The 60,948-nt window shown below is 42.8% G+C and overlaps 2 protein-coding genes across 3 annotated transcripts; one reads left to right on the top strand and one right to left on the bottom strand.

Moving 5' to 3' along the window:
• Positions 1–402: 402 nt before the first annotated feature.
• Positions 403–42,884, top strand: SMAD9 (SMAD family member 9). 2 transcript variants are annotated; one of them, XM_066176023.1, is made up of 7 exons: positions 403–433; positions 14,285–14,911; positions 21,444–21,701; positions 24,504–24,614; positions 26,429–26,650; positions 30,661–30,917; positions 35,106–42,884. In XM_066176023.1, exons 2-7 carry the CDS (start codon positions 14,500–14,502, stop codon positions 35,247–35,249), a joined length of 1,404 nt encoding a protein of 467 aa, XP_066032120.1. In that variant the 5' UTR covers positions 403–433; positions 14,285–14,499; the 3' UTR covers positions 35,250–42,884. The 2 variants fall into 2 exon arrangements, with proteins under 2 accessions (XP_066032120.1, XP_066032119.1); XM_066176022.1 differs by having other exon boundaries at positions 24,504–24,641.
• Positions 42,885–48,375: 5,491 nt separating this feature from the next.
• RFXAP (regulatory factor X associated protein) lies at positions 48,376–55,384 on the bottom strand. The gene is made up of 5 exons (XM_066177291.1): positions 55,340–55,384; positions 54,510–54,564; positions 53,156–53,787; positions 50,520–50,627; positions 48,376–48,585 (listed from the first exon to the last, which is right to left on the bottom strand). The coding sequence occupies exons 1-5, from the start codon at positions 55,382–55,384 to the stop codon at positions 48,475–48,477; spliced, it is 951 nt and encodes a 316-aa protein (XP_066033388.1). The 3' UTR covers positions 48,376–48,474.
• Positions 55,385–60,948: the final 5,564 nt, after the last annotated feature.

Raw genomic sequence — 60,948 nt, 5'->3', positions numbered from 1 at the left:
AGCGTGTGCGAGTGTGTGCATGTGCGCTTGTGTACGATCGTGTGTGCGAGCGTATGTGTGTGCGAGCGTGTGTCTGTGAGCGCGTGTGAGAGTGTCTGTGAGCGTGTTGTGTGTGTGAGAGATCGTGCGTGTGATTGTGTGAGCGTGTCTGTGAGCGATGGTGTGTGTGTGTGTGTGTGTGAGCGCGGCGGGGGCGGCGCGGCCGGGGGCCCGCGGGGCGGGGGGGCGAGGGGCGGGCCAGCGGCCGCGGCGCTGCTGGCCGCGGTCCAGCCCGGCGCACTAATACAGCCTGGCGGCTCCCGCCTGACTGACGCCGGCCGGGGCTGCTGCTGCCGCTGCCTCTGCGCCCTGGCCCCGCCGCCGCCGCCGCCGCGCAGCTGCAGCCCCGCTCCCGCCCGCGGCGCGCCGAGACCCCAGCCCGCGCCCGTGGCAGGTAAGAGCCGCGGCTCCCGGGCGCGTCCCGGGAAGGGCGGAGGGGGGAAGCAGAGAGGACCGGGGACGGTGCCGGTGCCGCCGCCGTCGCCCCAAACTTCGCGCTGGGGCTGTCCCGCATCCTTCCCCGAGCGGTGCCAGGTCGCGGGGCGGCGGCGGCGGCCGCAGCATCCCCCCGTGCGCCCGGCGGGGCAGCCGCGGCGGCGCCCCGGGCCGGTGTCCCCCCGGCTGGCGGCCCCGGCCCCGCTGGGCTGGGGCGGTGTGCGGGCGGGGGCTGGGGCCGCAGAGCAGCGAGATGAGACAGACCGACGCCAGGACGGCGAGCGAAAGGAGGAGCGCGGGCAAAAACATTTTTATGGATGGCTAAACGCTGACAAGTCTTCCCGCTGTCAGGATTTCTTTCTTTCTCGTTTAAGTAGGAGAAGGGAGGGGAAAAAAAAAAAAAAAGAAAAAAAGAAAAAAAAAAGAAAAAAGAAACAGCAGAGCCCCACATGACACGTTTGGAAATACTTTTCCTTTCAGAGGTTATTTTCTGTTCAAGAAATCCCGATCCTGGACACGCTCCCGGGCAAAACGGAGCAGAATTGCTGGGATTCGGGGTTTTTATTCCAGCTATGAATGGTGACTCTGATTGGCTTCTTGGTTTTTGGCTCCGAAGTTAGAACGAAACATGTTAGCAAGTAACCAACATTTCCAAAAACAATAGCCCTCGATATGGCAAATTATAAATTGCTGTAATTTTATCTCCGTGCCCAGGCAGCTCTAAGTGGGGGGAATTCGGAGTTCGACTCATTGGTAACAATTCGGATATTGTTTGGTGACTTTGTGTTTTCCTACTTTGATTTTATGGGTAAATTTATTTGATGCTAGCCAGGTCTGCTTTAAAAAGAGGCATTAGTTGGAATAAAAATAAATAACACACACATGCGCACACACAGACTCTCACACCCGCTGTTAATTGTTTGCATCTTATAAATTAGTGAAAGAAATATTTCAGCCCAGAATGGTCAACTATTTAGTGAGGGAGCTCTCCCTTGGCAGAAGTGGGAAATGATGTGCATGGCTTGGGAATGTATTCAAGTTTGCAGTGGTTTGGGAAGGACACTGCAGATAACGCAAGTTTCAGTGCTCTTCAGCATCTCCGATGGATGTGGAAATGTGCCTCTCTATTTGTGCAAGTATTTGTGTGGTAGGACTAATCTTCCCATCTTCAGGAGCATAGATGAAGAAAGTGCTGCAAAATTCTTCTCCTCAGCAACGGTAGGACAAATGTCATCACTCAAACAAACCTCATCCATTTTAATCCAGCCAGACAACTCCCTTCTTTCGGATTTGATAAGTACCAGTGTCTGGCTGGTTCTTCTTTGCTTCCTGTTAGATTTTAAAGCAGAGGCTGGGGATGTTTGTGGTTTGTTTTTTTGGTTTTTAAATATTGAGTTAATTTGACTTAGTAGCTAAAATAAACATGCCCAAAAATACATTTAAAGTCAGTTGAATCAAGAAGGATATCTTGTATTTAATGGGTTTGGCAGGAGTTCCCATTCCCGTCTGTCCTTTGTGATGGAATTAGAAACATTTTCTTCTTCACTTTATTAACTCGCACATAAGCGGATAAACAATAATTCTGCAAAAATGCCTGGAATAAGGGTCAAGTGTATTTTCTCACAAATCCTTACCACATCCATACGATATATGCAAATCAGGAGATTTCCCGATGGATGCATTGAATCCGTGTCAGTATTTGTAAACTGATACGAGGTGGAGATAGTTTTTATTTACCTGCAGCAACTGAAAGGAATATGCACAAAGCTGTCAACTGCACAACTTTGTGGAGAAGTTGGGAATTAGTGTTTCCCGAAGAGTCAAGCACACACGTTCCAAGAATCTGCAGAAGGTGGGGATGTGGTGTAGAGGAACTCGGTAGCACCTTGGGTTTGAAAGCTACTCTCATGGAAACTGGCAGGAGTGCCCCATCTTCGCTTCAGTGGGTACAAGACGAGGCTCAGCTCACTAGAAGAGGAGTGTAGAAGTGTCAATATAATGTATCACATAACATCTGGGCAGTTAATCCTGCTTTCTCTCCTTTTATTCTTTAACAGGCTTTCTGCATCTCGCATTTGAATTCTTAGCTATCTGCTGTTATCAGACGGGGAGATAGTGTGTCATGCAATCCTCTCTCCTGACTGCTAAAGTGCTGAATTTTGATGGCCAGGCTAATCTATCGCTATAAAGTTTTATTTTTCCATTGTTAAATTCAGAGGACAATGACTACTAATTACAAGTGACCTCTAACCAAAACACTGGCTAGAGTTTATCACCAGTGCTGATACTGACTAACAGTAATTCCAGCATCAGCATTACTAGGCACTCTGTTTCAAAGAAACTTAAAAGAATAAGGGGAGACAGAAATACATATATATTCTCTATAATTTGTCTGCTGCAAAAAATGCAGTGATAACATAGAGAGATTCCATTTTCTGTGGAATGTATACCCTTTACAAATAATAATTACAGGGTTGGGCAGAAAAAAAACCCCCAAACAATGCATCATAAATATTTTAACTGAAAACAACACAGCAAAAATATATGTAGTAAAGGTTGTTCTGTTCAACTGCCTGGTTTCCTGATACAGGCAAGTATAAAGAATCATTAGTGTTACTGTACATGAACAGCAAGGGATAGTAATAACAAAAACAATTTGAGATCATCATTGCAGTCCCATTACTGTCTTTGAGAACAGTTGTAAGGAAGCAGTAGACTTTGAATACATTGCAACAAAATTAATTTTTCAAAAACATTCCAGGTTATTTCCCATCTTATATTTTGTCAGCAATGCTTGAATGGTTAATACTGTGGGAATTTTACAGATGGAAAGGTGACTTAGAGAGACTTGGGCCTTGTGTATTTATTATAGCAGCTAAAAATCTGGCTGTGCTTTTGCAGATGAGTGGATTTAATAGATTGCAGGATCAGAGCCCAGACAGAGATCCTGACTAATACATGCTTGCATTTTAATTAAAGCAGGTGAAACATCAGGCAGATTGTTCTACAGGACCATTTGCAGGTCTCTGCACCTTAGACAGTTGTAAGGTTGAGCAGTTCTCTTTGCGGTTCAGTTCCTCTGGACAAGGGCACAGCAAGGACATGGTGGAGGTGGATATGAAGTGGAGACTTCCCAATTTATGCAGCCACCCCTACTTAAAAAAACCAAGAAAAAACAGAAGAAGATACTCTGATAATTGATCTCTGTTTTTCTGAGACATAGTTAAGATCCAGGTGTGTTTCTGATTGAGAGAAGCAAAGTCTAATCTTTCCCACATCTTTCTGTCCAGAACTTGTTTCCTTCCCACCCTTCTTTCCTTGTCAGTAGCATCACCATCCTCCCTCTGCCAAACTTAGCATCATCTTTGCCTCTTCTGTTTCCTCACAGGTCGTGATACTTCCAGATATCTTTTGACAGGTTTTTTTGTGTTACTTCTTACATTCCTCCTTCCTTTTGTTTGCAGCTGCCAAAGCATTAGTCCACACTGTGGCAACCTTCCAGCTTGATACTGCAACCTCTCATTTCCCAACAAGCTCTCTTCTCCCACCTACGTTCTGCTCCCAGCCACCGTGACCCCTGCCAAAATTCTGTGTCTTTTGCTTTTCTTCCTGAAATGTCTCTCATTCTGGAGTCTCTCTATATGCCTGGCTTTTGTATAGGTTTTGAAAATATTCCCCACATGCCGAGTTCCCCAGAGCTGTTGGCCTCAAACTCACTGTCCATTAAAAGAGAGAAATGAGGAGGAAAGAAAATTAACAGACCCATGGGTCATTAGAGTTTGTTCTGCTTCAGGCTTCCTTTCACCCTCGTTACCTGGCTACAATGGGAGCCAGATTGGCCACTTCTTGATAACAGTGGTTCTGTGTTTGCTAGGCCTGGTGGTGTGCTGGGTCACGCAGCCGTGCTGTGCAGAACAGCAGGCAGGAGCTGGCCGTGGAGGTGCCCTTTCCAGAAAGCCTTGTCTGCAAGCAGCAAACCTCCACCTAATGAAGAATCCTTTATAATGTGAATAGCCCTGCAGCTGAGGTCAATACATTTCAACAATGCTTAATTTTTTTAATGTGTGTTTTCTTAACAAAACAAAAGCAAAAAAACTACCACCACCAACAACAAAAAACCAAATAAACAAACCCCAAACAAACAAACAAAAAATCCCAAACAAAAACCAAACCAAAAAACCCAAACAACCCCCCCCCCCCAAAACCATAAAAACCCAACCTTTTTTTTTTTTTCTTTTAAACATTCCTTTGCAGCATTCCTCATCAGAAAAGCTGATCATGCTTCACAAAGCCATCCCAGTCAGGGTACCTTTGGGACAGATGCAGAAATTGAGGCACCTGAGGGAAAGCCGTTTACCCTGTGGCAGGCAGTGATCCCACACGCTGCCCAGTAGGCACAAAACTGACTGGAGGCACAAGCAGCTCATGTGGCTTTTCAAAATTCCCTCATGGTTACTTGCTGGTCTTGCCTATCCAAACCTCCTTGTCTCTGTCAAATTGCTTTGGCCCAGCTGCCAACATGCAGTTTCTCACCCTGCAGCATATATGAGGTAGCTAATTTATCTCTCTCTCATCAACAGATCTTGAATTACTTCACACAGGGCATGAGGCCTTCAGAGAGACATCTCATGCAGAGAAACCACAATCAATTCCCGCAGGAGGCAGCAGCCTGTGGCTCCCATGCCTGTCCTGCTGCATGGTCCTACAGGACCACCTCAAGATTCTTGGTGGTGGCACCATTGGTAGCCTTGGGCTGTACGGGCTGCATGGGCCAGAGCTGAGTGTTAGGAGGGGAGAGAAAGGGCAGAAATAGCCATGAAGAGATGGGGTATTCCTTGGAATCCTGAGATTGAGTGAAATATTTCTTTTAAAGACTCAGGGCCTGATTTGTGCCTTCTACTCAAAGTTTTCTGAAGCTGGTAGTTGACATGACATGTCATCTTACATACTAAAGAGAATCCAGCCTTTATTTTTACTCCCAGGCTCAAATGTAGGCATATGAAGCCTGTTTAATCTCATAAGCAGGTGTTCTGGTTTACAGAGAGTCTGAGCATCCACATCCTCAGCTGAAGTCACTGGGAATGGCCAGCTATCTCCTTCTTTCCCCCACAGGAGGGAACTAGATAGGCAAGTTCTTGCTCCTTTTTTTCTTAGCCCTGTTGTTGGGAAATAACTTCCACAGACAATTCTGGCATATCCAGATATTTTTTATAGAAAATGTCCTGGTCCCTAGACCAAAGCAATCCCTGCCACTAAATCAGATCTTTACATGGATAAAGCACACTAATACTAGTGCTTACCTCTTCTCCACACAGTTATTTGCTGCAGTTCTCCAAGATGTAGGCCCTGTGGATGCTCCACCCTTCCTCCCCCCTGCAGGGTTTCACAAGCCACTGAGGGCTCAATTAGCACAGATTACTGCGGATGTTCATGCAGGAGAACCTATATGTCAATCTTATTGCATTAGCAATTTCCCACAGTGATGCACAATGGAAGCCTTTTAGGAAAAACAGATTTGAGTGTGATATGGTTTGAACACAATGAAATGCTAATGCAATTCTGTGGACAACTGCTAGTGTGGTGCATACAGAAAGTGTTTTGTGTGTGAAATCTATCCCCACTATGCAGTTGGCCGGGCTGTCTCACCTGGAGAGAAGGAGAGGTGGCCAGCAGTACTGTTGCTTCCTCCCAAAGCCTGCTGCCAGTCAGAAGGGAAGCATTTCTGGAAAATTTTCCTTTTGAGTGTTTTATCCATGATCCATATGATTGATTGATCTGTATTTCACTTTCCAAGCTGGGAGATGCTAAATCATCTGCAAAAGATGTCTGCTGTGTTAACACCAGAACTGAATAATGCTTTAGACAGATCCCCCAGAGGTGGGATGTGCTACCGTACAGTATGTGGAGAACATTTGCTTTATCCTTTCTCCTTGTGTGCACTGTAAAGGCACAACCAAGTCTCCAAAAGCGTATTCTCTTCTAACAACTTAAGACACTAAACTTTTAGAATAGGTTCCCAACAGACTGGAGTGCCACATCCTTGGTGAAGTACTTGTTCTTTAGATGTATCCTTATTCACAACATTCTTGACATCTAAATCTAAGCAAATCCTTTTCCTAAAATGAGTATTTGGGAATGACTCCAAGAATGCCAGTGATTGATAACAAGGATTACAGGATCTGATTAGTGTGGCTATAAACTTTAGGCCAGCATTAAAGCTGAAATTCTTTTCAAGTCCCCTTCTTCCTTTGTGAAGTGTTTGTTCTGGAGGCACTTGGATGCATGCTTTGTATTAGAGACGAATCAGCTTTATTTTAAAAGCAGGAATTCTATTTTTTGCTTATTTCTAACTGTTCCATTTTTAGAAACACCGTTTTTGTTTGCTACAGTTTCTCTGGGAATGGTGGGTATGTGAGGAATGCAGGACCAACTGGCTGTATAATGGGGATAGCCAGAGTCATGGGAAGACATTTTGGCTTCCTGGGTCAGGTTGATGCACCTCCTCATCACCCCAGTGCCTCCTGCCTTATCCCACAGATACATCCTCAGAGCTCCTCCATGGCATGAGTGCTCCTTAGCCTTCAGCTCTGTTGGAGGAAAGCAACTGAGAGAGGGGCTCCTCCCCAGAGATACTGGTCTGAGTCTGAGCAAGGCAGCCTCAGGAAGGGGTAAGGGAGGGACTGGGTGGATGGGTCTTCTTCCTGCCTGCAGGGAGCAGGGTGTGTGGCAGAGAAGAGGATGTGTCCCTGTGGGATTGTGTCTTAGAAACCTTGGTGTGGCCCAGACAGGGAACACTGTGCAGTTCACTCCTTATAAACATCACAGTCACTGGTTTCCTTTAAAAATTAATACCGAGGAAGGAAGTGTAGTCAGAGAGAGGGCATAGTGATAAATTGGTCCAGTTTAATATTTTTACATAGACTTTGGTTGTGGTAATTTTGTGGGGTGCCTTCAGATATTGTGGGAGATTTTCAAAGGCAAAAATTGGTGGGAGCATCCAGCCTTCTGGTTTGGATTGCCATCCTCAGTGGCTGGATGCAAGTAGCCCAGGGGTCAAAACCAGTGCATCCATGCTAGCCCAGTGCTGCACCTGAAGAGAGGGGCCTTTTTGCTTGGTTGTAGTAGAGGATGTAGGGTCATAAGGGCTCATCTCAAGGGATTTTCCAGTCCCTTCTTCGTCCCCAAGACCAGCACAGTTTTTCTTGAAGCAAACTGTGCAAAATGCACTCACAGACTTCCAGCAGCAACTATCCCAACATGTATCTACCTTATTTGTATGTTCTCCCTGATTTTTTAATGGACATGAAAGATCCCTATCCTGTCTGCAATAACCTTTGCACATGGGGGTACTGTTACCCTCCCCATGTACCTCTGTCCTCCCCATCTTATGTCACACTAGCAAAGCTTTGCTGAAGCATCTGCCAGTGTGCTCATCCAGAGCGGTCGCACAGCAGGAATTGGTACATACCTTCCTAATCAGGCATCATAGGCATACCAAACATGACCTGGCTACTTAATTTTCTTTTGCAACAGAATTTATGCTTCTGAAACACTTCTGCAAGTGTTTGGCCTGTGGAAATGCACATAGCTGTGTTAAAGGTGTGCAGCTTATATACTTGAATCTTTCCTTCTTTCTATCAAGTAAGAATGTGGTATTCCTGTCAAGAGAAGCTAAAAGATGCTGACTAGATGTGGTAATGCTTGAGAAGTTACACGAGCTCAGAAAAATTATGTGGATGTCACAAATTTTTAGTCACTAGGATCAAATTTTGTTCTTACTTTATCTGGGAGGCAGTGAGTTCAAGTGAAGGCTCCACAGGGTGAACAAGTGGCTGGAGAAGCATGAGATGCTGTGGGATTCACTTTGTGGCATTGATGCCTGCACATAAAGTTCACTGTAGAAGGGTTTTCTGAACAAACTTGAAAAAGACTCAAGAAAATGAGTTTCAAAAGCTTGCATTATTCATTTAAGCTTATACGAATAGCCAACAAGATATTTCCAGGGTTGTGTGAAACATGGATAAATTTGAACCTCAAACACTCTACTTCCTATCATTGAGTCTGTTTTTAGTTGGAGCAGTCCTGGGTCAAACTGGGAAGACATTTAATTTCTTAATTTAAAAAAAAAAGCCTTCTTTACATCCTAATAAATTAAAACCCTAGGTTTTACTAGGATTTAGGTTCTATGGTTGTGGAAGAAGTTGGCAACATTGTAAAGAATAATTCATCCACTATATTTTTTTGTGTGTGAAAGACAGTGGTTTCAGATAGATTCATAACAGCACCCTTGTCTGGTGGATCCCAAGGACAACAAGAAGCCTCAAGGGAATCCCAGCTGATATTTAGGGTGCCATGAGTGGAACAAGTGATTTATTACATGCTTCAAAAATAGCCCATGGCCACTGTTGCTGAGCCGTGAGCTGATTACTGCACTGTGCCTCTCAGGTGTGTGCTTTCCCTCTGCTCTCCTGGAATGAGTGTACATGTGAAACCTCTGCTGCCCAGCTCCAAGTTGCTGTGTGGGCAAAAAAAACCAAAAAGAGTTGATGCATGAGGCCCAAGACAAGGTTGGTGAGGTTCGCCACTCATTTGAGACCCACATATCTGTACACACGTTTGTTTGTTTGTTTGTTTGTTTGTTTGTTTGTTTGTTTGTTTGTTTTAAGACCCTTTTCCCTGCTGATGTGTAGAAGATCCCCATAATGAGTGGCAGTGATGATTTGACTCGGGAGGTTCTTTGCCAGCCCTGGGTGTGTGCAGGCTGCTGCTGGCTGGTCACATTTGAAAACATACCAAGAACTAGTTAATTTAGGAAAACTCACATGCTTCTCTCTTTCATAGTAGGTAGAAGTAACTGAATCAGTGCTAGGTAAAAATAACTAGCCAAGAACATGTTCACTGCATTCCTCTTCACATTGATGGACTGAAACAATTTTCTCCCTTCCAGTTCTGTTGTGATTTAGTCTCTGAGTGTCAGACTTCCAGCTATAATTGTCTCACTGCTGCGTGCATCTCCAAGAACTGCACAGCTTATGTCTAGACGACCCTCTGAGAAATCTCCCTCTGTGGCCTTACTTAGCTGTTACAGTGACACTGAGACTGATGATGTCAGGCATTCTTGAGACCAATAGCCATGCCTCTCAGCATGCAGTTTGCCCAGGCAAGCGCTGGAGTGGAGGTAGCTCCTTGAAGCTTTATGCCAAGACCAGAAGCACAAACACAGGAAAGTTCATCAGCATGTTGGATTACACAGGCATTCTGCTGAGGTGTGATGTGAGTCTTCCCTGACACGATGGATCCTTTTTACATTAGTTAAAATCTAAACCTCACAAAATCTTTCCATAGTGGAGATGTCAGCATGTTAGCACAAGACACAGAGGAGGGCACGTTTAATTTCCATGAGCTCTGGAACCCCTCTTATTGACTTCATGAGGACTTGGCTCCAGTTAGGAAATTGTAAGCCCACAATTATGGTGGGCTTTGCTCTGCTCCTGGCATGTCAGGCTTTTTGGTACCAGAGTAAAAGTTACTGAAGTGATGCTCCCGGAGCAACACATTTCTCCTACTGACCTGAGGACCTACAGGCTATTTCTACACTGGAAGGTGAAAAATGGGCCTAGGAGGAGGAGAAAATATCCTAGTCCCTTCCACATTTTGCTGGCTCTTAGCCTTGCAGTCATTCAGACTTCAGGTGCCTCATCTCACACAGCATTAGCTGTATGCAGTGCCTGATTTTGCTTTTTTTTTTTTTTCTTTCTAGTTATTTACCTTTAGGTGGAATGGTCCATGACATGTACACACATATTTTTCTCAAATACACATTTAGGGACTTGAGGATGGGTAGGTCAGATATGGGTGTCAAAAATTTGGATATGTTCATGTGGCCAAGTAAATTCTACTGAAAGACTGCTTCTATACTAATAAATTAAACATGCTTTATACTGTTCTTGGCCTTGAGGCTTACTTCTGTGCAATGGTTGTCTCACCTTCCAAAACATGGTGGCTCTATGCTGATTTATTATTAGTAATAGTAATGAGTTCCCTGTTCCCTCCTAACTCTTGAACTACACACAAGAGTGGTTTGGGGGATTGCTGCTGGCACAGACCAAAGCCGTTCCAGATGCTGTGGTAATAACATGCTACAGGTAATAAAGTTCCTGTGCCCATAGGTGTTTCCCACCACTAGTGTGCCACAGCAGTAGTAGACACCCTGTGTTTAGGGAGAATGGAACCAGTGAATTGGGCTGACATGTTTCCAGTCCCACCTTCTCCTGCAGGCCACAGAAACAAAAGGGTGGATCCATGCTCATGTCCCATACATTTTCTACCTCTTCCCTAAATCGAGCTTCAGATCTTAGGCTAAACTCAGTGACAGAATAAAGATTTCCAGCATGGAAGACTGACCATGTTTAGTGTCAACCTGTCACTTAGCTGACAGATGGACAAAGCATTCCTTGTAGTTCCAGAGGAGGGAATCATGTTAGGAAAGTATCCTGAACAGTGCCTGACTCATCCTCATGATAGCACATCATATTGTCACTGAGGGAGATAGAGCTGACCAGACCAGAACTTCCATCATCGTATAATGGACATGTGCTGGGAATATGAATTAAAACTGTAATACTTCCCTCCCCACTGCCATGCTAAACTGCATCGTGCATAGAGAAACACAATGGATCATCTGCACAGAAAATACATCAAGTGTGGGTTTGAAACATTCCAGTTGGGTAGGCAAGTTGCCTGTTACCAAAGACATACAGAGTAAGCAACTGCTATCCTGAAAGACTTAAAATTAAATTGTGAATTGACATCTCTGTCATTGCAGCCCTGGAGCAGAGTGGCTGCCTCGCTATTTCGCAATGGAGAATCTAAGTGTAGGAACACAGGGCTTAGTCTGCTGAATAGTGTGCAGTATTATGTAATTTAATAACATTAAATTAGGATGTTCTGATAATATTATTTGAAAGCTGTTTAGTTTATTTAATACCATTTATATTTTATATGCCAGTTGAATTTGGGGGAAAAATGATTTTAGAAGAAACTGGGGGGAGTGTGGTAGGAAATTGTGCAATGTACTTATCTGAGACTACATCACATGGTCTGCAAAGCACAACTTTTGCTTTTATACACATAGCCTTGGCGACTCTCCCACTAGCAACAATAGTGCTCAGACTCATACTGATGTCACTGTTGAGTTATTTAATTTGACTGAACGAGATTAATGTGTTTATTTAAAACCTTGGTCAAAATGGAAAGGAAAATCTCAGGACAATACTTTTATGTGAACATGTATGTTTTCACATCTGATGGTTGTAACGTTGCATTAACTTATCAGGAACAGTTGTTTACACATGCCAGTGCCCAGGAGACCCCCTCAGATAAGAAGCGTGAGCCATTTTCCCTCTTAGCATAGAGCAGAGACTTCTACACTGCTACCGGTCCAGTGGGCTTTCAACCCAGGCTTTCCTTGCTTCCTGTTGGTGCTTTCAGGGTTTATCCACAGTGATCCCAGCATTGTTTCATTTTCTCATATGAGGATGGGGCTTGGTGCCGCCAGGCAATGACAGCAGTGTGATGGTGGATCCTCCACAGGTTCTCACCAGGGCAGCGAGGGACAGACACCTCCACTGCACAGGATGTCTGGATGGGACTGGTGCTGGGCTCTGTAGGCTGAGCCTGGTCCTGCAAAGACTGGAGCTTGCTTGCCTAAATTTTATCCACGTTACGTTTTACAAACAGATTGAGGGGGTATTTTTGCTGTGATAAATCACTCTGGTTTTACTTCATTCTCACACGTACCCTCTAAGTGTATGGAATAGACTTCAGTTTTGTCTAGAGGCAGTAGTAACTATCCAGTTAAATACTCCACGTCACTGGACTTTTACTAATACAGAGCAGGGAAAATATCTGGAATCTGAGGTTTCTTTTTGTATGGCGGGACAGGTTTCCACAGTTCCGTGGAATCAGTCTTTGACTGATGAAGGGCACGAGTGAGGGGGTTTCTGCCGTGCTCTGTCAAGAGCCTCTCTTGACAATCAAGAACAAATGGACACATACATAAGTTGATAATGTAGAAATTGTATAAGCCAGATCTCAGTGCTCTGGTGGGTGCCTGAAGCAAGGTGTGCCTGTTCTGCCTTCCAGTTTTGTAGCTCCTCTGTGCATATTTTCATGGTGCTTGGCATATGAAAGTCTTGGGGAAGAGCAGCTGCTGCTGCTTAAGAGTTGCCTTCATGATTTCTCCTCTGTGGGGCCAAGTGCTTCCATACTCCTAGTGCAGTGGAAGGCTTTTGGGACTTTGACCCCCTTCCCCCACCATTGTTGCAGTTGTGGAGGAAGAGAAAAAGCTTGTTATGTTTCCATATATCTGCATTTCTCAGGGTGATGGAGTAATGCAGTGGGCCGTAGGGATGGGCATGAGAACTAAACAGAAGAGATAAAAACAGCTCTAGGCAGTACCTGGTCCTCAGTAAACATGTCCTGTCCAAGAGGCTGTGCTGCCCTGTGTGCTCACACTGCAGCATGCTCCAGAGCTGCGTGACGCTGAGGGTATCCGAGTATGCCAAGGAACCAGTCTTTGGGATTGGCCTCCTGTCTCACTGTGTTGTACCTGTGCCTTCACATGGTGTCCTCAGCTGCCCTTTGAACTCTTACAAGATCTGTACATTTAAGGAAATTGCACAAAAATATGGTTTGTGCAGCTCTGCCACTCCCTGTGCTGGGCAGCATCTGTCTCCTCAGTGGCTGCATCTGAGTGGTGCAGCTGTGAGCAGGCCTTTGTTGATGGGGGTGAAAAGCTCCACAAGGGTCGGCTAGGGCAGTCATGGAGCTGCTTTTCTAGAGGCATCTGTTTGGAAGCTGCCCCCATCTGCTGTTTTAAGAGCCCTCTATGTAGTTCAGACCTTTGGGCTTGCTATGCACAGGGAGTCCATGAAATATATTGAAAGTAGTAAATAGCTTGACGTACAAAGACATTTTTCCTCAGAGTTTCAGTCAGTGGAAATATGTAATTTTTAGCTAAAATTAGACTGGCTCCAGCTATATGAAGGAAAAAAAAAAAAAGGAAAAGCCCTCAAGAACTAAAGTCTTTCTGTTGGACTTTGTCAGATGTAGCAACTCCTAGCAAAAATAACTCAGGATCCATCCAGCACAAACTGTGTCCAAAAGTCTGTGATTTGGATCCAGAAAGCTGTGAACTGTTGAAGAGAGAGGGAAAAAGACTGTGTAGGCAAAAGAGGATTTTCTCTTCCATGTAGGAAAATATAAATAAGTTTAGAGAATACTAGTAAATCTTTCAAAAGCCTTAAATGAGATCTAGGAGTAGTTTAAATTAATTTTGTAGTTAATATTTTACAACTCTTTGACAGTACTGTGAGATTGGAGTGGCGGAGAGGGTGTTGAAATCAGAACAGTATTCTACTCATTGCTTCCATAAAATTTGAAATTACAGATTTGTTTTCATAGAAGATGATTGAGCTGAACCAACAGCTACCAGCATATAAAAAAGAGGGTAAATTTTCTTTTGTACTAAAAATAATCTTAGTCCTGCAACCATTTGCCTCTTCAAATTAAACTCTGAACACAAGTTGAAGTGACTGGATACTTAACAATTTCCATGGTCCAACTCTAAAATGAGTGGGGTGGATAGTGGGGAGGAGAGGCTTGGGCCCAAAATAAACATCAAAAACCAAACAGAAAACCATTGAAAATTAACTACACATTTTGAATAATTTCTCTTTCAAAATATTTTATTGAAGGAACAATGGAAATAGTGTGTGAAGCCTAACCATGTATTGTGTTGCTGTTCCAGGCTTCATCAGCAGTTTCTTGATGTTTGGAAAGTTCTGACACCCACCCTGTCAGACTGCTTGTAACCAGTGCCCAAGACTACAAAAACACACGTGTGAAAGAACCTTTCCTTGAAGGAAGTGTCCATCACAATACTGTGGAAACTCCGTGCAGGCCTTGCAAGGCAGGAGAGCAGCTTGTGTTTCCGTTGACACTCGTGTGTAATCTCTGCTTCTTATGCACTCCAGCACCCCTATCAGTTCCTTGTTCTCCTTCACCAGCCCTGCAGTGAAAAGGCTGCTGGGCTGGAAACAAGGAGATGAAGAAGAAAAGTGGGCAGAAAAAGCTGTTGATTCCTTGGTGAAGAAGTTAAAGAAGAAAAAAGGAGCCATGGAAGAACTGGAGAGGGCTCTGAGCTGCCCGGGCCAGCCCAGCAAATGCGTCACGATCCCACGTTCCTTGGATGGGCGGCTGCAGGTGTCTCACCGCAAGGGGCTTCCCCACGTCATATACTGCAGAGTGTGGCGCTGGCCTGATTTACAGTCTCACCATGAGTTGAAACCACTGGAGTGTTGTGAGTTCCCTTTTGGCTCGAAACAGAAAGAAGTGTGCATCAACCCCTACCATTACCGGCGGGTGGAAACCCCAGGTAATTATGTCATCTGCAAATGATTCGCATCTCTGTGTTAGCTCTTGCTCTGGCAGGTCTTGTCTTGGTACATCCTACAGCTGTGCTCTGAAATGTGAAAAGGCAGGCTCCATCTGATGGGAGGATCTTGGGTCTTACTCTGACCAGTGCTATACTAGCTCTGGCGGCCAGGACTAGGCAGGGAGTAAGGAGCCCCTCTCCCGTTGGGGTCTGCATCCCATCGGGCCCCTGAGGGCACCCGGATCTTGTCCAAGGTGCTGAAAGCAGCTTCCTCTCCATGCACGTGGGTGCTGAATCCTCCCTGTCTGAACTGCTGGCCATTTGCATGTAGTCTGGGCACCAACCTGGCCTCACCACCGCGGTGAGATTTATGTCTCATTGGAAACCAACAGTTGACTCACTAACCCCCAGGAAACACTAGCTCTCTCTTTAAAGATAAGAGTTGTAGTAAGATGGTGTATTTTGCAGTGAATATGAAACCAGGTCAGTTGATTCTCCCTAAAATACCTGGTGGCCTGCCTTAAGTGGGACTTACTTCTAAATGGAGAGTTTATGTGAAATAAATCCACCAGGTTCCTGTAAAACTTTGAAATTTTCCACTGATAATCCTCTTTGGACTGCACTAAAAACTTATGACTTCACTGAAAGGTCATTTAATAGGGTTTTATGTCAGTGAAACAGCTGTTAAAAATTTGTAGTCTTCAGTATTGACTTTTATTGGGATCTTAGTAATCAGGGCTGGCAAAGGTCTAGAGCAGTCATCCTGTTTTCCTGTGCCCAGACTCCCAAACCAAACCAAATTACCAGGTACATTCCTGACAGATCTTTTCCTAATGAGCTCTAAAAATCCTATGTGATAAAGGCTGTACAACGTCCTCAGGCAAGTGAATCTATTGCTTTGCTATCCTTACAGTTCAAAATGATTTCTAATGTCTAACCTAGCTATCCCTTGCCGCCAAAAATCACGGTAATTTAATTTACTAATGGATACAGTTGGTAAGTGTATACTTTTTATTGTGAGATTACTCCTTGCCTGGCATGAACTTTAGTCTGAGGTGACATTAGGATCAGATAAGTGAACTGTGGGATGTTTCTTTTCACACAGATGAAATAAGGGAAAGACATTTGTTAACATTTGTTAAACACCAGGGGCTGCTTCCTCTTCTGGTAATCCTTCCAGTGCAGCAGAGCTGTCACTGTGAAGTTGTATCTGATGTGCTGTAAACATTGTCAAAACTTTTATATTTTACAGCTACACTGAGTGGTGCCTATTGTCAACAGTTTTTAGTGGAAAGAGCTGATTTACTTGCTAAAGTAAACTCTTCAATAATTTAAGAAAAGATGCTCATAAAATACCCCATTTTTTTGTTTATTGCACTTCTTTATTTGCAGGCTGCAGTCTTTAGTGTCTTCTCATTTCTTCTGGTTTAACTTCAGTGCAGTTAATGGAGTCTCCTCAGTGCAGTAGCTGACAGCACTGACGGTGCTGATTTCAACCCTGGTTTTCTCATCTGTTCAGTGCCAGCTAACAAACACTGCTAATGGAATAGTCCAGCAGCTGCTAAATGGCTGCCAAAGCTTGTTGTTCTGATCCTGAAACTCAGAAGCTTTCAGCTGTGAACATGTCTCTATTGCTTGCCTGTGCAGCAGACTGGCGGCATCTCTGCTAGTAAAGTAGAAGGGGACAAGGTGCAGGTCTGGGTAATGCTGAATTTGTAATGTGATCCCAGGAACAACTTTGAGCTGTGTGGACTCATGTGGACTCCAGCTCTCAGAGTGCAGGGGTAGCCTATAGGAGGGACTTTGGGCACTTTGGACTTGGCCATCTTGTTTTGGAGCTGAAAGTGAGTGCAGCTGTGAGGAGACAAGGTGTGCTGTTCAAGTTCTCCACAGGACCCAGGAATTGTTCTCAGGCTGTTGTATTCACCCCTACAGCTCTGCTTACAGGGACAGCTCAGAAGCTGAAGCTCACAGCTATAGTATATATAGTGTGTGTGTATATATATATATATATATATATATATATATATATATATATATATATATATATATATATATATATATGTATATGTATATTTGTATAGTATAGCAAAGAGTGGAGCCCACTCAGGTGCTCTGGGGCAGCAGCAGCAGGAGAAAGAACTGCACCACTGCACTGGTGCAATGCAGCTCCAGTTAGAAAGCAGTGCTGCAAGGGGGTGTTTGCAAGGCAAGAGAACAAATGAGCTTCACGAGAAAGTGTAGCAGTGAGATCACTACAGAAAAGGCTGGGAGTGGTTGTTTTAGGTGCTGGTCTGTTTAAACAACAGACCTCTTAACTGCAGGAAATCTGCATGTTTGCTGCTGGTGATCTTAGGCTTAAACGAGATTCTCTGAGTCTCATCCTCTGGTGCTAAAGAATCCACCCATTGAATAAGTCAACACTGTATTTTTTACAATTTCCATACCAGTATTATTTTCATACCAATGTCCATCCTTTCAGGGATCATTTTCCGTCACTGCAGTCTTTCTTGCTGAGTCAACCACTCTATGACCAGATCCATTAGCTTTAATCCAGGACAAACAAGTTGTGTCAAAGATGGGAAGGCCTCACCCTTTCTTTGACAGCCTGGCAGATCCCTAGACCTCTGTTACTAGAACACAGCTTTGAAATCTGGTCAGAGATTCAGGGATTTCATTACCTCTGCTGTGTCCTCCGGTTGCCCATTCCCATTTTAGGCTCTGCTACTGGTACTGCACAGATTACACATGGTTTTTATTGCTGCTACAGGTATTCCTGGCAGATTTCTTCTCAGGTCTGCTGAATAGCATGTGACACTTAAAAAAAAGCAGAAAATATTTCTTCTATGTGTGCAACATCCCACTGCAGAGGAGTTAGGCCACCTAATCTGAAGGAAGTAGGTATGTTGGTTATGCTCTCTTTCCCCCTTCATGGTTGCCTTTGAAGAGCTTCTCAGAAGTCTGGTTTATTGTCAGCAGAAGCTGCCTAAACATGTACCCTATTTTTTTTTATGAGATCATTCATATGTAAGTATTGCAAATTTGAGGGTGCACCATTGCTGTAGAAAGGAGAATTTTTGGCTTAAACTAACTGACTGCTTTCATGAAGCGTGAGTGGGACTAAGATGTGATAACCTCCCAGGTGGAAGACCACCTGATGGCCTCACTGTTGGCCATGTGTTTGGGAGTAGTCATGGGCACGGGGAACAGATGGATCTCACTGGAGAGTGGTCTCCAAAAGCAGTAAACTGTGCAGAGATGAATTAATGCATGAGAAATCACAGTGTGGATGTTGTACCTGAAATTAAAATGATACATTTGCTTACTAGCATCTGAAGCCACAGGCTCTGGGCATAGCCAGGTTCCCAGCAACAACTGTTGAAGCTAAAGGGAATGGGAGAAAGGCATGAAAGGCAGTGGCAGGACTAGGACATGGCAGTGTTTGTCTTTCGTTGAACAAAGATCATCAACACTTCAGCGTGCATAGAAGGAAGGATCCACCTCTGGCTCTTGGTGGACAATAGCAGGTGGAAGAAAAGGACCCCAATGAGTGGAGAAAATGCTGGTAATTTATGAGGACAGACAGGTCCAAACACACTCAGTTACTGAGTTTTATGTCTCTGGTCACACTTCCTTCAGAGTGGTTGAGCCTTGGAGAGTGACATCTTACCAAAACAACAAGGAGAATGAGGCCCTGGGGGGTACTCTTAGCCACAAACAAGAAAATCTCTGAATGCCTCCCCACCGCAGAAGCTTTAGCCCTCTAGGCAGTCACAGAACAGTCAATGGAAAGAGTGAGTGAGGTGGCAAAAACTGTTCAGCAGAGCAGAAATTAAGAGTGCCATGATCAGAGCCGGGAAAGGAGTTCAAGGCTTGAAAATTCTTACTGCTGACTCACTCACGGCAAATCAAAGGCTTTACCTGGCAAGTGCTGTGCACACATCCAGATTCTCACCTTTCATTTAGAGAAGGAGTTGAGTTCTCACAGGGCTGAAGGAGGCAGTTCCCTTAGCTGTGGTACCCACAGTGAGGTGTCAGCCTCTCAACACTGCGCAACGTTGCTGCACACAGCTGTCCCTTGCTCAGCACCTCTGCTGGGTGCAAAGGGATCACCAGCTCCTCATTTTCAAAGGCTGCCAGTCAGAACTGACTGATCAATAGCAGATCTGACAAGCATCATACCAGTTTCATGGAGCCGCTGAGGAAAACTCCAGAAGCAGCAAAGGAAAACTCCAAAAGCAGCAAGAGCTCACAGCCTGGAGCTGTTCACAGGAGCATGGGATGGGAGGAATACAGCTCACCAAAACCACATCCACAGTGATGGTGCTGGTCTTGTCCCAGTATATAGCAGTAAAAGAGTTTATTCCTCTCCACTGGCTGTGAAGAGATCCACAGGGGATTGGGCAGTGCTTATCAGATGTGAGTACTTGTATTGCCTGTGTAAGTCCTACCTGGATGTTTAAAGCTAAAAGAACAGTAAAGAAACAGAAGTACCTTCTCTACCAAACTTCTTAAGAAAGTGGCAGCAGACTCTTCATGCCACAAATAGGGGCATATGAGAGGCAGAAGGAAAGAGTCTCCAGAGCACCAATCATTGTCCTGGCCAGAGGCTAGTTAGCAATGCTTTGGGCCAGAGAAGCATGTGTGTGGAGTGTCTTAACAGGTATCCCAGTGCCTGTGTTTCCAGGCAGGTGAGAAGATAACTTCTGCAGTGAACTCTCTGCCATCAGCCCAATCTTTTGCATAGTTTTAGGGCTCAATTCTTCAGGTCATGGGTGACTAGCAAATTCCCAGTGGTATATTCCAGTGGGTGGGCAGACATGTTGTTTAGCCCCACCACTACTACAGCACGGTGCTACATCGAGCAAGAAGCTGTAAAACTATTGTTGGTACCAGGCACTGTAAATGCCCCAGCTCTCTGAGTGACTGATGTGCATTCTAAGCAGAGTTCCTGCAGCTTCTTCTCATGCACATGTTTTGCATTATCTATACATTATTTGCTTTATTCAATAGCAATTATTCCACTCTTTCATTAAGCTGGATAAATGAGAGTTTACTGTAATTAAAAGTTGTTAGCTAACCAACCTAAAAAGAATTTGTCTTACCTAGATGGAACTTTTTGGTCCAAGTGATATGTTAAAACACGTTCAAACTGTATAATCCCATCAACTTTTAAAACCAAGAGTGCACATTGCTATTTGTTTCCATAGACTAGTAAGGATAGACTGGAAGATGATGTGCTGTTGGATTTTAGGCCAGAGGAACTCTGGATACTAGGTCAGTCAATGCAAGCCTGCTGAATTGTCCCTTATGCTGGGACAATTCATCCTTCTCACAGTAACTCAAACTGCCTCCTTATCTTCTTTGGTGGCTTTTAGATCTGCACAATAAAAACCGGGAATTCATTCCCCCTACCTGTGTTGAAAGCCTTAATGAAGATAATTAGGCACTATATGAGCTAGCAACTAATAGAGAAATCTTGGGGTACAGGAATTGCACCTACACCCATTGTAGGTGCTGCTCTCCCCACCAAGGGCTATGGAAGACACTGTTAAAGCCTCAGGTTGAACTCCCTATTCAAAATTATTCAGCAAGCCTCCTTGTGTTCCAGCCTCAGGACTGCATCTTCATAGGTATTTCACTAGTCAGGATTTTCAGTGTTTCAAGTCTTAATTCTGCTCCTGCTTCTCATATGTCAAAAGCCAAAGTAATTTGGATCACCTTTGGGTTTCTCAAAGGAGCAATGCTGTTAACAGTGCTGACAGCGTCAGATGAAAGTGAAGAGAGCTTGTAGATAAGCAGTAGCTTCTACTAGACTAATTTTTAAATGGGTTAATTTGGATTTCAGTTTTCTGACCTGCATTTTTCATGTCCTAAATACCAGCCATTGACATATGCCTTCTTATGCTAGATCTTTTCTAACTATATTGCAAGAGCTAAATTGATATTGCTGCAATCTTTGAATTGCCATTTACATTTCCTTTTAAAGATCCCACTGTCTGTCTGGCAGCATTTTCAAGTACCTGACAACGTTTTAGATCTGGTGTCTGACTTCATGTCTGTACTTCCTTTTGTCCATCTGTAACATGCTGGTAGTAGAATATGTAGTGTATTGCAGAGCACTACTAATTGTTATTAAACTTGGCTGTGAATTTGGCACACCCTGGTGATAATATTTAGAAAACTCCTGATGTGTTCAGTTTCTGAAGAAGGAAGAAATAGGTAATTTTGAAAGGGAGAGACGTGCCACCTGAATTTCTGCGTGCCATATCTGTGAGTTTTATGGTACCTTGCTCAAGCCAAGATTCCTTATTTTGCACGTGGAACTGCTGTAACTGGCTGCAGATCTGGAGAAAAACGTCCAAGAATTCAGCTTTTGATTCTTGGGTTTGGAAAGGTTTGTTACTCTTCAATGACTTGTATGCAGACAGCAATATTTGAGCAGCATGGAATATGCCTCTTTTTAACTTACAACGACATATACTTTCAAGAATAGAGCTTTAACCATTTTTTTCTGTTGATTTGTTTTCAGTCCTACCTCCTGTACTCGTTCCAAGACACAGCGAGTTTAACCCTCACCTCAGCCTCCTTGCCAAGTTTCGAAACACTTCTCTGCACAGTGAGCCACTGATGCCTCACAATGCCACTTATCCGGATTCTTTCCAGCATCCTCCATGCACCCCTTTTCCTTCATCCCCCAGCCACATGTTCTCCCAGTCACCTAACAGCATCAGCTACCCCAACTCACCAGAAAGCTCTTCTGGACCAGGAAGTCCCTATCAGCTCACGGGTAAGAATGAGCTTCGGGACACCCTGACTGAGGCATTTGAGGGTCTTGCCAGGGGCTGGGGTCAGGTGACAATTCTGTGCTCCCCCTAGATTGTAGCTGTAGATTGAACTGTTGTATGGAATGTGATTTCTTGTGACTGTCTTTTGTATATTGTGTCTCAGTGCTTCTGACAGATGCTCAAGAGATTGAGAACTGTAGTCATCCTGCTCCTAGAAGTGCCTGGGTGAGATGCCATGATTACTGTGGGAGGAAAACTGAGGAGAGAAGCAGGTGTGCCAGGCAACCTTCTGTCCAAAGCTGCCCATCCAAACTTCTGGTACAATTCATAGAAAAGAGCACTTGCAAGACCCAAGTTAGGGACCTTGGATGGTCAGAGTAGGAATCTTTAGAAACTCCATCAAGAGACAGGATAAAATGGGGAAATTGGTGTGCAGAAATTTTTTTAAGTTTATGGCAGTCCCGTTGACTGTATAAATTTCAGAAAGTTAAATTGTTTAACAATCTGGGCCAACACATGGAAAAGTTACCAGGCAAATTCCTATGACTTTGAAACATGTTCCACAGTTCTGAGATTAGCGGGCTTATGTCCCTCAGATTGTTTGTGTTGTGAACTCCTGACTTAGTACAGCTCTAGTTACCTGAAAATTTAACTGTGCTTTTGCTGTTAATGCAACACAGCTAAGAGCTAGTTTTAATATCAAAACATGGTTCAGATTCACTTCAGCATTTTAACTTTCAAATAGTTTCAGTTATGTCAGCTTTTTCATAAAGATGAATTCAGGTCAGAATCTTGTAATTTAAGATTTTAGTGTCTCAACTATGAAGCATTTAAATTCATGTCCTTAATGATATGCCTATTTCATTTTACCTATTTCATTTTAAGTGCGAGAAAGATGTTTATTTTATAAGGTGTTTGTAGCATTTGAACTTCCTTTTAAGCTGAATACTTTCAACACAGTGGGATGTTTTTCCTTCCCTCTTCATTCATTGAATGTGCCTTCATTCATTTCTTCTCTAGATATGTATTTCTGATAAAATCATATTTAGCAACACTGAAACATTTCATCAAGTAGTAAGATTTGTTTGTCTTCTCTAATATTTTTCTTTCACCTCTGTGTAACTAAGCTGGATTCAGTGGAGCTGGTCCTGACAGGTAAATCAGGCCCATTCCAGCTGTGTAATGACTCTGACTCATGCATTTAACTGAACTTGGGACCTTGCAAAGCTACTTAATAATGGAAGTGGCTCAACCTGAGCTTCAGTATATTACAGCACATGGCATACTGATAAGCATAATTTGCCTGTGTAACCATCAGGGATGGAAGGCTATCTAAAGCAAACTGGAGTCACATCGAGAACCTTGAGAGGGATTGCTGTGAGCCAATATAGATGTCAACAATTCAGGTTTCTGCATCTCATGGGATTTACTATACTCTCCCTGTAATCAGTGGAGGAAATCAGACACTCCTAGAATAAGAGTCATTGCATCTTCTTGTATATGTCCTCCTTGTATATGTCTTCTTGTATATACACTGTGTCTGCAGGTTCCTATTTTTCTTTAGTGGGTATAAGGAGACCTAAATATGACTACTTTAGGAGCAGACATTAAAAATACCCATATAACCACGTGATTCTGTGATTGTATTCCTTTCTATAACTTATTTTCTCTTCCACTATTTCTTGATTTTGTTTTACTATTTTTTGTTGGAGGGTTATGTTGTCTAAGTGTTAGAAATATCATATAGTGTATGAAATTCCTAGGTCCTGAGCAGTGCTTTAATAGATTAGAATAACATGGAAGATTCAGTGGTTGTCGCATGAGACAGTTCACAGTTACTCACTCCAGGTCAAGTTTTTCCATTTTGAGGGCCAGCCAAGAGACCCCAAATACAAGAGGGAATTTCAGTCTGGAACGAAGTTAAACCCTTCTTAAAAAGGCCTTTGGTACTGCAAGCATGTACATGGCTGTAATTTGCATATAAGCCCATTGAGTTTCTGTTCAAGTGAGACAAAGCTACACACTTTTAGTTCTTACGCACTTAATGTTGACATTTTATAATATGAAAATTAAGTCCTTTTAAAGTTGGTTTTCTAAAGCCTTTAGCCTTTCTGGAAAATCCCCACTATAGAGATATCTTCTGTTTTCTAGCTCATGTTGCTGTAAATTAAACAAATCAGGAGCTGAGCAGTTGTGACTTGATACTTTTCCTCCCAAAATTTTTATGACATCTCTTGCTCTTTGATGGGAGAGTGACAAACTTCCCTTGTAGGACAGAGGAAAAAAGAACAAGTCTGGAGGGAGTTTTGCCAAGTCTGATTTCTATAGCTTTCCATAGGCTTTTTTTACAGATTATGAAGAAAGAGAGCTTTCTCCCAGAAGACTGAATAAAGTTAGCTTCTGCTCTTAAATCATCCCCCTCAAGTTTTAAATTAAAGAGAAAATTCTGGAAATAATGGATGAAACTGCATTAATTTTTTAGGGTAACAACTGTTGTTAACAGATAACAAGGTTTTTACATAGGTCTAGGCCAGAGGCACTGTTGTGACCCATCCCTCTCTCAGGTGCGGCATGTCCAACATGACAGTTTTTGCTTCCCATCTTTGCTGAACATGCAGTGGCCTTAATCTAGAGACTGAAGGGAGCTCAGATTCAGATTTGTGCTTTTTCCAGTCTTCTCACGCCAAACAGTGCTGAAGTAATAAAATATTCACCAGCAAAAAAACCAGAAGGAATTTATCAACATATTGACTTAGGTGTCTTTCTTCCTTTCATTCTCCTTTCTTTTTTCTTTCTTTCTGTAGTGGAAACTCCACCTCCACCCTACCATGCAAGAGAACCTCCAGGAATCCACAACGGACGGTCAATGGATGCAATAGCTGAAAGTCAACTAGTGTTGTCTTTGCCCAATGGAGGTAAATCTGCTGATGGAGAAGCTGAAAGTAAATAACCATTTGTACTACTCTTTAAATAAAATCTGTTATGAAAAAAAATTGTTATTTGTACAAGGAAGTTTAGTAATCTGTAATAATAAGTTTCAGGCAGTTTTGCAGTAAGGCTGTGTGCTAGACCCATCCATTAGCTGTCAGGATAGGTTGATGTAATATTTCCATGAATTATGTGCAAAGTCACAGAGTTTAAGCCTTATTTGCATCCATGGACTATTACAGTTAAAAAGCTGTTAATGAAATCAAACACTGTTATCTACATTGTAAAGATAAACATATCAAATCAAGGATGGTGGGGCAATATAACACAAAAAGCACTATCAATATCAGAACTCATTTCTTTATCACCTTCAGCTCTAGGTTTCAAGTACTTTAAAGCCTTATGATAGGGACCTTTTTACTGCCATCTTTGTATTAATGTTACGTTACTGGCTGGCTAGAAAGAAAAAGGAATGATCTAGTGGAGTACAAAGATATTTTGACAGAAGACCAAAGTCTTTGTTGTCTTATAAGAATTCTTTAGTGGGAGAGGCATTAATGGTCAAAGAAAGGTCAGGGATCCTGCTTGCATCCCTCAAAGCAACTTGATGACTTCTCCAACACGGCTTCTGCTACTTTTGGGCTAGTTCTGGCTAGTACTGATGCCCCCAACATTCAGAGGCCATTGCTGCAGAGTAGGAAGGGAAATGGAGTTCCTCTCCTGTCTTTTGCTTTGGCTTCCTGTTACTGCAAAGGAAAAATCACCGTTGTTCTTCTAGTCCATCATATTGTTTTCCTAAAGAAATGTCATTTCTAGAATGAGGACTGAACACTGCACACACATGCACATTAAAAAAATATTGCCAGCCTTCTGAAACAGTGAGGAGTGTGTATGTAGCATGGAACTGGAGCAGAAGGAATGTGAAGGGATAGTGCTAATTATGGATGGGGACACAGAATGGCCAGATAATAACAAGTTATCAGACACCAATACTTTTAAATAAATTGTCAAGCTAGTTTAATCTCTTTATCACAGCCTACCATCTCTGATCACTAATCTTAGTGAATATTAGTTGGAAGTTTATTAGAGGTTATACACAGAGGTGCTCTGGGGGCAGGCAGGCTCACATGCTTGTGGTGAGCAGGCAGGATAAAGTTTCCTACTAATTCCTGTGGGACAAGTGAGGCTCAGATATTCTGTTACATTTTTGAGTCTTTCTCTGTCTCTGACTTAGAAAACCTGGGCAGGGTTAGATCCAAAAGAAATGACCTTGCTGACATTTCTGCTTACAGTCTCACATGCAGGCGGAAAGCCTGAAAGCATGCAAAAATTGGAGTGATTTATTACCTCTGAACTACTGAGTTTGGTATTAGGCTGAAGGCCTAATACCAAAAACTTGGCTCAGTTTTGACTTGCTTTGAGCTCATCTGTCATCCCTATCTCCTGCTGGTGTGCAGAGCAGATGTATCCCTTACTATTTTCAGTGTATGGTTTGGACCTCAGTTCAGTGAGGAATGTCAGTGCGGCTGATTTAATGCAGTGGAGTTTCCACTTTTAAGAAGAAGTGGGGCTCTTCAGAGGCTTAGAGTTAAGCTGGTGTACTAACCTTTTGCATGTTTGGGACTTCAGTCATAAAATCAAGAAGCAGTGGAAGCTGCTGTTGGGATAAAGTGTGACACAAGTGACTGTTTAAATGAAGAGATGGTGGGCTGAGAGTGGGAGAGAATGGAAGAAAACAGAGAAAGATTGTTTAAAAAATATTGCTGTAACCTGAGCAACTGCTTAACTTTATTTCCTACAGACTTTCGGCCTGTTTGTTATGAGGAACCCCAACACTGGTGCTCAGTTGCCTACTATGAACTCAACAACCGGGTAGGGGAGACTTTCCAGGCCTCCTCTCGAAGTATCCTTATAGATGGATTTACAGATCCTTCAAATAACAAAAACAGGTTCTGCCTGGGTCTGCTCTCAAATGTAAACCGCAATTCTACTATAGAAAACACCAGGAGACACATAGGAAAAGGTAAGAGGAAGTCCCCTTTCCTCAGGAATAATATACAGAGCTCAGAAGATCCATGCATTGCATTAACAAACCTAGCTGATTCATCAGATGTGACTGCCTTAAAATCAAACCTCTTACATTACTTCTGAAATAGAAGAAAAGCAGAGGATTCTTTTCTGACTGGATAACAATCAGCAGAGTAACTCCTCACAAAGGCTATTTACTTGGCCAGCAAAGAGAAAAATGTTGTTTATAGTTGTATGTTCTAATTTAGCAGTATGTATTTTCATTTTATTTATTAGAGCTTCTGGCAACTGGGAATATTGCCATTGAAATGCCACTAAAAGGATAATTGCTGGTGCCTCAGGGCTTCTTCTCCTCCCACCAAATAACAAAGGGAGATGGATGAAACACTTAGTAGTTATTTAGCTGAAGAACTCTGGTAGAACTGTGTTTGTAGCTTCCCCCTGCCCCCCGCCAGTCTGATTCTCTGCTTTGTCAGCTTTTCACTAGTAAAAGTAAGGTCATTATTCTCCCACCAGTGGTTGCTGGTGCAGCACTGTATGCTCCAGCTCTGGTGTACAGATGCCCTCAGCATGCAGTGTGACATGCTGCTGGTGCCAAGTATGGGGAGACCACACCTGGACACGCATGGCCACACACACTCCCCAGGGCTGTGTAGAGTTTGATGTTCTCCCAGAACTTACTGTTGTTTGTGGTGGTGAGTCAGAAGCCCTGTGCCAGCCACTTCTCCATGCAGATGAAGTTCTGCCTGTTCTGGTATATCCAGTCTAGACTCATTATCTTGCCAACCCAACCTCTCACCAGTAGCTGCCTGGGAATGCATTTCCCACTGGGCTAATTAACTCTAATTGTTCCACTCCTATTATCTTGTCAACCTCACCTCATTTCCCAGGCCTAGAGCAATATTTTAATTGGCTCTTGATAGTCTAGTGTTGAATGACTGAATAGGAAGAAGCTCTGAGCAGTTTTTGCAAAGAGCAGTGAACCTGAGGGCTGGAGCAGGCAATGTTGTGCTAAGGTCTTGCACTTTTCCCTGGAATGGAAAACGCTTATGTTGCAGATGCTACAAATGTGTGCCATAGTGGTTCATTGTGCAGTGTCCAAATGTGTTGTACATCTAGTTGTAACTTAGAAAATAAAGCAGAGCTTTACAGCCTATCAGTGTAAACTGTCAGAGGGATGTAGATCAAAGCTGAGCCTGGTCCTAAAAGAAGAATGACAAAAGATCCCAGCTGTCATTCGGTGATGTTACAGCCTGTGACTTTCTGGCCCAAAAGACAAAGAGACAGAACAGACAGAAATAAAGTTAGGTAAATGCTAATGATCTTCATCCATTTAAATATTAGATGCTTAATATTACTGCTCTTCCCTGTTTATGCAAATCCTAAAAAACCATATAGAAGTGGAATATAAGTGGCACCAGTGCAGGCCTGCAGAAGAGCACAGAGCAGCTCCAGAAGGGTATAGTTCAAAGGCATGGTGGACAGATGAAAGCTGCTGAAATGGATACAATTGTTTCACGTTAACCCTGGAGAAAAAAGAGTTAGTAAACAAGATTACCTCAGTAGGATGAGGATATGTGATTGAATTGTCATCTAGTGTATCAGCGTTAAACCATTTCCTGGAAATACCACATCAAAGATAAAAACAATCCAGAACACAATGCAACATCTACGAGCAATTGGACCTGTTTCAGCAGTCAGACTTCAAGGACAAAAAAGGAACTTTTGATCAGTGTCAAAAAGATGTGGATGCTTGGAGACTGCTGAATTTTCAGTTTCTGCAGGGAGTAATGAAATACCACCAAAACATATGGACCTTTGACTTGATCTTCTACAAATCTGTATTTAGCTGCTTGGTTTCCTTTAGGGTGCTTTTCTCTGGTGAATGAATACTAGAATAATAGGAATACACACTTATTAGTGTTGTATTTATTGCTTTTAAAATTTTCACAAGAAAAAAACCCACAATTTGTAACCTCTGCTTTCAGAAGTGACATTGATGTTTTTGTTATTGTAGTGCAATGTTTGGGCAATGCCTTTGAAAGCATTCATTTTTTTCAGGAAATGGGTTACTTAATATTCTTTGAAAACCCAGGCTTTAAAATTTTTCACCTTAGCATCCCCTGTGGTGACCCTAAATCAGTAGCTACACCTGAAGATTTGAAATGTGGTGCACGTTTACGTCCTTATTCTTCTCTCCCTACCCTCTGTTCTCACTTCATCTGATTATTTCAGATAGCTATATGGGACTCCATCAAGATCCTTTCTGTCCTTCCCTTTTATCCATTTCCATGGGAAGGAAGATCAAGTGGTGGCAGTCACAGTGTGCAGCACCCCAGAGTGCCTGGTGCAGTTGGAGCTGATGCTTTCCTGTGGCTGCTGTTCCCCCTGCAGTACCAGGGTGTGCTCCGAGCCACACCCCTGCCACTCGCAGCTCATTTCAGATCTTGTGGGTGCTCAGAAGTCAAGTGATGGCTTGAAGACAGATTTTAAGGTTCCCATCTGAGTCACCCTGGAAGACTATGGGAGAGTGTATTTTTCCCAGATTCTTTTCCCAGTCAACCTGCTTTCCCCTGTGCTATTCCCACTTCGTTTAGTGGCTGGTTTTGTCCTAAGGATGTGCTGCTGCCCCTTGTTGTTATGGCTGCAGAATGATGAACAGACTGGGAATATATAGCCAGTCTTTGTTTGTGTGAAAGACACAAGGAATAAAGCTAATTACAGCAGCATTATCAAAGCACAGTTACCAGTAGCTTTTTGTGTGTGTTTGAAGGGCATACCTAGCATTAGAGAGGAGGATTTTATTTTTATTTAGTGGCAGTTTTTACAAGAACAAAGAACTGAGTTCTTCCACCTCTCTTGGCCATGGGACAGGTTAATTTCCCCTAATCTAGCCATGGGAAGGGTGGCTGTCTGGGCATTTTCACAGAATGACTTGGCCCCCTTCAGGTTGTGGCTTCATGCTCACGTTCAAGTAGTCAGGGTCCCCATTGCCACACTTGCACTGATGAAGATCTCACAAGATCTCAGTGAAAATAAATCTTGGTTTGTTTAAATTTATTATCTGGTTCACTTCCTCAGCCTGGACAGCAGCCCAATCCTCAGCTGTTGCTGCCAGCATGAAAGCAGGTGTGCCAGCAGGGGCAGGGAATGGGAGAGCCTTTTCAGCACCTGCACAGACTTCCAGGACTTGAAGCTGGCTCTGAGCCTGCACTCTGTAGCAAATGGAGTGAATCATCTGATCACAGTGCCTCTCTCCATCTACTAGCTAGAGAAGGCATCTACACAGTTATCATCTTACAGATGATCACCAACTTCAAGGTTGCTGAATTAGGCTAAGATAAATTTTCCCACCAATTCAGGTATGTTTTCATGCAAGCAAATATCCTTGGTGGTCTTTGAAGGGATAGAAGTGCTTCCACCTTCATTTCCTCAAGTCACAGTCAAAATTTGAGTTAGTATTGGTAAGTCACTTGGGCACTGAAAAGTTTGGAAGAAAATCAGTCATTTTCTTGCTAAAGGTCACTTGGAACAGGATCTGATGAGTAAATAACATCATGTAAATGCAAATACATGGTTCTGATGTGGCAGATAAAGCAAAATACAGAAAAGCTATTTTAAGTACACACCATGCTGTGTTTTAAATGTATGACAGTAGGATCCTGTAGTAAAGCAACAGCATGCAGTGAAGTGGGTCTTGGTCAGTGCACATTTGCTTAACAGCAAAAATACATTTAGCTGTGTAATGCAATAGTGATTTTTCAGTTCTAGGATAGTTTTGATTGATATTTAGGATATGGCTGGCATGTGTTTGATGTTTATGTATTTGCATTTTGTCATTAAGTACTACGCTGTTGGGTAAAAGTAAAGCAACCTGCACTGAGAACCAGAGATCCTGGAAGGATCCTGGGCTTGTATGCCCAAACCAGCAAAAAAATTAATTACTGGCATAAAGTGTGTTGTGAGCAATGGATAAATAATACATGTTATGTTTGTTTTCTCAAGGTGTTCATCTTTACTACGTCGGTGGGGAGGTTTATGCTGAATGTGTCAGTGACAGCAGTATTTTTGTGCAAAGTCGCAACTGTAACTACCAGCATGGTTTCCACCCAGCCACAGTGTGCAAGATCCCCAGTGGCTGCAGCCTCAAGATCTTCAACAACCAGCTCTTTGCCCAGCTGCTTGCTCAGTCAGTCAATCATGGTTTCGAAGTGGTGTATGAGCTGACCAAGATGTGTACTATTCGAATGAGCTTCGTTAAAGTAAGGAGTCTTTGCTCTCTCTTGCATCCTTACTAGCTTTGGTGCTAAACTAGATCCCATCAAATCCATTCCAAGGGAGGATGTAGATACTCAACTTTCGAATAGCAATTCATACTGCCTGTTTTCCAGTATTGCCTTAAACTTAGAGGTGCTCAAAATCAATAGCTTTTGTGGTCAACCTGAAAATCTCTTAGATTACAAAATTCATGTATTCCATAGGCTCTTTGTGGAAAGTAGAGAATGCACAGTGGTGTTCCTTCACTGATTGTTCAAAAAGCTCAACTCAAAAGGGCTTAGCCACACATAAATGTTGTAGCACATATCTTAGGCAGTTGTGTTCTCTCCTATTGTTACTGGTTTTCAGTAGACCTTGATAAAGCCATTGATCAGAAAATAATGTCCTTATGTATTTTGGCTAATTTACAGTCTCACCAGTACCATAGACTGGTATATATTGTCTCAATCAAGAAACACTGGGTCCTATTTCATCCCTCACTGAGCTTGCAGAGAATTGTTGTTGTTTGCCATCTGCCTGATCCCTGACAAATATTGTCTTACTTTCTGATAACATTCACTCTGGCCAGCCACACAACCAGAATGGCTTCTTGAAAGCAGAACAGAAAACCCAAAAGAACATTTGACCTTCCCCCTGTTATTTGGAAGAGACAGGAGGCCACCAAAGCCATTACTGTTCTGATGTCCTTCATATCTGAATTTCACAGTCTGACTGCTCTGTGGGAAATCTATCAATCTCTGTGGGACTTTCTGAATGGCCTTCTCACCAGAACAAGATCTCTCAACTCCTTTAAGCACTTTGGATTTATTTACATGCCTGTTGTAGCATCTAACCCCCAAAGAATGGCAAGTGTTTCCAGATAGTTTCCAGATGATGCTAGATAGTGCTGCTGGGGAGACCTGGCAGCAATATTCAGCCTGCAAACTAGAGCAGTTGCACCATTAGAAGCCTGTGGTCCTGCTATGTACCATAAAAATGGTTTGAGTGTGTTCCTTTGTCATGCAGATTTGTTTATATACAAATGACTGAACTGAGATGATTTAATTCACATCTAAGGTACCAAAAAGTGCTTGAGGCTGGAGTCCAGTTTTCTTAAGTTCTACAGGGCCAATAAGTTGAGTCTTACATATCTTTCTGGTCTAACTTTTTCTAGCCATCCTTGAGGACCCATCTTCTTAAGTCTTCAAGATTATTAAGAGTGCCCTGTAACCTCTCCCAAGAGTCCAAGCCAAATCTCCATGCCCATGGTGTTGCTTTGTTCTTGGGAGGGAACTGATAATTTGTTCACATACAAGCATTAGGCCAAAAAAAAGAAAGCAAGAAACCCAACAAACAGCATTTTCTTTAATGGAAGACATGAATGGGCATGTTGTTTGTAAAGGCAGTGTAGCCAGTTATGCAATATTTTCATTATCTCAGCGATTCAGGGGCAAGCTCTTTGATGTGCTATCTGCCTCCATGCCCAGAATGGCAGCAGAAATGGTGGTGTTGATGCACTATATAATGCTGCTGCCATATTATCACCTTGCTTTGTTGAAATAATAGCAGGTATTATTGTGCCTCAGGCACCAGAAGACCAGTGCAAGAAGTTATTTTGAACTCTTTCCCATGGCGCCTGGAAAATTACTATGCAAATCTCATCTAGGCTCTTTCTTCCTGGCCTGCAAATATGCTTTCCTGTATTCAGTCTTCCCAAAATATTTTCCTTTCAAGGAGTGAGCCCTCCTGTGTTCAGTCTGGTGCCAGGAGTGACCCTGGTGTTGTAGATGCAGTGCCTGAAGTGGCCTGTAGTCTGCCAGAGCCACAGTCCAAGAGAGCCCTCGTGTGCAGGGCAGTGCTGTGGCTTCTCCGCTGACTCGTGTCCAGATACTGCTGGTCATGTACAGCCCAAAGGGATGGACACCCTGCCTCTGCCCCCATCAATGCCTGAGCTACCAGCTGGGAGGCAGGGATGGGTAGGGACCAAGAATGAGAAACTTGCCAAGACTGTGCCATCTTCTGGATGTAGGGCATGGGACAGAGGAAGGTGAAGGTCTTGTCCCCTCTGATGCCCTCGGTGTGCCCACAGAGCAGCTGAGAGGAGCTCAGATGTGGGTGTATCCTCAGTGAGAACAGCCTCCATCCACCAAGCACTGCTGATAACCAAAGCGGGACGGCTCTTGCCACCTCTCCACAGCTAAGGCAGCTGAACCATAAAGGGAAGAGATGAAGAGTTTCAAGCCAAGGTCTGAACCCAGCACAATCCCTCCCATATTTCCCCGAGTCTTGGGGTTAAGGGGAACACCCAGACTTGAAATTCAGTGCTCTGGAACATGGAGGCCAGGCTGGAGAGAGCTGTTTCCCACAGGAGATGGGAAGTGTTAGCAGGAGCAGCAGGACCCATGGGGGTAGCAGTATCCTCTTCCCACCATCTGTAGAAAACACCACTGCAGCTTTGAAAGTTGTACTCACTTTATTCCCTCATTAAGAGAACTCCAGCTCTGGGCTCCTCTCAGTCCTGGGGTGAAGGAGGCTGCCTGCAACCCAAGGGTGATATACAGGGAGCAACGGGGTCCTTGCCCACCTGGCATTTCGCCTGGGGCTGCTCTAGCCAGAGACAGCATCACTGGGAGTGTTTGGGAGTTGCCAGCAGAGGGAGATGGCCAGTCGCCTGCCAGGCTGCCCCAAATCTGGCACATTGTGCTCCTGTAATTGCTGTTCCTCTGGATTTTCTGTCCTGCCTGCCAACAAGGTGTGCCAGCTCCTCTGGCACTTGCTCTCCTGGCTGTGTATCTTCACTGCAGTTCAGTACTTGTGACCTCACCATCTCAGAAGTCTGACTGTGCTGGCATTTTATGGGCACATTTACAGAACATCAGTCTGAGGTTCCATGAATGCAGGCTCTTTCTAGTCTGATATATGCTCTGCAGTTCAGAAAAATGCTGCCTGATTGAAAGAGCTCTTTGGGCTTTGGTGGGTCCATATCTTACTCTTCTGCTTTCTTTCCCTTTTTCTTCATTAATTAGCATGGATTTTATCCAGAACACTTATGGTGACATCTCATTTTAGTGCTGATCCTAATTTTGCATCTGTCGTCTAAAGAAGTGGCTGCTGTGGCAGCCTCAGTTTTCTGAGCTGCTCAGCACTCTGAAGTTTTGGTGACTTTGGCAGCCATCAGTCTTAATATACTTCTATGTCCTTTTTTTCATGGTAAGAATACCAACTTGCCTGCCTATCATAATGACAGGTATGATTTAGGGTCTGATCAGCATCCCACAAATGAAGATACACATCCTGTAGTGGGACCATGTTTTGCACATTGCCCTATGGAAATCTGAGTTCAGTTCTGCCAGTGAGACAGCTGGTGAGCTGCAAGACTTTGGGCTGCAACTGGCATGCCTTGTGTTGCTGTGACGTCAGGCTGCCTGCTTAGCACTGCTTAGACACTGTGCCTGCTTGAATCATAGCATATGCTGGGTTGGAAAGGATTCATCAGGATCATCAAGTCCAGCTCCTGGCCCTGCACAGCACTAAGAGTCACACCCATGAGCATTGTCTAAACACTTCTTGAACTCTGTCAGGCTCAGTGCTGTGACCACTTCCCTGGGACACCTGTTCCAATGCCCAAACACCCTCTGGGAGATAGGCTAAGTATGGTACATAGGAACTGCTGGAATTTCCAGAAGTTTAGATAAATACTTAGAAATTATAACGTCTTAGACTCACAGAATGAATCTGTACCAATACATGAAGCAGTGCCCAGGACCACTCCTAGCTTCTGTTAATGAAAGAGGCTGGCCTGCTTTTTGTTGGTGCCAGACAGCAGACTGCCAGACTTTCCTGGGCATGTCCCTGGGGTGCAACAACAGGGACCATTCCCCACGGGCTGTTTGCAGGCAGCCAAGCTTGGAAACAGGCCTTTCCATGCTAGTTGTTCTCAGCACCTGGAAGTGTGACTGAGAATTTTAATTTAATAGCATCAAGTCCCTGGTAATTATGATAACAATGACATTAAAAAGGAGCAAAATTTCTAGAGAAAATTATCCCTAGGATAAAGCATTAAATCTTGGGAACTTGGGTGGTGGACTATCTGTGGTTGTGTTAGACTATCAGCACTGGAATTGTGATTTTATGTTTGGGGTGGTTTTTTAGGAAACCACCTCACTTTTCCTCACTTTTTGGTCCTTTTATAGGGCTGGGGAGCAGAGTATCATCGCCAAGATGTTACAAGCACGCCCTGCTGGATTGAGATCCACCTGCACGGACCATTGCAATGGCTGGATAAGGTGCTGACACAGATGGGCTCACCTCACAACCCCATCTCCTCAGTCTCTTAAGAATCATCTCTAAAATTCCCTTAGGATGGATGCTATTGCAGGCAGTGGCTTATAGAATTCTCATGAACAGAAGCTTCTATATGTAGATGTATGTAGATGTAAATATATCTATACATAGCCTACTCTCTCTCTTTTTTTTTTTTCCCCCCATTTTGTGGTTTCTAGTTACTCTGATGCCAATACAGTAAGTTTAGAAATTCAGGTATAGCATATCTGTTCTCTAGTACAAAATAAGCCAAATTCCTGCAAAAGCGTCAAACATTTCCTGTGAACATCTTCATTCCCCAGCCAAGCCAGTAAACGGTGCAAACTCCCAGCACTTTCACGTCGGTTCAGAAACCTGGCTGTAGCTGTTCCTAGTAGGTGAAATTCACCCGTCTGCAGGCAACCAAAGTCAGATCTCTGTGCCATTTATATTCATCTTACATCCTGATTTCAAGCCCAGAAGAGGACCGTAGGTGGTGCACAGGACTTATGCATAGAGATGGCTTTTATCTAGTGAACTGAAAGACTAAACTGCAATTCCAGTCTGTCTCCCTACAGCAAAGCACGATGGGACAACAAATCCTCTGAAGAGCTGAGGCACACCCATCTCTCCTGGGATTTGGCAGGAGGAGAGAGCCCTGGGGACATGTTCAGCACAGGAGCATTATCTCAGAGCATTCTGGACAATCTGAGTAGTCTGATACTGTTAACACAGTAGGGTACTGTACTGAAATGCTGCACTGAAAAGCAACAAGATCCTAAGAAAAAAATAATAATTGAAATATATGCCCATGAGTTAAAAAAACTAATTAACTTCCAGTGCTTTTTTGCAAAGTACATACATACTTGCATATGTGTCCGGCATGTAAACTGAATTCTATTCATTCTACAGTACTGACGTAGCTTCTTTTAAAGTTAGGACTGTCTGTATTTAGACTGCTGTGCTGATATCAAGGGTACACCTAAAAGGCACTTGAACTGTGATTCAGAAAAGGGAAATTAAAGAAGCATTGAAGAAGAAAATAATTACTTTATCATTCTTCTTTGGAATAGAAAGCCCCACACTCAAAGGATGCAATGAGAATTCCAGCCATGTCCATCCCCTGTACTGGGCCAGTCCTCGGTATCTGACTGCATTGCTTGGGTCTGACTGAGGGGGCTTCCCTGCCAGTCAGTCCATACATCCCCACGGATGGTTTCTCAACTTAGATACAGGCTTCTTCATTTGCTGAGCTTTTGTCTTGCCTGCAGAGGATGGTGAGGCAGTGTAAGCCACGAACAAGTGAAGAGTGAACCTATGTGCAGAATCTTGCCTGTATTTCTTCTGTAAGCAGGAAAACCTATTGACCATCCCCTAAGCCAACCCTTGCAAAATGCTGTTCACTTGGAAACCTTTTCTGAGAAGACAGGTGAAACTCTTACTACATTTTGATGGTCTTTCCTTTTGCTGGAAGAGTCAAGTATTATTTCTTTCCAGGCATAACAGTCCACTGAAGATGTTTTTATTTAAGGATCAGAAAGAGTGATAACATCTCCAGTATCAATCCTCCATAGAACACAATGGAAATCTTAGTGGAAAAAAAATGTTTCTCACACAATCTCTGGTGCTACACATTTTGCTGCATAATTAGAAGAGGACACCTGAAATCTTCAGCTGTATCACACATGCAAAAGGAAATAACATTCACTGGAAAGACAGTGAGTAAACTAACAGTGTTACTTCATTTCAATGCATCTTCAGCTGCCTGCAGCATTAGCAGGGCACAGAAGGATGAATTGTTAAGTTTGAGCAGTAATAGCAAGTTGTATAGGAAATGTGTACACGCAAAGAACCCTATTCTGTCACCATGTGATGTCAGCAGTGTCACTGTGAGATAGGAAAAGCTTTACAGTCTCTTGCAGCAATGAAATCCAATAATAATAATAACAATAATAATAATAATAATAATCATCATCATCATCATAAATTCCAGATGTGCCATTTACTATTTAGCAGACTTTAGAGACATCAGTTTGGAAAAATGCATTTTCCTCAGCTCCCTCTGTCATAAGGGATCAGATACTCATAATGTTTTTTAGCATGTTTATTGCCCCTCTTCTCCAGTTGCACCTTTGCTCCAGGATGAGCACCTTTTGATTTTGCTCATTCCTTTCTTTTTTAGCAGCTGAGGACAGAGGAAATCACTTCTGCTGTCCGGGATCTAGCTCTGTTCCTTATCCTAGATTCTTCCTTGCCGTTTAGGAAGGAGGCTTTAAACCTCCTTCCCTTTTAATATAGAGAGAAGCCTAAGAGTTTCTTTTAGACATTCCCAGCATTGTCACCTTCCTCACAGAAAGCAAAAGGAAGTGTTCTGAGATGCATCTGCTCTTGGGCAGCTCCAGAATTCGGTTTTCTGTCAATATTGCAGAGAAAAATTTGATTGCCAGTGAAGAGAAGCAGCTTCTTCTGGGGCATTATTTGTTTCATCACAAGGTATTTCAAGCAGGTGAAATACACTGCACTCTGAGCATGCTTGTGTCTTCCCACTGAGTTTAAGGGGTCACAAGCTCAAATGCAGACTGCTACATTGGATGTATCCAAAAATAGATGAGGGGAACCCTAATGAAGATACGGTGACTTTCCCAGCCTAGTAATGATGCTTGCTCAGTGTTTGTTTGGTTTAAATGGAAGTTGGTAAATTCAGAGCAGTTTTTCCTTTCCTTTATGTCTACCTTTATAGTAATCATTTTACAAATAGGATTTGGCTTCCATGCTGTCCATACATGCATCTCATTTAAGGCAGTCACCTTAATACTGCCTTACTAGTAAGAAAAGAGGCATTTCTGGAGAGTCCATTCTTCTGAACCATTTAAAACACCTGTATCAGGATGAGATGAATTTCAGCAAATCTAACTTTTTGCCGAAAACCACTGTGTCAGTTGTTTCCTATTTTGGTGGTTTCTGGGGGCTTAGCCCACTGTGCTGTGCAAACACGCTGACAGCTCCTCCCCAAAGCCCACAGTACATAGGAGGAGTGGTAACAATGGATGAGATAAAAAGTAAATAAGATGACCCCTGCCCAGATGCAGAGATAAAAAGTAAGGCTAAAAAACCATTTCTTACCCTTTCTTTTTGAGCAAAGTTTCTTTTACAGGCTTCTGTAGTATATATGAATTGAAATTGGTTAAAAATTCAGGTTTCTTACAATTTACAGTAATATAACTTTGTATCTCTAATGTCTTCCCTAGTTTGGAAGGAGATAATTTCTGCTGAAAGGTCTTCATGAACCTTTAAACCTGTAGTCAATTTAAGGTCCTTATAAATGTACTACCCATTAATACTCAAGCTTTGGAGATAGTCTTCCTGAGAGATTTAAAACCACTTACAGCAAGACTACTTAGTTGAAGGCAGATTTTTAAAATGGGTTTTTTGAGTCATCAACAGTTCATAGCCTCTTAAAAGTTTCTGTGGAGGAGTACCATGCATCAGCAGGCAGCAGTGGGAGTCTAATGAGGCAGAGGCATAAAGCACATTCAGCATGGTACGCAGACCACGTGTTTTCCTATTAAATAGGAAAGATGATGAGAGAAGATGACTTGAGTTGCTGCCAGTTCTTCAGCAGCACCAGAATTAATGTGCTGTTTGTATCCAGAGGTACTTGGAGCAGATCTCACACCCTGACTGCCTGGAGCAATTCCATGGTGCTGCTGCTTGGGTGCCTCAGTCCCATCCCCTTGCCTTGGAAAAGCTGCCCAGGTAGGGCACAGCAGTGGCTGTAGCATTCATTGCAAGGTGCAGCACATGATTTCCCTCCCCATCAGCGGCTATTCCACCAATGTCTTCACTCCTCATCAGAATGCTTCATCAAGCTCACTCTGAAGGATAATGTATCAGAAACATAAAGGGGAACTGTGGCCCAAAGTAGCATCAGCTGGAGTTGAGGAAATCCCTTCCATGTCTCCAGCAGGTACTGTGTCAAGAATTTCACTGCCTGGAGCAGCCTTCTCCAAGCAGTCACTCTCTGGAGCAGGGTGTCAGAGTTGATGCCATGGTGAGATTCCTTCCAATATACATTATCCTCTGGGTCTCTGTGGAGATTCGGTGATAACTGGTTGCCACAGGAAGGAGCTCTCTATTAGCAGCAGTTTCAAGATAAAACATGTTTCTTCTTAGCTATTTTGTATTAGTGTTCCCTCAGCATAAAATCAACACTCCACACATCTCTTGCTGTAAACATCATTTTCACCACACCCCTCTTAAAATGCAGAAAACAAGGCATTTGTGACTGTAAGCTTATCTAATCTGCCCTTGTTCTTCCTGGCTTACAACACCCACCTTTGTCTATCAGCTCTGCAGATCAGTCTCACCAGTGACTAAGGAGTTGCACAAACAGCTGGATTCACAGAGGCAGCTCAGGCAGACTTTGCTTCTTGACTGCATGGAAACAATTAATATAAAAGCCTGATCAATTTAGGAACTTTAAAGGGGTATCAAAGATAAGACTAATTTTCTTGAAACAAGACTGCTCTGGTGCAACTGTAACTTTTAGGAATACTTTAGCACTACATGGTGCTCAGCAAAGGAAAGAAACCTTACATTCTTTGTACTATTTACCTCTTCCCTGGCTCCCTATAACCTAACTTAGTACAACCAAAATCAAACACAACAAAAAAGATAATGAGTCATAAGGTAACGTAATTAAATACCATTTTTCAAAGTTGGGAAGTGCTGCCCAAAATGTAGATTTATATCACAAGAAGGCCATATAGTTATAGGACAAATGAGTAATGGCTTTAACTGAAAGAGGGTAATTTTAGTTAAGATACTAGCAGAAATTCTTTATTATAAAGGTGGGGAGACACTGGCACAGGAAAAGCTGTCTTGGAGAAGTTGTGGATGCCCCGTCCCTGGAAGTGTTCAAGGCCAGGTTGGATGGGGCTTTGAATAACCTGGTCTACAGGAGAGTGTCCCTGCCCATGGCAGGAGATTGGAACCTGTTGATGATCTTTAAAAGTCACTTCCAACCCAAACTATTTGATGATGATGTCTCAGATGCCCACCAAGCCAGAAGCCAGACTTCCTTGCTCTGGAGAAACCTGGAGAATAGGCTGTTACTTGAACATCTGAACCCAAGCCCTTCTGAGTGAGTGGAGACCCCACTGAAAGGGCTGACAAAATTTTTCTAGAGGATTTACAGTTGATGGGTGTTCCAGTAGCCAGAAATGCACTGAGATGATGAAGAGACTGAGGAGGAGGAGGGAACATACAACCAGATAAGTCCAGTGGTCATTGTTGGAGGTATTAAAGCAGTACATGCTCGGGCAGCCACTCTGTTCACTAAAGCTTTTTACATTCACAACTGAACTGATTGTCAAGGCCTGTTTTAGGAGTGGCTTGAAGTATCCTTGAAGAGATCCTTGCTCAGGTTTTTCCTGTACACCTGGCCTGGGAGAGTGTGCCAGCTTCCTGATTAAGCCATTCAGTATAGTGGGGCAAATGGTGTCCCCTGTGCTCTAGAGAGTAGGCTCTGGTTTCATTTGGGAACTACAGTTGGAAGATCACCCTCTGCCTCGCTGCAAGACTAATGAAGAGCTCAGCTTTGGGGTACTGTTCAAGGATACTATAAACACATCCAGCATGTGCTCCTCCAAGAAAGATGCAGTTTGAAAAGAAACTGCAGCTGAAAGATGTGGACTATTTGTAGAGAGAACATCTAACCTGGGAATTGCAACAAACCAGCTCATTTCAAGATAAGGTGGGAAATTGCAGTGCCCAAAGGAAAATAGTCAGCAGGAACCTTCGTGAGGACTCCTGGCTATGAAATCACATTTTTCGTATATGTAAGGAGGAGGGACAAGTGTGCTTCCCTAAGTGCAATTAAGACATCAAGTTACCATGAAAAAAGAGCTTGACAGAGCTGGGCCCATCTTGCAGTGGGGAGAGAGATTCTGTGAGACTTTAGATCTGTGAATAAAAAACTTCTCAACCTGGAGGCTTCATTGCAGCCACTGAAACAGGGCTTGTTCCTCACAGCAGCTCCAGGAGTACCTTTCTGCAAGATACAGGAAGCCTGAGTGGGCATTTAATCTTTGTTTAGCTGAGAGAAATCACTTTGTCAGATCCTTCTGCATGTTGGGGGACCAGCAGAGAACACAGCCTTTGGTTTGTACCCATATCTACCCATAGGAAGCTCCAGAACAGCCAGGAACAGCCAGAATCCTGTTATGTGTTCACCCCAGGGCTGTTCAGACACCTTGCCCAGGCGTGCCTTACATTACATTGCCATACTGATGCCACACTTTTCTGCTAGGGAGGAGAGACACGAGAATCCTAGCAAGAGGACACCTCCACTTGCACCTGGGCCATGCTTGCAAACTTGGTGCCTGTACAGATAACAAATCCAATTTGCAGGCCATGTCTCTTAAGCAAGGTAGACATAACCACTATGTCCTCCAGAATCAGCTACTCTTCCATTACAGTCAATGTGAACATTTGCAGCTAATTGTGAACACATTTTAGATCTTCAGTCATAGTGTTTTTATTATCCATGGATGCTGCTATTTTATATTCTGTGTTAGTATTCAAATAATATTGCATATGAATAGCATAGGGTGAAATAGACCAACCAGTTAATAATTTTAAATACAGACCTCATCAGCAAAGAAAAGCTAGAAAAAACTTGGTTAAATCTGACCCCTTGCACTTCCACAGTAGTGAGCAAGCACATCATATTTGAAAGTGGTTTATTTGATGCTAAAGTGTGTTGTCTTATTAATTCACAGTTATATCCATGAAAAGCTTTGCAAACGAGAGCAAGGGAACAAACATAATGATGAGCAGAGATAATGTGCATTCAGATAAATCTTCTTCACTTACTTAACAATTGGAGTTTTTAATTATTTATAATACTTTCATAGTACAAGTTAAATGTACCACAGCCTGCTTTCTGCAGACAAGTCAGTGTTAGCAATTTAAACCTTCATTTTATATCACCTCTGTGATATAAATGGAGTTGAGAAGTAAGATAAGAATGTGAAGAAACAGGTCTTTTTGTGTGGATCAAAGAAGCTATGAAGTTGCAAAGCTCTATGCAAGGGGCTAAAATGGTGGATTTGAGCAAGATGTGTTAACTATGGGGTTGTGTTAACTATGATCTATAAGTCTGGTGAGAAAAACACTGTGAGTCATCCGTAGATTAACAGGAGTCATTTCTGTCTGTGAATAATTCTGCCCTCTGTTTTCCATCAGAAGCAAAGCAAAACATCTGCATTATCCACAAGTATTACTCACGGTTTGTGACATTGTGTACATCAGTGTAGGTCGGTTGTAAGGAACAATACTTGGGCTCTTGCCTCTGAAGGAGGAAACATCACAGACACAGCTTCAGGAGTGCGAGAGACCCGAGCAGCTCGGAGTCCTCCAGCCAGCCCCAGAGTACTCTATTCCACACCGTGTTGTACCAAGAAGGATGGAACGACTGCTAACCAAGGGGACACTTCCATAAGCATTCCTCCTGCTGCATTTGATTTGAGGCATTCTGAAGACAACACATTTGGTCTGAACAATACACTTTTTAATGCACTCCACTTTCTTTGGCCAGAATTATTCTATTGTAAAAGGGATTATTCACGTCTTGTGTTTTACTGTCAATAAAGATATTTCTGTTTTAAGAGCTCCTTCCTTTGTTGTTTCTCATTCTTCTCTTTTATAGAGATTGGCTGAAGGTCCCAGTATGACCACAAGGTTCTTTGGGAACTGGAGCATCTAGAAAGCCTTTAATTATACAAATCACTCTAAGTGCACTAAGTGAGTAATGGGATGCTCAACACAAGAAAATGTATTGAAAATTAATTCAGCCTAAAATCTCCATGTACAGTATATGAATCTCTCACTGTCCTGTGATAGATTTGATGATTCAAGGAGATGGTTCAGTTTTCTTTTGATGGGGACAGCTCTGATCTGACAGGCAGTCAATGAACAGCGATGCTGCCCTGTGACAGAAGCCTTTCCTCTGGACCAGACTGACATTAGTGGAAAGAAAGACTTGCAGCTGTGCGATTCTCAAACTGCTCAAAGACAAATCGAGATATAGTAAGAATGTACTCTTACAGAAGTGTTGTGTTTTCATCTTCCTAAAATTCAGATTTTGTTCTGCAATAACAGAAGGGACTAGACAACATAATGGGCCTTGGTGCTATGCAGACAACGCTGGTTTGGGAATCCCATCCAATCTTCTGCCCGAAGAGGAGAGTGGTGCTACCAGCACATCTCCCAGTGTCTGCACCAGCCTGATGGTGCTGCTGTCACAGACTACCAAAAATACAGGATAGGTGAGCTGCACCCTACTGAACATCTCTATGCACAGCTTCAGCAACTTCCATTGGTTTTGACATAAACAATTTGTTCAGCACTGTCTTAAAAAACACTCCCTGTGTCAATTTTCTGCCCTGAGGATTTGGGTTTTTTAAAAGTTTAATCAGATGTGTCCAACCAAATGAGCTGTTCACCTATTATAAGTTGACCATTTAAAACAAAATCAAATACATTATTCTACAGTTTTTTCCAATTATGTTTTTACATATACTCTTAACACACTGAAAAGTAATCTGATTTTGCTGTTATCTAAAATGACTTTCTATAACAAGACCTTGAAACACAAAATACGATCTAGTCAGAACTGGCTGTTTTAGCACAGAAAGACAAGCCCATACAAATTTAACAAAAAAAAAGAACAGACTTTTTTTTAAAAGAAAAACCAAAGATTTTACTCACTTATTGGTCCAGAACTATTTATACAAAGTTTTTCAAGTTCTTTTTTAAAGAACAACTTGCACAATACTAAATACAATAAATCCCTACAGAACAAGTTTTGTACATACAAAAAGCACAGCTTGTAAAAATCCATAAGACTAACAAATACTGCAGAAGAAATATTATTTAGTGGATCAAACTGCTGCAATATAAAAGTAAAGTAGTACTTGATAATAAGCACCCAACCCATTTGGATAACCTCTATTCAGAAACGTGGATTAATACAAAACTATTTTAATAAATAAAACATGGGATTTAACACTTACATAATATAGTTCATTTTATTTGGCTGAAATCGTGTAAAGTCTAGCACTGCAGCTGATTAGAGATCTGTTGTCTTAATAAAAGAATTTTAACTATACCTTTTTGAGAAGAAAAATACCAGATTTTGAATTATTTACTACTATGAGTTAAAAGGTTTAAAATTTAATTATAGTCACTTAAAAATTAGTGGTGTTCTAATCTGTAATTAAGTTATATTTCACATATAAGAAGTTAGTAATTTCAAGTAACTCCATGTAACAAGGTCCAACTCCCAGTTTCACACTTTTCACCTAATACTTTTTAAAGCTTTTTGCCATTTATCACTTTAGGAACTTTTAAAAGCAAATTCTTTTACGATATGCACAATGAAGCATTTCAAAACTACTCAAGTTGAAGGTGATGAACAGATCACCTACTTGTACTTTTCTGAACTGCTGGATTGACTTCTTCATGGCATGCTGTCTTTGCCTTTAGTGCAAGATTCTACAGGACATAAATTTCTCATATCCCTGAGCAATTGCTGTTAGGTAATGCCACTGGACTGTCTCAGCTTTGTTTCACAATGTCCACAGAAAGTAACTGACTTCCATTAATGATTGTCATCAAAGACTGACTTGTTTAACTGTAAATGTTTATATAGAAAAATGTTAATTTATTGTAACTTCGGTAGGAAAAGGGTGTACAGCTAAACACTGCTACCATGAACAAATTTTATTAACAAATTAAATATTAAAATAAAGGTTTAAAAATAATTGGAAAAGACTTCTCCAGATTTCAAAGGAAATATCCCCGTAACAGGTCACCCAGCCAGTGGTATATGGAGTAAGAGGGTAGCATTGATTACATGAGCTCAGTCAGGGAATTCTGGAAAAAATCACCAACTGGCCAGAAGGCAAAGATTTTGGAGCGTTGCCAGAGAAAGAGACTTGTGCACAAGAAGCACCCCCACATAACAAGTTACCAAAAGATGAAAGAGGCTATGCTCTATTTAGTCATGGATCCTGCCGTGTGGCAGGAAACCATCAGAGGTGGAGGAGTCATTGAGGCTGCTGAAGAAGCAGGCCAATCAAACCAGTTTGCAGAGGTGAAAGCAATCCAAACTAGCCCAACAGATTGCTGAAGGAGAAAAGTGACCTGTCTCTCTCCTGACTCCTAGATGGTGGCTAATGCCCTATGGAGGTGGCTGCAAAAATGGAAGACCAATTGGCAAGACAGAGATAAACCCATCTGGGCTGGACTGCACCTGCACTGGGGCAGTACATCAGTGCACAGGTTGAAAACATGACTGGAAAGGTACATCAGGGAGATGTTCACGTGCCCAAAAAACACACCACTGAAGAACATCAAAACAATGAACAGGTAGGTAAGGCTGTCAAAACTGAATTAACTTAGGTACACTTAGACTGGGAGTGGAAGGGTGAGCTATTTATAACTTGATGGGGCCATGAATCATCAGCTGCAACAGACAGGTGGGCTCATCATCGAGGGGCGGACCTGACCATGGAGGCCATTGCACAGATCATCCATGAAAGAGAAGCATGTGCTACAATCAACCAAGCCAATGAAGTAAACTTTCCCTGGAATAGAGGGCAGCAGCTAGGTTTCTGGTATGGTGAGGCCTGGCAAACTGAACCACTGCCATGAACATGCCAAGGCAAGCATTACATACTCACCATGGTAGAGGCAACAACTGACTGGCTGGCAACAGATCCTGTAAACCATTGCCACTGCTCAAGTCACCATCTCAGGTCTTGAGAGACACATTTTGTGGTGACATGGTACCCCAGTGAGAATCAAATCAGACAGTGGGACTGATTTTCAAAATGATCTCATAAACTCTTGGGCAAAAAACATGGCATTGAGTGGACATCACCCATAAGCCTCTGAAATGATTGTGTGGTATAATGGACTGCTGAAGACTATGTTAGGAGTGTTAGGTAATGGGGCACAGAAAGATTGGGATGGAAATTTAACAGAAGCCACTTGGCTGGTTAACACCAGGGGATCTTCGAACCTCCCTGGTCCTGCCCACACAAAACCCCCACACACTGGGGGAGGAGATAAGGTCCCCATACTATACAGGGAAAGTGGTTGCGAAAATCAGGGTGGATTTCTTTCCCTATAGGAAAAGGCAAACCCACCTATGGGATTGTCTTTGCTCAAATACCTGGGTGTACTTGGTGGGCAATAGTAGGAAGACAAGATAGAGGTAGTGCTGAAGGCAATCTTGCCCTTGATACATTGCAGCTGTGTTAATTACCCACAAGTGGGAACAGTCTTGCCCTCACAGCTATGGGTGTGATAAAAAGTGAATTAGCAGCTGGAGTCAGCTGGAGGTTGGTTGTGAGGAGGCAGGGAAGGATGGAGCTGAGTTGTTAATACTGCAGAGCTGCCTGCAAGAGCAGAGAGGGAAAGCCAGAGCTGCCCATGGAGTTGCAACAGAGAAAAGGTATGAGAGACTTTTAAATAACAAGATGCTGATGATTGAAGCCTTCTGAAGTTTTATTGAAGCACTCTGAGTCTTGTGGCCAACTCAACTGCAACAGGTAATGGCAGAAGGATGGGGAGACCCGGTGTGTGCTCCAAGGAGATTTCTTACCTTGGGGGGAAATAATATGTGGTGTAAGTTGTGTGCTGCAAAAGTAAAGCAGCAAAAATGACATGAACTGATGAAGTATGAATTTTGTGAGGAATAAAGTGAGTGGGAGGCACAGAGCCAATGCTGTTGCCCAATAATTAAGTGTGCTGCTTCTCCTGTCCTGAGCACCCATCCTGATGGAATCTAGCCTGAGTCATGGCCTGATTTTGGACATCGGGAGGCATGGAGGATACTCTTCAGATGGGAAAATAATACCTATCTGCAAAAGAACAGGGGATAGCAGGTAATGAAAATTTATACATCTGTATGTCCAGCCAAAGTCAACCCAACACAGCCCCTCTGCTCTGCTCAAACCCCATCTGGTGGACTGCATCCAGCCCTGGAACCTAAAACACAGAAAGGACATCCACCTGTTACAGCAAATCCAGACATGGATCAGAATTGGATTATAGGGATGGAAGACCTCTCCTATGAGGAAACACTGAGAGAACTGGGATTGTTCAGCCTGGAAAAGAGGTGGCTTCAGGGTGACCTAACAGCTGCCTTCCATTACCTGAAGGGAGGAAAGATGGGAGAGGGATTTCTTACAAGGGCATGTAGGGACAGGAGAGGGCGAATGGGTTCACAGTGAAAGAGAGCAGATTTATATTAGATATGAGGAAGAAATTCTTTCCTGTGAGGGTAGTCAGGCACTGGAACAGGTTGCTCAGGAAAGTTGGGTATGTATACCCCCTCCCTGGGAAGCGTTCAAGGCCAGGGTGGATGGAGCTCTGAGCAACCTGGTCTTGTGAAAGTTGTGCCTGTTCACAGCAGGGGAGTTGGAACTTGATGATCTTTAAAGGTCCCTTTCAAGTGATGAGGAATACATTTGGTGCAGATAGCTGATTTGTAAGCTGCAGCTAGAGATGCAGATTGAGCTGCAAATTGAGCTCTGGGTGGGAGTGAAGACAGGAGGCAGCTAACTGCCAACATAACAAAACGCAGGAAGATGAGTGGCTAGCCAAGTGAATGGACACAGAGACATGGCAGGAATGGAAGGCTCAGGAGGAAGAGCAAGGCTTGCCTTAGATGGTGATGGTATAAAAGCCCAGGAGGTCCTTTGAGATCCCTCCTCAGAGGCACCAGCCCAGGCTGCTTCTGTGTTATTACACTGCTAATAAATTGCTTTATGGAACAAGGTGTCTGAGACCTGGGGTCAAACCAGTAAGGAAACCTGGTCTGACTTTGAGCTGGGTGTGCAGGGAGTCAAGTGGGGCACCTGTGTGATCACTGGAACTACCCACAGTGAAGGAGCTTTGGTCCCAGAAGTTAGTGTCTCTGGCACTGGGAGAGTGATTGCCAGAGAGTCCCTTGAATGGTCAGACTGGGAAGTTTCCGTAACACCACCCAGGCCATTCTAAGATTCACTCACAAGTTTGTAGACACCCAAGCAGCTCAAAACCTCAAAAGTGCAAACAAGAAACAAATACGTAACAACAGCAATTCCATTTTTGTTTAAACATTGAGATTCTTTGTATTTATCCAAAATACAGATCCTGACCCTCCATCAGCACCAGGCTCATCTGCAGATCATTGATCTTTCCTCATTACCCAGGTGCTCCTTGAAACTGTTGCTGCCTTTGTTCCAAAGCTTGTTGACTTAACAGTCGCTGTTGTTTCTGTAGAAACTGCACTACTTCTGGGCTTCTGAGTAGGGACTGAAAGAGAGGAAAGTGAACTTTACTTTACAAAACTCACATATGTTAAATAGCTACCATAGTAATATTTTTCCATTACATGAATTTGCACATTACCCACTGCTGTTGCTTAATATCACAAAAACCCTGTAAGCATAGCAAACAGGAGTAATCGATTAACATACTAGAACTGAAGCATCTTTCAGTTGTCCTTCAGTTCTAAAGCTGTGCTTCAACTGAGCTAATTTCTACATTTCTCACTGCAGATAGCTCAAAAACAGTTTAATAAATGAATAAAATATTGCAATCCTGCAGCAAAGCTCATGTGCCTGACAGAGTTCAAGCACCAGAACTATGCCTGTAGCACATATTTTAGTATTAGGCAGTCCTGTGAGGAGCAGGGAGTTGGACTCAATCATCTTTGTGGGTCCCTTCCAACTCAAGATACTCTATGTTTTCACTGACTGTCCAGAATTTTCCAACATTTTAAAACAGCAGTCCATCCAAAGGGAAACGAGTTAAAAAACTCCTTTGCCTTCAATCAAAAGACAAAAGTATATAAAAGTATTTGCATCTGCCTCCTGGCCTGAAGAGTTGCAGTCTGTAATCCAACTCCGGTTATTCACACTCATTCCTGCACAGTGGCAGCCAAAGTGATTGTAAGGTCAAATGGCAAATAAGGTTGGGAATTGATTCTTCCCAAAAAATTAATACAGCAAAAGGGTTATATTTCAGCTGAATGAATTCCCTAGATGCTTGCTCATTATCCATGATACCATGATATAATCAGAGGAACTGCAACTGCAAGTCAGAGGAGAAGGAGAGAGGCAAGAACCAGATCAAGGAGAATCTGAATTTCAGATACATTGAAAGGAATCCCGAGTTCTTAAAGAGCCTTTACATAATTAGTGCAAAAGCTCCAAACATCTATTAAAAGAGCTTCTGGTTGCTGTAATTCTATAAAAAATAATGTTTCATTCATAAGATACCTTTCAAATTTAATTAAAAGCCACATCAATAGAAACAGCCAGGAAAGGGGACAGCAAGCCAGTAAGTGGGGCATGAAGAACAAGAGATAATATGAAAACTACTCCATAGTTCTCTACTTGTTTTCCTCATAAACACTGAAAAGCTATGAATAGTCCTCTAAGTTTTAGACACAATCACTAAAAAGTGCTATCATTGAGAAAGAATTATCAATAAATACATCTAGGTAGTTGTATACTTAAGATTGACATGATGTTTCTTTTGAGGCTTTCCAAATTTCTGAACAAGCACTCCAGCACTGTAATGAGTATTGTTAAATTCCATTGCATAGGTAACAGAGAGAAGACAAACAGTCCCAATAGCTTTTGAAGAACAGGGACTGCAAAAACATGCAACAAAGAAAGCTGTAATAAAGAAGCTGAGCAAACTGCAGATACTGAATTATTTCCCCTCACTGGGCTTAACTTGTTAAAGGAAAAACCAGTGTTCAAAAAACTTATGACACATGCCATTCACACAGTCTGCGAATACTGTAAATCACACTATTTGCAAACTAGAGTTTGCTTTATCAACACATATATACACAACTTTAAGTTTGATATGACACATCTACAACTTCCAAAACTCACCATAGTAAAGCTTACATCAGACCTAAAGTCAATTCATTGTTCTACCCAAGGCTTTGGTTTAACAAGCTGAAGCCATCTCAGTTTTACTGTAGGCATTATTTACCCTAAAGAAATCACAACTGTAACTACCAAAACTTCAGATCAATAATTTCAGTCATCTTCATATTCTTCAAACAGAGGCTGAGGCACACATCTCTGAAGCATGTTTCAAATTTGAAAATATGCACATGCAGTGCATGCTTATTAAACTGATTTTCTTTTTTCACAATGGTGACAGGTAAACATTGCTACACTGCCTTTATTTGTTTGAGTTTAAAACCTCTGGAAAACAAGACTTACCAGCCTCTTTTTATTCAATACTTGTTCTAAAAGAGTAGGTCTTGCTGGGCGATCTCCAATGGATCCTGATCTCTGCTTTGTAACAGACACTGAACCTTCAACACTATCCTGCACACGACAGAAAACAAAAGAGGGAGGTCAGATTATAAACTCTGATACAGTGATAGACAGAAAATCCCAAGAGTAAAGAACATTTGCCTCCTCAATCTGCAGAGGAAAGTAACATCACAGGAATGGAAATCTATCTATTCAAGACCTGAACAGATAGACCTGGCCTCTTCTTTCTACCTCCTTTCTCACCAGCAAGAGTGAAGCAGTGTGGCTGAGTTAGTCTTCTACACTGCAAAACTGAACAGGTTACCAGGGCTGGTTAATGGCTTAAATTTATTTGATTGCATTTCTTAAAAATGAAGTAATTCACAACAGGTCAGGGTTCAGCTTGTGAAAATGAATGATATTTACCATTTGTGATTGGGCAGGAATGACAATAAACTTTGTAGTACCAAAACAAAACATACTTCAGAACACTAGGATGAACTTACCAAAGCCACAGGCTCTTTTTTTTTCCCCCCCAAGTTTATTCTGTTCCCTTTACAATCACCAGTCATCTGAATTAGACACACTAATACAATGTGGCTCTACAATCTGCTCTAAGGAAAATTTCAACCAATGTTGAATCCTATGTGTATTACATTCAAAACTTACTGACATTTCTATTTACCTGAAAGGGTTCAAAAACAGGAACAACAACAAACTATCCCAGAATCTTTCACTTCTATCCTGTCCACAGAAGTGAAAAATGAAACTTCTACTAGGAACTTCTACTGAAAATGGCCTTAAAAATACCACTGCAAAGAAAGTAAATTTAGCACTAAACACCCTGCTTTCTTCTGCAAGTTTCAGGCCCTAGTTTCCTTACATTCAAAGCAACCTGCACTGGCACAAACTGGGAAAAAAACCCCCACCCTCCTCCAACATGCAATAATCACTATTTCATGCTACAGATCAAAAAGTTTTAACCCATCACTACATGAAATACAGCATTTTACTCTTCTCCCATCCTATCCCCTTTTCTGAACTAGCACAAGTATTTGTGTAGACACATGAATCGAGAAGATAAACTATGAGGGAAGGAAACAAGAAGAGGGAAAGTCATGCTGGTATATAAATCACTCTCCTCTTGAATAATGTGTGCAGCTGCTCTTACCTCTCTTACCTGAAAAGAGAAGTAGCTACTAGAATTAGAAAAGGCTCACAAAACAGCAAGGATGATAAAAGTGCCTAACTTTTTCCTTGGAAACAAGCATGCTATGCCTTTTCAATCTGAGAAGGAAAAAACTCAGAGGCAACCCTTCCAAGTAAGTCTCACAAACACAAGACGAACTGTTCTAATGTAAACACTACCTGGCAAATTAGGCTGGCACCAACAAGATTCAAAAACAAGGTGAGTATTCACACCATGTAGCAGACCTGAAGAAACTACCAAAATGTAACAGAGGCTCAGAGCTTACAAGGGTTCAACAAAAATCCAAAATACTATATGGAACGTGTATCACTTATAGTTACAGAATACATGAGGAAAACCTCACAAAGTCCTTGAATTGAAAGAGAAGGTGAGAGAATATTCTCTAGCAGCATCATGTACACTTTCCTTTTCTAAAGCACCTGCCTCATGGCTTTTACAGACATACAAAAGAAGATTCTTTCATGTGCCACCCAGTACGGTTACTATTATATTTATATGAAGAAAAACAGAAACAGGGAAAGATTTCGGTGGTCAGTTTCCAGTTAAATCACTTCCCAGTCACACAACTCCACACACAGTGATGACATAAAAGGGTTGCTTTTAGCAGGAGTGCCAGTTAAGATTTTTTTTTTTCTTCTGGCAATTACTATTTTACACCTGCCCCTTTGAGCACAAACCACTCAGCACCTTCAAGGGTAAAACTATTTCCGTTTTTCTGTCTCACCTAAATACAAGATCTGAAACACTAACTCTGTACAAGCGACCATCCTTAGTAGTCGCTTGAGTCGCCTAGAGAAGTCCTAGCTGAGCCCACAAACCGTAGGAAAAATAATATTTAAGAAGTTGAACATTACCATCATTTTTCCCACTGATAGTATTTCCCCATCTAAACAATACACATAAGCTTGTGCAAGTTAAGTATTAACTAGCAGTGATCGAAATATTTACCTGCCATTTAATATAAAAGTAATAACCAAAAAGCATCCTGAAGAACCTACACAACTCATTTTTATACACCTGATACCCAGCGTCCCTTGTGACTTTAAAACCCCACACTTCAGCGCCAGCTGAGAAACAAGTCTGACATCTCTCTTGGATCGATACTTCCCTACCGCGGGAAAAAAAAAAAAGCCACGCTGCAAGCGGAGCATCTTCTAGAGACATTTCTTTACTTGGAATCTTCTGGTACAGCTGTAAGCTTCTACAATTTATGTCAGAGCTGAAAACAAACTGAGTTTGCAAACAGGAGGAAGCGGGTGCTGTAGGACGCCCCTACACCTCTTCCCTCTCCTCTGGCCGTCTGACGGAACCCGGCTTCCCAGGGAAGCCCCCGCTGCCAGGACCGCGGCACCCGAGCGTGGCCTGGCCGAGGCCCCGCCGCCCGCCTCACCTCGGCCCGCGGGCCGCCCCCCGCGGCCGCCGCCCCGCCGCCCCCCAGGGCCTGGTCGCTCTTCTTGCGCTTGTACTTGTCCTTGTAGATCTTGTTGCGGTGCCGCTTGCACATCCAGGGCTTGCGCTGCTTCACCACCTGCGTGGTGGTTTCGCTGCAGCCCTCGTACGTGCAGCTCTTGCACTCGCCGCCCGCCGCCGCTTCGCCGCTGGCAGCCGCCGCCACGTCCTCCTCCTCCAGCTCCTCCAGGCTGGCCGTGCTCTCGCCGCCCGCCGCCTCGGCCTCCTCCTCCACCACCTCGATCTCGCTGGCGGTCCCCAGCTCGTAGAACACCATCAGGCCGCCGCTAGCTGACGGCGGCAGCTGCGGGTCGGCGCTCGGCTGCAGCACCACTCCCGCCGCCCCGGCCGCCGCCTCCTCCTCGCCGCCGCCCGGCTGCATCACAAACAGCGTCAGCTGCTGCTGCTGCTGCGGCGGCGACGAGGAGGAGGAAGAAGCGGAGGAGGCGGGAGCGGCGGCGGGGCTGCCCCGCAGGGCGGCGGTGCCCGGCCCGGCCGCTCCCTGAGCGCGCCGCCCGCGCGCCCCGGCCGCGCCGCCCGAGCGCACCGCACCGCGCAGGCGCCCTGGCCGCGCTCAAGGGGCGGGGCCGCGGTCGTTGCGGCCCCGGCGCATCGGGCGCTGTGAGGGTGCCGGCGTGGGGCTGAGCCGGCACCGCCGGCCTGCAGCGTTGAGGCCGTGTTGGAGCCGCCGGTGTGGTTCGGCCCCGGGTGGTAGGTGCTCGAAAGAGCGATGGAAGTCAGAGGGTCCGCAGGCAGTCATAAAGTTTTAGTAGCATGTTGCACGCTTGGCGTGGGAATTGGTTTGTTAGTCCTTCACCTACTGCGTAAGCACACGGTAGTGAGTTTTGGGTATAGAGGCGGGGTGAAAGGAAAGAGAGAAAAGGTGAGTTAAAGAGGGGGTGAAGGGTCAGAGAGAGGAAAAGAAAAGAAAAAAGAGAATTAAAAAAGGAAAGCGAGAAGAGAGAAGAGAGATGCTGCCCAGACTTGGAAGGGGGTACCTTTTCATGCACAGTTTTCTAGCTTTCTATGCAAATTAATTATCGTGCACAGTCTGTTCTTCCAGATCTTTTGAGAAATAGCTCAGAGGGCTTGGAAGGACTTGAATGGTCTTGATCTCCTCCCACAGTCCATACCCATATCTTGCCCTCATTCTTTGTGTGATTCTGTGTTGTGCTCATCTCCAAGAACTACAAGGCTGTTTGTCCTGGAAAAGTGCCGCCCTCCCTCCACATGTCCCCCGACTCCAGCCACATCTTGTTCTCTCTCAGAGAGTTAAATTAAATGTAAATTGTTACAGCAATCCTTGTCTGTTAGAGCAAACAATCCTTGGTTGTCTCCATGGCTATCCAGCTATAGTTTTTTGAGACATACACATTATCCTATTCACATTATCCCGTTATCTTCTGGGATTCTACACCCTGTCAGCCTGCTCAGCCTCCTGTCCTGCTGTGGTCATGAGATGGCTGTCCAGACCCAAGCCTTCCTGCCACTGATCTTCACAAGTGCTCTCTCTATGTTGGACTTGTATCCTTGCTCTTCATCCACTGTCACTTGAGAGTGCACATAGTGGGATGAAGTTTGGCTTCTCCCACTTAGCTTTTTTGTTGCCTCTAGTGACTGCCCATGTGGCTGTCAGCGTGCTGCTCCTTGCCCTTTCTTCCTTTGGATATCAGTTCTCTCCTTGGGTTGCTTCTGCATGGCTGCAGAGAAGTCCCACTGACTACCATCTCCTTGATCACCTGCTGTTGGCCTCCCTTTATTTGTCTTACCTCCTTACTTTCCACGGGTTCTTGCCTTTCTCATTGCACACAGCAGTTCATCCCATATTAAAAAACACTGCTGACTCTATTAATCCCCTGGCAATTACTGCGGCTCCCTTTTCCTGTCACTAAGATAAATGATTGTGCTGTTCGCAGTTGTAGCCATTCTGTTGCACCCTCGATCTTGTCATAATACACTTCTCTCTCATTTGTCAAAATGGTTAATGATAGGTACAGTCCTAGAAAAATTGCAGTGAACTGACTAACTCTGTCCTCATTGCCTTTGACCAAACAGTCATGGGCGAGATGACCTCCAGCTGCAGTTAAACTGGAATTACAGACTATTTTTGTCAGTGAAGACTTACTTTCCCCACATCTGCTTCAATGTCTTTCATCTCTGTTACAGCCATGCTGGGACAACTCACCAAAACTTTTCTTTAGGACTCTTGATCTGTGTCAGTAGTGAAACATACAAAAATTACAAATAGCCTTGTTTTCCTCCTGCTTTTTAACTATTTTGATGTCATCACAAAATGTTTCAGGTCTTTTTCACGTTATAGGTCCATTGAAATAATTTTATTTATTTTTCTTTAGATGCATCTTGAAAGAATGTCTTCCTGAAATTCTAAGTTCTCCTGACATTATTTTAAATAAAATCCAAAGTAATGATGAATCAAAATAAATCGCATTTTTCTCCAGCCACACTCCCTGCATGTATACACATAACTAATTAAAAGAAACGGGAAACTTATAACATTTAAATTCCGGGAAGAAGAGTTGTTTGGGACTGTCATCCACTTTTGAGACAGCAGGATTTGGCATGAGCCAGTCTGACCAGCAGACCAAATCAGTTAAAGGCTACATGAGAAAATTATTCTTGGAGTTAAGGTTTCCAACCAAATGCTCTGCTGAAAAATTCCTCTGTTGTAAAATAAGATGAATTCTACCTTAGACACTCTGGTAACACATGGGGATTTCATTGGAGACTATGCCTAGAAGCATACTTCAACTCCATGGTTCTCATTTTCCTCTTTTGAAGAACAAAGAGCAACAAAAAGCCACAGAAAAGTAACAGTACATTACAAAGATATTGAAGGGGTTAATTAATTAACAAATCAATTTGATATTTATTGATTCTATTACTGTACTGGAATGTGAAGCATTATCCAATTTTTTAAATTTTTTTTCCCCCCCAGAACCTTGTAATCGGCTTGCTTGAGGGCATAGAAACATACACAGATAGTAAATTAGTGACAGCTAACAAAACAAGTCCTTCTTAAAAAATTGCCACTGATGTTCTCTTCTTTTCTGCCTGGTTTGCTCAGAAAAGAGAAACACTCTGATGGAAAATAAATCAAAAAAGTAGTTGTTTCCTTGGGCTGCACTTCTATAAATCTGGCTGTTGGAGAAGGAAGGTCATCTTTGGAAAATTTTATCATCAGTCTGTCCATCATTGCTATCCAGCCAGGTGCAGTTGCATCTCATGTTTTGTATTCCCAGACGCAATTAGAAGGAGACGACAAATACAATTTTTGAAATGTAATAAGTTCATTTACTGAAATGTAATAAGTTCATTTGTCCTTAGGCTGACATCCCTAAATAAATATTTAAATAGGTTCTCTGATTTTCTGCTGCCTCTTCATTTGTGTTTGTGAAATAGTTCATTTTAATATTCTGGATTCCTGTGCTAGTTCTTAACATCGAGTTCTTAATTGTCTCAGAAACAACATATTTTAAAATACAGATACAGGTTAAGATTCAGAAAGGTAATAGTCATTGAAGAAGCTGATTTGTCCTGCTGACAAACCAAGATAGTACTAGTGATTATAGCTGAAGTAATATTTTCAAATTGTTAGATACTTCAGCACTATTCTATAAGGGATGATATGAATTTTGTTCAGTAAACATCTATTTGTGTGTCTATCTATCTATCTATCTATCTGTCATCTATCTTTTACACAGAAGAGCATTTGCCTTTATCATCTGCTGTAAGAGCACAGGCCGTACTAAGAACTTCTGTGAGACATGGAACTCTGAAATTCATACATCCAGAGTTGTGTTATCCCTACAAATATAATTTAAATGCAAAGTATCTTGTAACCTTATTGCTATTGGCTATTCGTCATAAAATTAACAGCTTGAGTCAAGAAGAGCATTTGGGGTTTTAAAACAGAAATGAATGGTACTTGAAAGATAAACAGGCATGAATGAAGACTGCTGGAGGAAGCTGAGAACTTACAGTTTTTAAAATACATCTCTTCAGAAACACATCGTTTGATGAGGGAATCCAAATGCAAGTGTATACTTAAGAGAGATTTTTCTGCTTTGTTGTACCTTGTACTGCTTAGCCAACTCCCCATTTATTCTTCCTACTTGCTCTTGATGTTCAAGCCAAATTGCACAGTGATACAGTCATGGAAAGACTGAAAAGCTCAGCAGTCTGAAAACAAATCTGCCCTCAAAGGAAGGTGAAGCACAGAGTGATCAATGTGCTCACGGATACAAATACTCAGGTGCCAATGAGTGCTGAAGTCTTACCTCAAATAGCAAGGCAAAGGTGTTTAAGCTACTGTAATCAGTCTGTTAAAGCTTGCTTTTCAGATAAGTGTACAAAAATTTGATGCCAATTTCATCAAATCTTATAAACATCTCTCTTAGCACTGTTCAAGTATACAAAATGAGTGTAATCAGAAACTCATTAAGATTTATGAATTACAGACATTTTTGCAATCATAGAAATAAAAAACCTAACTAAATGGAAGTTTGGTTTCCATTATGATATGTATTCTGTTAGTGTACGTGTGACAAAAATGACCATCAGAAATAGGTTTATTTCCCAGGCACCTCTCATTTTACATGGTTACCTTTGTCCCATGACAACAGATAAATTAAACAGGTATGCTGAAAGAAAATCTCCCCTTCCATGTATTTAAATATAATTAGACATAAAGAAATCAGTGTTTCAATAAAACTAACATTCATGCTATAATAAAACCAATCAAAAATAGACATCAATAAAAGTGTGCAGGACAGGTGTTAGATTATACCTTGAACCTCATACTGGACAGTTATTTGCCCCTGTTCTCTCTACAGCTTTAGTTACTGGAGCACTATTAAATCTCAAAACAGTGTTTCTTTGATGTCGTTTTAAATTTCTGAAGTAAAACTTAACTGCAGCCCATTTGGTTAGTCTAGGTGATTTCCATGCACAGTGAATGGATCATGTTTATTGCTTTTAGCCTCTGGGTAGGATCAGTGTCATTCTGAATGTTCTCTCCCCTGCAGAGCCAACATCCTTGCATATGTCCTGAACTGTTTCCTAGTCTATGTGAGTTGTTATATATGCCTTTGTGGTATGGAACACTGATCACCTTGGCAGAGGTCAGCATTGCTAATTCTAATTATTACTGTTTCACAGGCTGATTCCCTCTCAATCTAAATCACTGAATTCAGGCCTACTTTAAAATAATATTTCTCTCCCTTATAGCCAAGAAACCATGAATAACAAAAATTGCTTACTGTAGAAAAAGTAGACATAGTCACTATGCTTAATGAAGCAGTAAATATAAAAAAATGGGATACATTTGCAAAAATGAAAGAATAAAAGCAGTGAGCTCAGTTTTACACTATGGAACATTCAGTAGAAACAGGGAGAGCCTTGCTTATTAAGAAAGTTAAAACTAGATGGAAGCAAAGCTCTAGCTAAGGGAAGCAATCCTCTACTGGCAGGAAAATATGTCGTATTAGCTGCTCTGTCCATTGCCAACAGCTGTGGCTGCCAAATACAAGCAACTCATACCTGTGTCTGAACGTCAGCATCTTTTCCTTCCTATCTTATAACAACTGATAACATTGATCATGTTGGCCTTTGTGCTGACGTTCATAGAACGACAGAACAGTTTGTGTTGGAAGGGACCTTACAGATCAGCTAGTTATAACTTCCCCGCCATGGACAGAGACACCTTCCTCTAGACCAGTTGCTCAAAACCCCATCCAATATTGGCCTTGAATCCTTCAGGGGTGGGGCATCCACAAGTTCTCTGGGCAACCTGTGCCAGTGTCTCACCACCTTTACATTGGGAACCCCAGAGCTGGATGCAGTACTATAGGTGGAGTCCCACAAGAGTGGAGTAGAGGGGCAGAATTCCCTCCCTTGACCTGATGGCCAACCCCTTTTGGTGCAACCTAGGATATGATTGACTTTCTGGGCTGTGAGCAAACACTGCCAGGTCCTGCTGAGCTTCTCACCAGGGACTCTGCTTCATGACCTAAGGGAGTCACACCTTGGGGTCACTCACCAACTTATTAACTGGTTGTGTTGTGAGTAATCTTTAATCAAGCAGTGAATTATCTTCTGTATAGTTCTCGTAAGTATGTTTTGCATGTCATTTCAAGCAAAAGCTAAAGATTTAAATTTACTTCTGGCATAGTTATCTGGACAGCAAAATTTATATTTTCTATTTTTGGCTTAATGTGACACATTTCTCACATGTTATCAAAGGTGGCTAGTTTTTCTGATAGATGTATTTCACACTTGAGAATCCCCTTAGTGGAAAGGATGCCTCTAACCTATTAACAGGAAATTCTTTCTTGAACTAGAGCTATTTTTTGCACACTCTTCTAGCATTTTGTTGAAGCTGTGAAATAGCAACTTTGTCTCTCCTTTTACCCAGTCGTGGAGGCTTTTCTGTTTTGTTTTTCAATATCAAGTGTGTGTGGGGCGAGTGTGTTATTTGATTTGCTCTGTTCAAGCCACCATTCTTTAAGGAGCAAGAGAATCACAATCACTGTCTTTGTACCACAGTGATGTAGAGGGCACCCACAAAGGGAAGGGCGGAGGCATAGAGTGTTCCTGACACAGGAAAGTCAAGATGCCCTGGTTTATGAAATTGCATAGTAAGAACTGTCAGTAAATAAATTTGTTGGGTCCTCATCTATAGCTTTCCTAGCCCACTCTTCCTTTATATAAAGTCAGGGAGAAAGGAGTCCAATTCATGCTATGTCAAATCTTCTGTTATACTCTGCTCAATAAGTTATTCCTGTTCTCTTTGAAATGCTTGGCAAATACAGGTACAAAGGAAGTTCATATGTAGGGACTTTATTATGATCAGATTCAGACCATCAGAGCCTGAAAGGAATTCATTTTTGCAGGATAGAGGGGAAGGAGTTATCACTGTACAGGACTGAAGCATGGCTTGGTCCTCAGTAAATCATGTATCAGTGCCTAAGAAGCTATTTATGCTCTCCTTTCTCAGACAGACATTACAAGACTTTATTTAGGTAAAGGAATAACATTTTCAAGACAAGTGTGCTGGTTTTGTACTGTGTGCATACAGCTATTTTGCCTTTCATCTTGGCAAACAAGAACATGTCTAATTTGGACCTGAGTGCTGGCCTTGAAGCATCCATGACCAACAGCCTGTTGGAACGCCCTTGGGGACCCAGCTGTTTTCAAAGCCATTCTATTAAAGTTGGATGTTTAAACAGTTTCATTTCGGAGGAGTCAGGCCCCAAACATCCAACTAGATTAAGCTGGTTCCAAGTACAGGAGTCTGAAACCAGCTTTCAGGGGGCTCAAAAGGGATTCATTACTGGGCCATTAGCACACAGCTTTGTCAATAGCTTATATCTTCTAATTACAATTGCGTTTATCCTTTTTCTCTTTCAGACATCTAGGGACAGTTCCTTGGTTAGTTACCAGATGCCCTGGGACTGCTACTTCACATGAAACATTTTTCTCAAACATTGAATTTCTTGGTCCTGTCATGCAACATCACCTCAAGCCTTTTGTATTGATCTACAGTCATTTTAGCATTCTGGCATTGCAGCTACATATACCTGATGCACATATTTCTGGAGGCATGTCAAACACTTGTACTTAAGCATCAAAATTTCTAGGCAAAAGATCTTTTCCATGTATTTTTACAGAAGGTTTTTGTGAACCCAGAAGTCCCTGGTGTCACTCTTTGGCTGA

This window comes from Chamaea fasciata, unplaced genomic scaffold (genome assembly GCF_029207755.1).
Source record: "Chamaea fasciata isolate MVZ Bird 193981 ecotype frontalis unplaced genomic scaffold, bChaFas1.0.hap1 SCAF_2, whole genome shotgun sequence".
NCBI classification, from domain to species: domain Eukaryota; kingdom Metazoa; phylum Chordata; class Aves; order Passeriformes; family Sylviidae; genus Chamaea; species Chamaea fasciata.
The sequence above is the reverse complement of the archived record's forward strand: the minus strand, read 5'-3'. Positions and strand labels throughout refer to the sequence as shown.

Bases quoted from the DNA above. Each gene is read 5' to 3' on its own strand.
- RFXAP (XM_066177291.1), bottom strand. From the start codon at position 55,384: ATGGCTGTAACAGAGATGAAAGACATTGAAGCAGATGTGGGGAAA. The intron at 54,565-55,339 runs GTAAGTCTTCAC...AAAAAACTATAG, and splicing joins TTGAAGCAGATGTGGGGAAA to CTGGATAGCCATGGAGACAA. The intron at 50,628-53,155 runs GTGAGGCGGGCG...TGTCGTGTGCAG, and splicing joins GGGGCGGCCCGCGGGCCGAG to GATAGTGTTGAAGGTTCAGT.
- SMAD9 (XM_066176022.1), top strand. From the start codon at position 14,500: ATGCACTCCAGCACCCCTATCAGTTCCTTGTTCTCCTTCACCAGCCCT. The intron at 14,912-21,443 runs GTAATTATGTCA...ATTTGTTTTCAG, and splicing joins CCGGCGGGTGGAAACCCCAG to TCCTACCTCCTGTACTCGTT. The intron at 26,651-30,660 runs GTAAGAGGAAGT...TGTTTTCTCAAG, and splicing joins CAGGAGACACATAGGAAAAG to GTGTTCATCTTTACTACGTC.